A 72,089-nucleotide genomic window follows, 5' to 3' on the forward strand; every position below is an offset into this window, starting at 1 on the left:
AACGGTGTCCGAAGGGCTCAACGTGCACACAGGAATGAAAAAGTCCTCACAGCCCCCCCCCCCCCCCCCACCACCCCCTGCAGCGTCCCGTCAACCTTTACTACGGTGAGTAGCTTTGGGACGTTAAACCGGCATAGACTATAAATGGGCTTAATTCTTGAAGCGAAAAAAAAGGAGCCCTTTGATGTGCCACAAACACATCAGCCAAGCACACGAGCGCGTGAGTGGTAACTGGATTTGATGGCGCTAGCTCCTTTCCCAGGCCATGCACCCTAGAAGGCCGAGCACCAGGCCGGGGATGGCTTGTACCCATTAAAGCATAAACGGTGGGTAACCGGCGGCAGTGGGAGTCGAACCCACCACCTCCCGAAGCCGAGGCGAGTGCTCTACCACCAAGCCACAACAGACGTACCCACCACAAAGCCACAGAATTTGTCTTTTGTATCTACTATTAAAAAAAAGAGAGAAGAAATCGACAGGGACACAGAGAACAGAACAGCAATATTTAGTTGCGTCTTAGCGTAGTTCCTTTTCAACTGCAAACAAAAACCAGGTCTACTTCATTTTCATTTTACACGCACATTTTGATGCTGTCACGACAGATGGCGCTCACTAGTGGCCCATATAATGTGGACAACTAGTGGCAAAATAATGTGGATAAAGGGCTTCACCCTACAGTGGAAAGCAGCGGGGCTGATTTATCCAAGGCATTGGGGTTTAAGGACAGTGAAGGGAAAATATATTTTAAGCGGGTAGAAATAACCAAGCAAAAGTTATATGATTGGCGGATAAAATCAAGAGAAGAGTAAAATTTCATAAGTCATGGCTAGGTGGCTTGAGCCACCGCCCGATTTAAGGGGTTCAGCCGTATCTATCCATCCATCCATCCTATAGGGTGCCTTGATGTGCGCGGCTCGGGCATCGAGGCTGAGCAAATCCAGAATATACAAAGCGAAAGATGTTGGCGTTCACTGTGTTCATGAACTTGAGATGGCTTTGGGGAAAGGAAGGGCGCATAACTGGCTCCCTGGATATGCGGACGCCTCATTCGTGCATTGATACATGTGGTGGTGGTGAGAGAGAGATGTGGCCTTAATGCATTAGCGCTGACAGCGTTGTGGCTGACATGCAGTACTGCAGCAATAGCTAGGCCGCAGCGTTCATTTCGTGATCAATCTCTCGCGATCAACCATTAACTGCATGGTTGCAGTTAATGGTTGCAGGTGGGATTAACTGCAGCCGGTTGTGCGCTTTTCAAGGAAAGGCCTTTGCAAAGTTGTCAACGCCAATGAGCTCTGTGAATGCCGTCGGCTCACTTGTTTTGGAGCACGGACTGTTGGGCGAGTTGGTGCATTGCAAACACGTACAAGCGCACAAAAAAAAACAAACGCACGAAGAAAGAAACAGAAACCACGAGCGCTTTGGTGTCTGGTAAGCGCTCGTGGTATCAGTCTCTTTCTTCGTGTGTTTGTGTTTTTTGTGCGCTTGTGCGTGTTTGCACTTTTTTTGTTTTTGAGGAAAGGAAATGGCACAGTAACCATCTCACATACCTCGGTGGACACCCGAACCGCGCCATAAAGGAAAAAAATAAAGGAGGGAGGTAAAGAAGAGAGAACTGAAAATTGAAAGTTGGATTTTGAGGAAAGGCGCGGCGCTGCGCAGTGGCGGAACACCTGTGGCTCAGTGCTTCTAAGGGCTAGGGAGTGGCTAGTGATTAGGGAGTGAGAGAGAGCGAGAAATATCCTGGGCGAGGTGCGCGTTGTGACTTCATGTGCCTGCTCGGAGCACCGCCACGGCGAAATTGCAAGTTCGCGGCCAGTAAAGCTTTCGCTTTAAAATTTTGAGGACGCTTAAGGGCGGTTCATATGCAAGCGAATTGGCGAACAGAGCAAACGGCGGCGCGGCGCTGCGAAGCGGTTCGCGAGCTTTCGTTTCACATGCATCGCCGCTGCGCGTTTCCCACTGCTGCGAAAACCAATGTTGCTGGCAAAAGACATGCGCCTGCGACCGGTTTTGCTGGCCTGCAAACACAAAAAAAGCGTAATATAAAAGCGTTATTTTGTCATTTCTTTTCACAGTTTATTTAAATAAATATAATTATTGCGTTTTAAGCCTTAAACAGCACTTATACAATTTCTTTCCTAAATAAGTTTTTACGTGCGGCGTACAAACTCGCGTGGCAACGCCGGGCCGTCATTGGTTGAGATGCGGTGCTGCCGCGTCGCCGCCGCGAAAATTTCCAACTTGCCCGAACCTCCCCGCTCCAGCCACTGGGGCTTCCTCCGCCGCTTCGCGAGCGGTTCGCTTGCATGTGAAACGGGCTTTAAGCTTTGCCTTTAAGAACAGGACGCGACTGCGTGTAGCAGCATTGACAAGGAATCCACGGAACGCCATCGTTCTTCAGTGCGAGCCCTTGCCCGGTCAATTTAAGGAAACATATCTTGGTGGACACCGAACCGCACTGTAAGGCAAGGAAAATGAAAACATTTTTTAAGGAAAGGAAAAGACGCCTCTCTTGCATATCTCGGTGGACACCTGAACCGGGCCGTAAGGGAGGGAGATTGAAATGAATAATAATTGTTTTTGGGGGGAATGGAAATGACGAAAATTTGGTTTTAAGCAAAGGAAATGATGCCTGTCTCAGAATTCTCGCTGGACTCCCGTACCACCCGAACCGCGGCAGCTGCGTTTTTATGGAGGAAAAACGCTAAGGCGCCCGTGTGCTGTGCGATGTCAGTGCACGTTAAAGATCCCCAGGTGGTCGAAATTATTCCGGAGCCCTCCACTACGGCACCTCCTTCTTCCCTTCTTCTTTCACTCCCTCCCTTGTCCCTTCCCTTACGGCGCAGTTCAGGTGGTCCAACGATATATGAGACATATACTGCGCCATTTCCTTTCCCTAAGAACCAATTATTATTATAATTCCCGTACCGCGCCGTTAGAGAAGGAAAATCCCTTCCCTTACGGTGCGGTTCAGGTGTCCAGCGAGATGCGCCATTTGCGCTCACGGCCAAAGATGCCGACAACACCGGTTTTTCTGCGAAACGAGCTCCTTAACGCTGTCGAGCTAAAATAATAGCATAGCACAGAAAAACGTTATTGAGCTCAGATCAAGTGTCAGGAGCTAGGGCGGGTCGTTACGGGGAAAGGAATAAAGCAGTGTTATTTTTACGCCGACGCGACCGGTGGCGTTGAGCGCACCGTTAGCGCTTCCGTCTACTCCACCAGATGGCTCTCACGTTCGAGGGCTGAACCGAAGGATGCGGTGTGAAATTCCGGCAGCGGCGACTGCATTGAGGTAAAGGCGATACTAAAAAAATGGCAGCCAATTTCCATGGTTATTGAAATGCGAGCGCGCGACTGCTTGAGGGATCGCGAGCCCCCCAGCGTCCCCTCACGGTTCACTACGGCGTCCCTCATAGCCTGAGTCGCTTTCGGACGTTAAACCGCCATAAACGTTTGACAAGAAAAGCAAAAAAAGGAGCCCCTTGATGTGCCACCCAAAAACACATCAGCCAAGCACGCGATGGGGTGGGATTGGTTGTGAGCGAACACTAATCCTCGAGCTCCACGACAGAAGAACAGCGGACGGGGGATTTAGTATGCCCATGCAAGGCTCACTCGGGATTTGAAGGCGGGGGATCCTTTCTCAAGAACAGCGGACGCGCATTTAGTGTGCCCATGCAAGGCTCACACAGTGTCGGGATTTAAGGCGCGGGCTCCTTTCCCAGGCCATGCACCCTAGTAAGCCGAGCACCAGGCCGGGGAATGCCTTGTACCAATTAAAGCATGGCCTCTGGGTAACCGGCGGCAGTGGGAGTCGAGCCCACCACCTCCCGAGGCCGAGGGGGGGGGGGGCTCTACCAAGAGGCCACGGCTGCGATGGGATCTAGAGTCACAGGGTTCGTATTTGTATCTGCCGTTAACAACAAAGCAGGAAAGAAGAAATCGGCAGGGCACGCAGAACAGAACAGCGCTACGTAGTTGCGTCTCAGCGTAGTTCCTTTTTAACTGCAAACTAAAGAACCCAGCTCGACGTCAGTTTGATTTTGCACCCACATTTCGATGCTGGCACGAAATGTGGCGTATCCACTAGTGGATATCCACTAGTGGCGTATCCTAGTGTTCCTGTATATGCTCCCGCAGGGAGCAGAGGAACGCGAAGGTCCGCCATCATGTTCCAATATCTGCGGGAAAGCCCACGCTACTGCGTACAGGGTCTGCTACATAGGCTCGCTGTGTAGAGCCCTTGGGCTTGTTTTTTTATTTGCCTACAAATTGCACTCGATCGCAATTTTTTAAACTTAACGCCAAAAACTAATCTGTGATTTGCCGAGGGTGTGCATACAGCATTAAAAAACAATCGCCAAAGACTAACAGCAAATTGTAGTCATGACAAATTGACGAAAAATAATAGAAAAGGCCAGCGAGTTTTTTTTCTTCTTGAAAAAATAATTTCAGATGCACAGGCAGTTCTGTTCCGGATGGTACAGCGTCTGTCCCGTCGTGTCTTCCTCTGTGCGCTTCACAACTAGCACCGCCGCGTGTTCTGTGCGAGTTATGCACGGAAAATATGAAAACGCATCTCCCTAGAACATTAAAATGATTCTGCAGCTTGTTACAGGCAAGTAGACTAAAACAACACCAATGCGTTGAACAGGTGAGTCTGACCTAACGAAAAAAATTAAAACTCAATTGCTTGCCTTAAACATTTTACACAATGTACCACGTTGCTAAATGCAGTGAAATGACGAATCTTTAAAAACCATTGAAAGTGCTCTCTCTCGTTGATATTATTAGCTTACTTAATTTTTATTAAGCATTATCTTTTCACCTGTGTTATTAAGTTATATTTCGTCGCGCTTAACGCGGCCCATTCTCAAAAGCTACATTAATCGCCGACGCACTTCAGCCGCCGAACTTCCAAATGTCAGTTCGTAAAACGCTTTGCCGTTTCCAGTGCGTTTGTGACAGTTTGTCGCACTGCACGCAGTCATAGCTGACGACGGCGTGGCTCACTGCCACAGCAGAACCCCAAACCTGACGCCACAGGTGAGCACTGGAAATGGCGTCGAGCTGACGAGGGGTCGCTCGGCACTGCGCCTGTGAAGTCAGCTTCCCCGCTGAAAGTTCAACACCTGACGTCACGAAAATCATGTGACCGCCTCTTGGCGAATGGCGTTCGGAGCGGCGAGGGAAAACAGACACGCAACTCTGCTCCCTGCGGGAGCATATACAATTCAATTCAATTTCAATTTATTCAACATCTTGAGGATTTTGGGTGCGTCGACAAAAAGCCAGAGAGAAGGCTTGACAGGGGTCGACGCAGCCTACAATGACTTGACAGCAGCATCAGAATACATTAATAACAGGATCACTACGTGAATATGGAAATAAAATAAAATAAAACGGCAAGTAAGCACGCCGGAAAGAAAATACAAAATAATAAGTACAAATCACACTTGCACGAAGCGCTGACGGGTACCTAAGTGTACATTAATTTAGATGCCTTATTTAATGAGCACGGAAGAGTGTATGAAAGCATATGACGACTATAATTCGTTCAAGTTTTCGGCACGAACCATGTAAAACCAGTACGAGGGGCATACTTCAGTTCGTTACATTTTAAGCTCGACAGGTGCACCATAAATATATTATTTTTTCTAATACTTGTTTTATACCGCCTCAGTAGTATAGATTCAAAGATTTGGGGAAGGGGGTGATGCGAAGTGATGCAAAAATCGGTTCCGTATGTTCAAAACGTGAAGCATTAACAATATTTCGGACAATTTTCTTTTGAAATAAATGCAACCATTTGATATTCATAAATGATGTTGTTCCCCAGACCAAAATACAATAGTTAGCAACAGAGGAAAATGGTGCGTTGTACAGCATCAGCTTAATATGCTTTGGAAAGAGGTACCACAGTCGGGGCTCAATACCAGCAACCTTGGACTGCTTGTCTCTAATTTTTTCAACGCGTTCATCCCATGATAAATTTTCATTAAAAAGCACTCCTAGGCTTTTGACCGTAGGAACTATTTGAATGCATGAGGAACCCATTTTTAGATGAATTTGTGAGACAGCAGGATCCTTATAACGAGGCCTAAAAAGTACATCTTTGCTTTTTCAGGTGTTTATGATCAGTGAATTGGACTCAGACCATTCGTGAAGTTTCTGCAAACAATCTGCAGCTTGCTCTTCAAGATCTCGCACATGTGCTGCTCGGAAAAATGGAGTGGTGTCGTCTGCATAATGACAAAAGTTGGAGGATTACTTATACAGACTATGTCGTTTACATAAAGAAAGAAAAGCAGCGGTCCCAATATACTGCCTTGCGGCACACCAGAAGACAGATGTATAAAATTTTGTCTCGTTGTCTACTGCTACTTGTTAGACATGACAACCAAAGTATGACGTAATAATTTGATGAAATGTTCCGCGATAACCATAGTGTTCGAGCTTCGCCAACATTGTGTTGTGGTTGATATGATTGAAAGCTTTCGAAAAGTCAATAAAAATGCGGAGAGTGAAAAGTTTTTGTTCAAAGGACTCTAGAATTAATTGTTTTTGGGTTGGAAGCGCAATTTCTGTAAAAAAGTTTTTCCTGAAGCCATGACTAGGCGTTAATATGTTACATTTCTCGCAGAAACTGGACATTCGCTTGTATAATATTTTTTCAAAACACATCGAGAAAATGGGGAGGATAGGAATTGGGCGATAATTGGATAGGTCATTTTTGTCACCACCCTTATGAACAACGGTTACTTTGGCAATCTGCAATCGTTGGGGAAACACCGCATGTTCGAGGCAGCAATTCAAAATGTGCTCTAAAACTGGGCTGATTACATCGGCTACACCGACCACGCCCTATGAAGACGCTGCACCCGCGACGCCGCATGAAGAACCGACACTCGCTGCATCGACGCCGCACACAATGAGAACGCCGACCACGACGCAGGCTGCCTTGAAAACGACGCCGCCCCCCAGAAGAGCTTCGACCACACGCCCCACCCGCGACTCGCATACGCGACGAAGCCGTGACCCGACGCCGAGAGCGACATGCAATGCAAGAGCTAGGACCTCCGTCTTAGAAGTGACTATCGACGGCCGGAAAGTTACCGCTCTAGTCGACACAGGAGCCGATTACTCGGTGATGAATGGAACATTCGCTGCGCAGCTGAGAAAAGTCACAACGGCTTGAGACGGCCCACAAATTCGCACCGCAGGGGGCCACCTCATTACGTCATCAGGACGATGCACAGCGCGAGTGACTCAAAGGACATACCTATCCTGCGACCTCTGTTGTGCTACCGCAATGCTCCCGCGAAGTGATCTTGGGTATGGATTTCCTTAATGAGCATCAGGCGATCATCGACCTGATATCCAAGCTGATCACGCTTTCGACGGCCGAAGCCATCGCTTCGATGAAAACTCGGGAAAATCACATTGCACTGAGTGTCCTGGAGGAAGAAGTGAGCGTCCCACCCCGTTCAAGCGTTATCGGGACTGTAGGCGCCACGAAAGCCATTAACGCTGAAGCCATCATCGAGGGGAACATGCAGGTGCTTCTAGATCGAGGAATCAGCATCGCAAGAGGCATCGCACATTTCCGCAATGACCAGGCCGAAGTACTGCTGACTAACTTCCGCGAAGAATACCGGCACATTAAATGAGGAACGACGATTGCTTTCTTAGACGAAATATCCGACGTACGAGGCTCCTTCGCCATCTCTGACCCCCTCCGCAGAAGATTCGCCTGACCAAGAAAACTCGCCCACTTTGACATCAACCCAGTCCTGCCCCGGAACAGAGAAGACCAGATCCGCAATCTGCTTCGAAGCTAGAGTGAGTGTTTTTCGACATCGCCGAAGGTCCGACAAACGCCAATTGCCGAGCATCGCATTATAACGGACCAACACGTCCGACCTCTCCGTCAAAGCCCCTACCGTGTGTCACCACGACCAAGTCGAATAAATGCTTCGCGACGACGTCATCCAGCCTTCAAACAGCCCATGGGCGGCACCGGTTGTTCTAGTGAGAAAGAAAGACGGCGCACTTTGATTCTGCGTGGATTACCGCCGCTTGAACAACATAACAAAGAAGGACGTCTATCCCCTCCCCCGCATCGACGACATACTGGACCGCCTCTGCAACGCTAAATATTTCTCATCGATGGACCTCAGGAGCGGCCACTGGCAAATTGAGGTCGACGAAAGAGATCGCGAGAAGACAGCATTCATCACTCCGGATGGGCTGTTTGAGTTCATTTGGTCTCTGTTCCGCACCAGCGACGTTTCAGCGAGTAATGGATACAGTGCTGGCAGGCCTGAAGTGGCAAATTTGTCTGGTATATTTAGATGACGTCGTTGTCCTCGCCTCGAACTTTGAAGAGCACCTCAAAAGACTTCGAACAGTACTAGACGCCATCAAGTCGTCTGGCCTAACCTTGAAAGCAGAGAAGTGCCACTTTGCCTACGAAGAGCTGTTTCTAGGCCACATTTTTTTTATTCGAGAAGTGTGCCATGAGGCATAAGTTGAAAAAGAAAGGAGGGGGGGGGAATGCACGGGATTGAAAGTTAAAAGAAGGAGTGAAGAACCGTTGCGCTGAGGTAGTCGCACAGGTTGCCAATGAAACGGTTGTCCATAGTCCACTTCACGTAGTCACTTTCACGGTTCCACCGCAGGCCCACATCCCTGAGGAGCCGTTTTCTGATAGCAGCCGTCGCTGGGCACGTCCACAAGTGCCGCACATCACAAATGTCCGGTGCAGCGCTACAGTGAGGGCACCTGTCAGGGGCTGGCAGATCTTTGGCACGCCACCGATGACGGACAGATAGTGTCAGAGCCGCCCTTGCCCGAATCCGGCGCACGGATACCTCCTCCTGCCTAGTAAAACTACGGGGGAGAGGGTGCGAACACGGAGGAATTAGAGCGCGTGTTCGCTGGTGCAGAACTTCGGAATCGGAAACATGGGACAGGAACGGATCTGGGGGAAGAGGCGAAGGTGGCGGATCGTCTAATGTATGAAGATGAGTCATAGCATCCGCTTGAATGTTATGTGGATCCTGGGCATGGCCGCGAATCCAGTGTATGCGCACAGGACATGGATACTTTGCGCAGAGCACATGAATTGATTGTGAAATCTGGAACGTTCGTCGAACAGACTTAAGCTGTTTAAGGGCGGCGCGGGAGTCGGTGTAAATATGAACTGTATTGAATGTTGGAACGAGCGGAAGGGAAGCAATGGCATTATAAATTGCTTGAAGTTCCAATGCCAGGGGAGTGCACGTATCCGCAGTATACGTCGCGCGAGAGTTGAGATGCGGATGAGATGGACTATACACAGCAGTAACTCCCCTCTCTGCAGGATGTGATGCATCCGTGTATAATATGCACCCTTCAGGCGGATACGCTGCTGATACCGACGGGGAAATAGTGGGGCGATTGTCAGTGAGCTGGCAATAGGACCACGGTGGAAGTGTCTTTAAACGATGAAGTTTGAGAGACTGTTTTCGAGCTCTATTTGCCACCCGTTGGTCTATGATTTCACTGAGTGTATTAAGTTGGGCGAACTCCTGTAGCACAGGTATGGGTGTTAAACGAGGCAGATATGTTATGACGCGCATAGCCTCACGATTGATAGCTTCAAGGGAGTCCCACTGTCTGCGGGTGAGACGTTGAAGTTGTGCCTGATATATTATCCGTGGCTGAAGGATATAGAGCGCACAAGCTGGCGGGCCGTATGAGCACGTGCGCCACCAGAGCGCGTAGCTATACGACGAATCAGACCTAGAGTAGCGTGAGCCAATTTACGGGTGGCTCTCAGCCACGGGGTGCCAGTCCCAGATGTATGGAGGAGAAGACCAAGAACACGAACAGTTTCTACCTGAGGAATCAGAGAATTATGTACCGTAAAGTTTAAAGGGGGAGCTTTCCGTAAGCCGGCTTTATTTCCAATTCGAATGAAACATGATTTAGTAGGAGAGAGTGTTAGACCCAGAGGTGGGAGGCGAGATGTTAATACATCCAGCGCGTGTTGAAGGACCGACTGATGAATAGACGCATCTGGATGACAGCACCACAAGGTTATATCATCGGCATACGCAAGCACGCGGATAGAAGGTATGGTTTCTAGGGCTCGAACAACAGGAATTAAAGCCACATTAAATAATGTGGGCGCGAGAACGGAGCCCTGAGGCACTCCTCTATTGAAAGTGAAGTTACCAAAGGGCTTTCCGTGGACACGCACGCTGAAGGTTCGATTTGCTAAGAAGGCGTGAATAGAGAGGAGGAACCGGTGAGGGAGACCAAGAGTTTGAAGGGAGGAAAGAATGACAGAGTGAAGGATGTTATCATATGCCTTTGTTATGTCTGTAGCGATTACGGTTCGTACAAGGTGACTCTGCGGAGAGTGGTCAAGCACGTCAGCAGCCAAAGTAGCAAGGCCGTCCTCCGTTCCAATCTGTGGGCGGAAACCAATTTGGGAATCTGGGCAACAATCATGGGATTCCAGCCACCATGATAAGCGTGCGGCTAGAATGGTTTCGTAAAGCTTGCAGATGGTAGGCGTAAGGGAAATTGGACGAAGGGCCGAGAGAGATAGTGGAGGCTGACCTGACTTTGGTATTGGAACCACAATAGAATGCTTCCAGTCTCCCGGCATGACGCCAGAAAGCCACACTTCGTTAAAAGTATCAAGTAGGGTTTGCAAAGCCCTCCCTTCCAAGTTACGGAATAAGGAGTTAGGTATGCCGTCGTGCTCGGGAGTAGTAGTAGTTTTTAAACGTTCAATGGAGGCCAGCAGCTCTGCCATGGTGAGGTCAGAAATAATCCCATCGGAGGGCTCTATAACCGATAAGTCAGGTGGAGACGTAGCGGTGCAGTCATGGTTTGGAAAAAATTGACGGGCCGCTTGTTGTGCAAATGTGTCCTCATCCACATTTAGCGCAAGGCGAATGCTCTCTGTGTAATCTGCAACCTGAGAAGGGCGCTCCATGGCGTGAAACACTCTCCAAAGATGTCGATTGCCCTGCGTAGAGGACAGGCGGGCACACCATGCAGCCCAGTGTTGCCTGCCTAGCCGCTTTGCATAGCGCCACGCCCGTGCGGTAGCGCGGTGAAGAGTAGGAAGAGCCGATGGGTCATCGGAGTGACGAGTAGCGTAAAGATCCGCCTGGCGACGAAGAGCCCACAGATTCAAGAGATGTATGTCCGGGTTTGGGTCGTCTTCATTTACAGTAGTGGTAATAGTGTGAGTGGCGAGAACAGCGGAGAGAGTAGACAGTGCTGAAGAGGGGTTGAATGTAGATAAATGATTGTCGGCGCGTGCAGAGTCCCATGACGTTGTTCGTACAGTGCGGCGTATTTTCCGTATACGAGTAGGCGTGAGGGAGATAAAAATAGGGCTGTGATCGCTACCCCAAGTATCAGAATCAACAGCCCAACGAGGGTTACTGGGGCCTAACCACCAAGTAAATCAGGTGAATACGGGCCACCTCGTGGGCGGGTAGAAGTATTCGGGTGGTTTAAAAGTTTAAATGAATGATCCGAAAAGCTCCCTTGGATGTGTGCACACCTTGAGGAATCCAATGGGTAACCCCACAAAGTGTGCGCGCTGTTGAAGTCACCACCAACTAGAACAGGGATACCCGAATTGGTAGAACGTAGAAAACGAACCCATCCCAGATTGGGAGATGCGGGGCCAGGACGACTATAAAATGAAACTAGGACAAGGGGTGTGCGTGCAAGTTTTACCAGAAGGGCGACAACCTCTTGACGTGTGTTGCACCACCGTGAAAGGTCGAGCGGTGTGTGCGGAACTGAACTGTGAATATAAATTGCAGATTTACCTGAGCTGAGGGGAGGAGGTGGTGCAACGGCGATCAGGGATAGAGGGTGAATGGTATGCGCAGAAACCTGAAAGGCGTCGGAGTGCATTATGCTCTTGCAGTAGAAACGCCCATGCCCTCAGCTTTCCGTCGCGAAGGCGGATGTTCACTTCAGAGGCCTTATTAGCGAATCCTCGACAGTTCCACTGCACCACCACCGATGATGATGCGCTATACACGACGAGGCTGAAGAGCTTCCACGATGAGGGATGTCACCTGCTTCATCCGCGCTAATATCTTATCCACTGTCGGGGTAGTCACGGCTAACAGGTGGTCGGCACCTGATTGTAGCCCAGTGCTTACCCTATTTGATTCCTCTGATGATTGCTCCCGAGTTATTAGAATTCTTCGAGAGGATTGAGAACGACGCTGTTCCCGGCGCTGGGTGAGTTCGTCTAGTCGGCGGCGAGCCTCCGCGATTGCATTGTCTAAAGCTGTGTCTTCATCTGTGGTATCCACATGTGTTGGATGCACTGGACGTTTTGGCGTACCATTTGATCCGGGAAGGTGAGCCGCTTTTGCATATGTACGCTGGTGAGAAGACGTATGGTGAGCAGCGGGCTCAGATAAAGGAAGTTCAGGGAAATCGTTGTCGTCACATGCGAGGGCTGCAAAGCGATTACTTGTAGGAACATCCATTTTTGCAGGCGACTTGTGAAACTTCTTCGCTTGCTTCTTCTTTGGACAAGCGGAGGAGCGAATGTCATGGTCCGGCGATTTGCACAGGGCACAAGGAACTGTTGGTTCATTCATGTCGGCCACAGCTGCTGGATTAGGGCATATGGGGGTATTAGGGTATTTTGCATATGTCCTTCTTTGTGGCAGTGATAACAAAAAAATACGACGAGGTCGGAAGGGCTGTGGTTTGATGATCGCACCGTAGTAGGTAAGGTACTTCGGGAGAGTCAACGGGCCCTGCAGGATGAGCAGATATGAGCCCCGGCGACCCATAGGCCGTGTTTGCAGTACAACGTGAGTTGAGCAGCGAATATTTTCGCGCACCTCCTCGGGAGGGCTCCTGCTGTCGATATGATAAACCATGCAGTGGAGTGTGTCAGGACCAGATTCAAAATATATTTGCACCGGGACATGCTTGCTGTCATCCAGGGGGATCCGCGTAACTGCGCAAAGTTTCTGGGCGTCCATCAAGGATGACAAGTTTACCGTGATGGTGTTCGATGGGCGATGGGACGACAAACCCGCAGTAGTTCGAAGAGCCAAGAGCGTGGTCAATTGTGACTTGAACATTCCGGGCAGGGATGGCAGTCATATCAAAGCGCAATGTAGGCTTGATGGTAACGCGGAAAGAGTTCGCAGCAGGCGGAAGAGAGCCCTGACTCACGGGGGGCATCTGTGGAGGAGGCTCAGACACTGATGACGGCCCTTGGTGGGAATACTGAACTGGCGCGACGGGCACATTTTCTGAGGGAGTGCCACGGGCGCGGAGGCGGTGGAGCAGTAGGCCACATCGTTCTAGGCCACATCGTTAGCAAGGAGGGAGTACGCCCAGACCCGCAGAAAACAACTGCTATTGAACAGTTTCCATCGCCGGCTGATAAGAAAGCAGTGCGCAGATTTCTCGGACTGTGCGCACATTATCGACGATTTGTGAAAAACTTTTCGCGCATCGCCGAGCCCCTAACCCAACTGACGAAGGCAGACGTGCCGTTTAAATGGGAAGTGCCGCAAGCAGAAGCCTTCAAGAAACTTCAGCCTCGTTTACAGTCCCCACCGATCCTCGCGCATTTTGATGAAAACGCCGATACTAAGTTCATACCGACGGAAACTGCGTGGGCCTATGCGCCGTCCTCGTTCAAAAAAGCGACGGGCTGGAGAAAGTCATCGCATACGCTAGCCGTTCCCTTTCCAAGACCGAGGCTAACTATTCGACAACTGAGGAGTGCCTTGCCATCATCTGGGCTACGTCGAAATTCCGCCCCTACCTGTACGGACGACCGTTCAAGGTGGTCAGCGATCATCACGCGCTGTGCTGGCTTGCCAATTTGAAGGACCCCTCGGGCCGACTCGCTCGATGGAGTCTGCGTCTCCAGGAGTTTGACGTCGCCGTCGTTTACAAGTCCGGACGCAAGCACTCTGACGCCGATTGCCTCTCACGAGCCCCTGTAGATACGCCGCCGCTGGACGACGATGAGGACGCCTTCCTGGGACCCATCAGCCCCAGCTCTTTTGCTCAGCAGCAACGCTCGGACCCCGACCTAAGACGCCTCATCGAGTACCTGGAAGGCAAAGTTTCTTCATCCCCCCAGCCCACCCCGCTTCATTCAAGCGAGGACTGTCTTCCTTCTGTGTGCAGAATGGGGTCCTTGTGAAGAAGGACTTTGCAGCGAGCAAAACAGCCTACCTCCTTGTTGTACCTGCTTGTCTCCGCGAAGAAGTTCTACACACTTCACACGACGAGCCGACAGGTGGACATATCGGGTTTCCTCGCACCCTCCGCCGCATTCAAGACAAGTATTACTGGCCCCGACTGTCTCCCGATGTCACACATTATGTGAAAACCTGCCGAGATTGTCAGCGACGAAAGACCCCTCCCGCACGACCAGCAGGATTTCTGAACCCCATTGAACCTCCCTCAGGGCCCTTTCAGCAGATCGGCATGGACTTGCTTGGCCCTTTTCAACGTCAACGTCTGGAAATAAGTGGATCATTATAGCGACCGACTACCTGACCCGCTACGCTGAGGCGAAAGTCCTACCGAACGGAACAGCAGCAGAAGTCGCCAAATTTTTCGTGGAGTGCATTCTTCTTCGACACGGCGCCCCCGATGTGCTCATCACGGACAGAGGAACAGCATTCACGGCGGAGCTAACGCAAGCCATCCTGCGTTACAGCCAAGCCAGCCACTGGAGGACAACTGCATACCATCCGCAGACCAACGGACTGACCGAGCGCCTGAACAAAACCATCGCCGATATGCTCGCCATATATGTCGATGCCGAACACAAAACTTGGGATATCATTCTGCCTTGCAGGAGACCACCCAGATGACAACTTCTAGGCTCGTCCATGGCAGGGAGGCCACGACCACGCTAGACGCCATGCTGCCCAACGTTACAGAAGAGAACGTCGACGTGGCCGCCTACCTTCAACGCGCCGAAGAAGCACGAAGGCTTGCCCGATTACGGATCAAAGATCAGCAGCGGTCCGACACCAGACGCTACAACCTACGAAGACGCAACGCGGAATACAAGCCAGGAGACCAAGTCTGGGCTTGGACGCCCATTCGCCGCCGTGGATTCAGTGAAAGCTTTTCCGCCGCTATTTCGGCCCGTATAAGGTTGTTCGTCGGCTAGGTGAACTGGGTTATGAAGTATCCCTGACGCAATGACTGCATCTCAGCGACGCCGCGTAAGACCAGAAGTTGTCCATGTCGTCGGTCTGAAGCCGTATTATGCGCGCTAAAGGACGCTGCATGTCCATAGTACTCTATTTTCGCAAGATCCGCTTTATCTCTTACTAGTCGCATTATTTGTTTTAATGCATCGGGTCGTTGCTTCTTTGAGAGGGGAGTAATGCTACGAATATTTGCAGTTTTTGTTCGTTCTTCAAAACTGCCGCCACACCACTTTATCGCTTTGTTTGCGACGCAAGACGCGACTAGATTTATCTCGATTGATCGCAGCCGGGCAGAGCTGATTCTACGTTGTTCCAGATTGTTCTAGTAACTTTTCACTCTTTATCTCGAAAGTTCGCTATCAGCTTTAAATTGAGCACGGCCGACAGCGGCGGGCATTCTGTTCGACGACCGCCGAGCACGCTTGTCGCTTCGCCGCAGCCGAGTGATTCAGACCATTGTGGGCGCAAGTCAGCCCAATAAACAGTTTTCTGTTAGAAGACCTTCTGTTCGTCTTCATCGCTCCTTCGACTGCCGTCACCGCTACGTGACAATATGAAAGCACTGTCGGCCACAAAAGTTTACCGGGATGTGGGTGTGCGAGAAAAAAAAATCCAAGCAGCTACGCGCGCCAATCGCCCAAATGTCTGCAGGTGTGCGGGAACGAGCTTGCTCCGTCAGTTCGCTACATTACCAGGCAGCTGGATCGCGAGGCTGCGCAACATTGTTATTTTTAAGAGCGTGAGCTCTTACTCTTCACGTTTCGAGATTTCGTAGGGTCTGCTACCACCCTTGATCACAGCGCCATCTGTGGCAGCAACTACTCATCGCGTTTCGAAATTTCATGAGGTCTCCTACCACCCTGAGATCAAAGCGCCATCTTTGGCTGCAACTAGAAAACAGCGCACCTCGCATTGAGACTTGTAGCGACATCTACAACATTGTAGAAACAACCACCTGCCGCGTGCCAATATGACTTCACGGTCCAATATGGTGGATAGAGGTCGAACTATGGGAGTATGACGTCAGGGGACGAAATGGCGGCATAGTTTCGGCATATAGTTTCTTACTATTAACTACAGGGAAAGCTGGCGGCACTGCACCTGAACCTCCATGGGCGCGCAAAGCATCATGGGGCGATGAGGTACTTGGTGCGGGACCGTAGTTTTTATTTTCAGGAACACGGAGGGGCGTTACGGAGATGTCCCATTCCGTATTCACAGCGCACTCCGCGCGCAGACTTCGGCGTAAAAGTAGTGCGCGAAAGCCATAGTAGCGAAAACGCAACAGCACACGATGCCAATAAAAGGTTTTTCTTTTCCGAAATGCTGTGGAAAAACCTTTTAAAATGTTGACGCGACATTTTTTTTCAAAAATATATCTATTTTTACATGTGCGCCTGTTAAGCACGAAATATTGGCTTTTGTGGTCTGCAGTGCTTCGCCAATAGGAGAGCAAGTCATCGCTTATTTTGAGCAAACTTTGCATTTACATGCTTTTCTGCTCGTTTGTTGCGATTTATAGACAGGATATTGAATGATAGGACAATCTTGATTATCGAACAATGTGTGTTTTTTCATTATTTTTGGCCAAAAGTTGTAGTTCTGCAGTCGGTAGCTCTCCACCTTATGATGCTTAGAGCGCCCCTGGTTGTACAGGTGGTATCGAGGAAGCTCCTTGCAAACTCGCATAGGCGGGGCGCCAGCTTTCCCTCTAGTTAATAGTAAGAAACTCTACTTGTTTCGGTTTCTCTAATCCAAGATGGCGGCCATTAAAATTGGTTGTGCCCTCTTATTGTGAACTTTTTCTTATGTGAACTTTTTCTTCTTGCGTGGCCATGTTTTTCTGACGAGAGTGAGAAACTCTTGGCCAACGAGAGGAAAATGGACGTTCCGTTTGACGACGCCTCTCGCATCGTGTACCTTGAGGGCTCCCGAATTAAGCGGCGGTCGAAAGAATTCTTGGAAGTTTTTAGAGGACACTGACCTTATGGAAAATTGATAGAGGCACAATCATTCAAATCTGTGATTCAGACGGAGCAACTGCTGACAGGCCACTGTAAGGCTAATCCCACTCGTAAATTAACACCACCGCCTCCTGCATAACATCGAGCTTAGATTTTGTTAAGTTTTCTGGCATTTTCGCCTGCATCCATAAGCATAAAAACAGAAGCCGGGTTTCGCGTTTCTTTGTTTTGTTATGGTTCGCGATGAATCCGAGCGATTAAAAAAGAAAATAAAAAAGGGGGTGACTGCTCTCGTGGTAACATCAATGATCAGCGCTGGCTGTTAGCGTTCGGTGGTTTTGCATTTGCTTTTGCGTTGCGCTGTAGCTTGTTTTGTGAATGCGTAATGTGCTACTAAGGCGGTTCTGCAACCACCCTCGGCTCGCTGCCGTTCCCTCGCCCTTGTCTCTCGCTTACGCGCCGCGCCAGAAGGATTAGCTTCCACACGCCGTTGTGGCGCTTCATCCATAGCACTGTTGTGAAGAAGGAAGCGCAAAAAAAAAAAACGGACGAGGTACGGAGTAGGGGACACAAAAACACGTTCATGAGCGCTCGTGAACGTGTTTTTTGTGTCCCCTGCTCCGGCCCTCGTCCGTTTTTTTTTTGCGCTTCCTTCTTCACAACATGCATCACCAACTAGACCGGCAGCTTGCTCTCCATAGCATTGGTGTTAGCGCGACGCACCTATGACGTCGACAGCCCGGGACTGTCTGCTACGCCAGCACGCAGGTATTTTTTTCTGTTTAACGGCGCCCTGTGCGTGTGGCGGTGCTCTATATTTGAGCTACTGCGCATGCGTCGCTCGACGCTCCGGCGCCTACCCTGTAGCATAAGTATTCCTTTCCCCCTCCTCCTCCTTTACCTCCTCTTGTGATTTTCTTTCTTTTAGTACGAAAACATTATTAGCCTCCTACCCGGCCAAATCGGTCTGTTTGCGTGAAGCCTCGGAGAGAGTCACGAATGGAAACGAAAAGCACATAACTGCCCCCCCCCCCCCCGGGTTAGTGGGCACCTCATTCGCGCTTTGAGCTACATGGCGGGGGTGACAGCCCCAAAATGGATTGGTATAATGGATGAACTTGCAAACTTGAAACATATTTAATGAACGCTCTACCCAATGGGGGAGGACGCATTTTAATTTTTCACCTAGAGTAATCTTGTTTTTTGCCAAGCCGGCAGTAAAGAAAAAAAAAAGTGGTGGTGGTGACAGAGAAATGTGCCCTGCATGTGCCGGCGTTAACAACGTTGTGGCAGAAACGCGGCACTAGAGCAATAGGCCGCCGGCGTTCATTGGGTTCATTAGCTTTGGCGTTGACATCTTTGTAGACTCAGTAGATTTTGAGGAAAGAAAAGGCCCATAACTGGCTCCCTGGGTCAGTGGACCCCTCGCTTTCAGGTGTACGTGGCGGTGGTGTCCACCTGCAAAAACCCATGCTTTGCACAATATTTCGGGCTCAGAAATGCTAAACCTCCAGCACGGAGCAAGACTATATAGGAGGTCAAACTCCCGTCAGCGCGAGCGAGCGCAGGCGACCAGATAAAAGTCACAATTGTATGCGCCGACGGGGTCGCACGCAGTGGCGGCGGCATGCGGCGCCTCGCAGAAGCCGCAGCGAAAAAAAAAATGCAGAGCCCGGGCAGGCGGCTCCGGCGGCGCGCGCTCAAAGCAGACGACAAGCAGACGACACGGGTGTTTGCTTCAGCGGGCACGCCGTGACGTTGTGTTTCAGTAGTTTCTTTCCAGGCCGCCAGCATGTTAGTGGCGCCGCGGGCTTGTGACCTTTTCTGGTCGCCGCAGACAGCGGAGTTTCCACTCCTATATAGTCTTCCTCCGTGACCGCCAGTCAATTTTTTTTTACTTTAGGTCGAGCCCATGCTGCCTCGACTGAAATACGTTTCATGTTTTTGTTCTTCCACCAACACCTGTTCCTCCGTCCGGTGCACGAGGACACGTGAAGGTGACGATGCGTTCAGCGTTCGATGTGAATTCGGGCGAACCTATCTATAACAGGCAGCGCTGTGTCAAAAGATAGGCATCGTTACGCGCCGGTTTGAGTACACGAAGCGGATAGATAGACTGAATGGAGATTGGCATGTCGTGCAGATCACTACCAGCGGTCTCGTTCGCAGCCATATCGACAACAGCACAAGGGAGCCTGTATGCCGTAGGAGCCCGGCGACGACGCAGTAAATCGTTGTTTGTTGGGCACCCGGACCGCTCGCAAAAATTCCGCTCGTCCATCATACAGGCAACAAGCGCCGTACGCTGGGCCGCGCGCTGCTGCCGTGGACCACTTGCCACAGTCCGTGACCGGCGAACGGTCCTTGCGAAGGCCAGCTCTCTTTCTCTCCCTCTTTTTGGGATGCCTTAAAATTTTCAGTTCTCTTTCTTCTTTCCCTCCCTCCTTTATCCCTTCCTTTACGGCGCGGTTCGGGTGTCCACCGAGATATCTGAGACGGTTACTCTGCCATTTCCTTTCCTCAAAAACCAAACAAAACAAATGAGCCGACGGCGTTCACAGAGTTCATTGGGGTTGACAACTTTGCAAAGGCCGTTCATTTTCACGAAAGGAAAGGTGCACAACCGGCTCCGTGAGTCAGTGGAGACCTCAATCTCGCTTTCATGTACGTGGCGTTGGTGTCCAACTGCAAAAGCCTCCTTTGATTGCGTTCCGCACACTGAATAGGCAGTGCGCCCTCCCTTCAACCCTGGGAGGTAGCATGCAGTTAATGGTTGATCGCGAGAGATTGATCACCAAATGAACGCGGCGGCCTAGCTATTGCTTCAGAGCCGCATCTCAGCCACAACGCTGTCAGCGCTAATGCATTCAGGCCACATCTCTCTCTATCTCTAACCACCGCCACATGTACCAAAGCACGAATGAGGCGTCCGCATGTCCAGGAAGCCAGTTATGCGCCCTCCCTTTGCTCAAGGCCACCGTCGTCTAGAGCATTGTCAATGCCAACGCCAATGAACACAGTGAACGCCAACATTTTTCGCTTTGTATATCCTGGATTAGCGGAGCTAATCCAGATAATTTTTTCAGGAACGGAACGGTGTGTGTGCCCCGCCGCGGTGGCTCAGTGGTTAGGGCGCTCGACTACTGATCCGAAGTTCCCGGGTTCGAACCCGACCGCGGCTGCTTCGTTTTTATGGAGGAAAAACGCTAAGGCGCCCGTGTGCTGTGCGATGTCAGTGCACGTTAAAGATCCCCAGGTGGTCGAAATTATTCCGGAGCCCTCCACTACGGCACCTCTCTCTTCCTTTCTTCTTTCACTCCCTCCTTTACCCTTTCTTTACGGCGCGGTTCAGGTATCCAACGATATATGAGACAGATACTACGCCATTTCCTTTCCCCCCAAAACCAATTATTATTATTTCCCCCCCAAAACCAATTATTATTATTATTTCAGTAGGTGCGATGTCAGTGCACGTTAAAGATCTCCAGGTGGTCGAAATTATTCCGGAGCACTCCACTACGGCACATCCTTCTTCCTTTCTTCTTTCACTCCCTCCTTTACCCTTTTCCTTACGGCGCGGTTCAGGTGTCTAACGATATACGAGACAGATACTGCGCCATTTCCTTTCCCCCAAAAAACCAATCATTATTTCAGTAGCTGCAGCCTAGCGCGTGGCACGCGTTCCTGACCGCTCACCGCCCTCGCCTCGCAGCTTTGGCTGTGCTTCGGTGCGGACAGCGCACGCATTTTCCAACGTTGTATGCAGATCTCCCAAAAGCTAGTTTTAAAATCCCATGCTCCAAGGTGGATAGCCGTGACACTATGCGTAACTAGCAAAATTATTGGGAAGATATAGCGAACAGTACGAACTAGCCTTTACCATACCTGGTGCATCGATGCACGTCGCGGGCCATAGCATGTTAGTGTAACAGCCAGTGATACAACTGAATTTCTTATAACATTCTGCTGATCATTTACATAGCCCGTTTCTGAATTTGGTGGCAATGTGACGTAACTCCAATAATGAAGGAATAAAAAAAGAACCGTCTAGCACACTCTCAGGCTGCGGACAGCCGCACGAAATGCTTTGGATGAAATGGCGAGGACCGCCGCTCACTGCATATCCTGATGGAAGCTAATGGCCGGCCGCATTTGTTTACACTGAAAGCGTTTACTGATTTGTGGACACTTTGTTGTCTACTCTATGGTATAGCCCAGTTCCCGTTTTATTTACGTTTTCACCTATTTCGATAAAGCGCCTGACTCTTATCAGTTGCTTTCATTCTGCTCTATGAGTGGTGGCGCAAAAAAGTTGGTAAGATTCAGGCTGAAGCCCCGTTCTCCGCAGAGCAGTAGGAAGCGAGCCGGAAAGTAAATGGACGCCGGCTGCTTGGCTATCGTAAGGAAAAAGTTGCCGGCGAAAATATTCGCTCCGCTGTTGAGTGCGTCGATGTGGGCAGGGCTTGGCGAGGCGTTACGCGTTTTATCAGCCCCGTGTCGTTCACTAATGAATCACGGGTGCAATGCTGCTGCGCGACACTTCCGCGGTGGAGGCGGCGATCTGAAGGGGACAGTATATACCGTGCTGGGTACCTCGGCCGCTTTCGCGACAATAACGACGTCGACTCTCCCCAGGCTTCCGGCAGTGCACGCGTGGCCATCGTCGAATTCAAAGAGAAAACTTTTCTTACATCCTCCGCCGAAAACCGGCGCCTGGATGTGCGCCCTCTACCGGTCGTGCACTGTAACTTTGTGTGCGCCGCTCGGCAAAAGCTCCGTCGTCGAGCTGGGAGCAATGGAACAGCAGCAGCAATACAGCAACGACCAATGTTCTTCTGTTTCTTGGTGCAGATGCTATCTTGGAGCGGACTTAGTCATGACTCGAGCGACCGGCAGCACGTTCCCTACCTGACATCAACTGAGCGCCCCGTATCGCCTCTTCGGCTGCCTGTACTGCTCAAGCCCGACTCGCTACGAATGAGCGAATGTTGCCCGACGCCACCGGAAGAAGCCATCGCCTTCAAGTGGTCTGCACCTTTGGCCGCGCAAGCCCCATCGTCACAGTCATCAAGTGTATCGCGCCAAGTTTTAATATAACCTCCTTGATCGCGCCCATTTAAGCACTGGCAATCACCGAGCGCCTTCAGTGGGCATGGAACAGCAGCAGCAATGCAGCAACGACCAATGTTCTTCTGTTTCTTGGTGCAGGTCAGTTCATGTCCTTCTTTGCACTGTAAACGCACAAGTAATGTCAACCTGCTGCTTGTGCCATGCCCAAGCGTATTCATGTGCATTGTCTGCGAATGTGTATATGTGCTGAAATTATTGCTCCTAGGTGGCGACATTGAACAGAACCCAGGGCCCCCTAAAAAAGATTCTAGCCAGTCCAATGATGACGCAGTCACTCTGTTAAAAACTTTAAACGAAAAAATTAACAAGAACCATAGCGAAATACTCTCCCAGCTCAATGAAGTTCGGCAAACACAAACAAAGCTTGAGCGTCAGATGGCCAGAATGAACGATAGGCTTGTTGCCGTCGAAGAAAAAGTAGCTGCCTCGCAAGCCTCCAGCGCCTTTGACATTACCCAGGAAGTGTCTGAGGCTGTACAGAATGAAGCAGAGGCGTTTCATAAACGACTCGACGACCTCGAAGGCAGGTCACGATGCCATAATCTATTTTTTCACGGCCTCCCTGACACGCAAAACGAAACATGGGATGAATCTGAAAAGCTCGTGCGTGAAAAGCTTCTTTCTGAAATGGACCTTGAGCTACCCAGCGAGGCCATAGCACGCGCGCATCGGCTGGGTAAATTTTCGAATGACAAATGCCGTCCTGTCATAGTCAAGTTTACGAATTTGAAGATCCGAGAAGCCGTGTTTACTGACCGAAGCAAAATGAAAAATGCTGGGATAAAGGTTACGGAAGATTTCTGCTTATCAACTCGCAACGCACGTAAACTTTTTGACTTTGGACAAGCAAGTGTAGAGAATTGCGCTATTCGTCAGAACAAATTGTTCATAAAGAATAAGTGTTACATCTACATTTCGGCATCAGATAGCATCTGTGAATATCATCAATAACCAAGCATCCCCACGCAGCCCTGATAGTAGTGCCTTGCCTGCCGATCTTTCTACCGCGTAGCTACCTGCTCGTGGTCATGAGCTTCCAAATGACATATGTGTTTTGTTCTCTAATATTCGTAGTGTTGTTAACAAGCGTGATGATCTGTGTACTATCATCGACACGTGCGATGCAGACATTCTGGTCCTCACCGAAACCTGGCTGAATTCAAAGATTTCTAATGAAATACTAAACTGCGAAAAGGATTTCATTACTTATCGATGTGACCGTGGAGACAGAATAGGAGGCGGTGTTCTGATAGCGGTCGCTGATCATCTGCATTCTTCACACGTGTCACTTGTTTCTTCACTAGAAATTGTATGCGCCTCTATACGCATTAATCATCGAGACGTAATCTTCTGCGCATGCTATCGCCCTCCAAATGCTCCATCGTCTTTCTGTAGTGAACTTCATGATGTGCTCAATCGCATTTTAGTTAGGTTTCCTTCTTCGCCAATCTTTTTACTTGGCGATTTCAACATGCCAAAAATAATTTGGTCTGGCGCGTTCCCTTCCACTCTGGATTCGTCACCTGACTCGATTGGCTTCATAAATCTGTGCACTGACTTCAATTTTTCTCAGCTCATTACCCAGCCAACCCGTATCACCACTACTAGCGCTAACATTCTTGATCTTGTTCTAACTACGCTTCGTGAGCTAGTTCATTCATTGGCATTTCTACCAGGCCTCAGTGACCACTCCTTCATCCAGTTTGACCTTAAAGATACTAGCACACGTGTGCGACCGAATCCCAAATATATCAGAGTTTATACAATGGCAAATTTTCCGTCGATTAACGCTAAACTCGAAATCTTCTTAGGAGAGTGCATGCCAAACTTTTATAACCGTACTGTGGAAATGAACTGGCGCCTTTTTAAAGAAAAAGTTCATTTTCTCGTCCAAAAACACATACCTTTACGCGTCATATCAGGCAAGCAACGTTCCCCGTGGTTCACTGCCGCATTAAAACGCCTTTTAAGTAAAAAAAAACGAGTTTATCGTAGAGCGAAAACCACCGGTTGCCCTGATCACTGGGATGTGTATCGTGCCATAACATCTGAGTATCGAAAAGCCTTAAGAAGCGCCAAGCAGGCTTTCTTCCAGAGTACGCTTCCGTTTTTGTTGATTGATAATGCCAAAAAATTTTGGAACATCATTTCTGGTCCCAAGCATAAAGCAATAGCTCTGAACGATAGAAGCGGCGCAGCCATTCCTTCATCAGAATGCCCTCAAGTGCTAAACGACGCCTTCTCAAATACTTTTTTACAGCAATCATCTGTTTCTCTGCCCTCTTTTCAGCCTGTGCAGAATCCATTAATGGACCCGATTGTGTTTGACAGTCTTGGTATAGAAAGTCTAATTAATAATCTCAAAATTTCTTCGTCTTCGGGAATCGACGACATAAATTCTAAATTTTTAAAGAATACAAGTGTTTATTCTTCCATTTACTTGTGTGCACTGTTTTCGCAATCTTTGATTTCAGGAAAGCTACCCGGGGACTGTAAGGTGGTACCAATATTCAAGTCTGGTGATGCTCATTGTGCTCTTAATTACAGACCCATATCATTAACGAGTGTCTCGTGTAAACTGTTTGAACATGTCATTTATTCTAATCTGGTTAAATCGGATCATCTGCATTTTGCCTTCTGACGAAATAAATGTTTTGCAATCCAATCCTAGGCTGGATATATATTCATTTTATGAATATAGCAATCTGTTATGTGGTGGTGGTCAGGTGCAAAAGTGCATATGGCATGTGAATGTAGTGCACATTATGGCAGCTAGATACATTAAAGGCAATCTATGGCGCTTCCATTATTTAAAATGTATGCGACTTAAGCATTCAATGAATTAAGAAAAATTTAGGATGACAACCACAAATGAAAAAGAAATGATCTAAGCTTCATATCTTCTTCATTTTTGGTGTAAAATCTGTCTTTTGCTATAATTATCACATAGTTTTGTGATAATTGCCTTGGTAACCATTTGTAACCACTGCTGAAAACTTAACAAATTTTCCTGTTCTCGAGTTGCTAAAGCAGTCATTCAGTCTTTTTTACTTTATTCTTCAGCTGCCTTTCAGCATGTCAGGGAAAACATCGAGGACCTCAATGGACGTGTGGGTGTTCGGGACACTGACCTCATTTTTCTCAAAGGTCTCATGGAATCGCCTGTCATGAGCTGCTTAGTGCAGGTATGGCACTTTCATAAATTTTTGTCACATCTTGTCGTTTATCATCATAAGGGCATTCAACATTTTATTACTACTTTCGAGTTTTTGTTTAACTTGGAATAGTGATCAGCGAAATTCGAGGAAGTTGAAAAAAGCTAGGTTCTGCAACTTCATAGGCTGGCATTTTGCATGTTAATAGCAACGTCCCTTGCAGCTGGGCATCTATGCATGTTGTACAAGGCATTGGAGTCACTGCCCTCTCTCTGTCAGAAAGCTAAAAGAGTGTAATTGGCATGGCATTTATTATCATGGTCATATTGTCTACATCATCGCTGTGGTTGTTATTAGTGAGCAATTTAGGTACATTGTGCTAATTCATTTATTTTTACTGATCTTTGCTAAGTCCAGTTAGTTGCATAGAATGGAGGCATTCTGAATGCATTTCAGCATTGTAATAAGGTTTTTGATGAGGCACAAATTACATTGTTTTCATCCTGTGCTTGCTAGCTCAACGTGCTGTCATCATTGTACTCAAGCAGGAAAGTTGCTTGGACCAGTTTTTTAAGATCCATAATATCAAGTGTTTGCAGCACAAAAGTATGAAGGCAAAAGACGTGTGTGTTCCTCTTGCTTTTTTCTTTCATTTTATGCTGTGAAGACTTTATATTGCGCACTTGAGTATTTTTTTATGTAGTGCTGTGCTAATCATGTGTTACTGTTCTGGAGTTGTGCAGAAGAATAAGACATCAGTGAACAGCAGGTAGAAAAATATTTTGCATTCATTTTCTTTTCTGCTATTTTTTACCCTTTTGCTGATATGTTGCCTTCTGTGTTTGAGATGAGGTTGAAGTTACTTGTTGAAATCATTTACATGATGTTACATTCATAGATATGGAGAGTCTTTCACCAGACAGTAGTCATGAGAAAATTAATTTTAGAGTGGGGCCAGTGCCTCAGAAATAGCATCAATGTAATTTCTGAGGCACTGTTAAGAGTTTCTGATTCGGAAAAGGTCTAGAAATGTCAGAAACACATTGGCGTACTGGTATTCGCAGTTTGGCGTAAGAGCCAGTACCATGGTATATTTATTTTTGCATAGTTTTTCAGTGTAATGAGAACTGGTCGACTTTTAATATTAAAAAGTTTATGGAGGAGGTCGATGTCAACAAAATGTGCACTGATCAATGTGATACCTTGTATGCTGACTGAGGATATGTGTAGCATTTGAAGTGCTAATGGTATTCAGGTGAGTGGTTAGCCAAAATGAGTTGAGGAGGTAACCCCAGCGTGTTATTTAAAATGAAAGTTCCAGCTGTAACCTTACATGAAGAAGTTCCTGGTGTATCACGGTACAAAAACAAAGCACAATTACTTGGCATCGTTTTGATCTTTAGCATCAATATTTGGTTATTAGGTGTTACGGTGACATCCATTATGAGCCGTAAATAAAGTTGGTCGGTTCTGTTGCTGTGAAATACATGTAAAGTTGATAAATTCAGTTAAATTTTCTTTCTTTGTCTACCAGGTCCAAGATCATCTTGAAGAGAAAACTACCACTTTCAAGCCTGTCTCCACAAACAATGTAGAACTTTTGAGGGATGTCTGCCAGGCTTGCCGTAGAGTCAGTGGTCGTGACGCCCAAGAGCTCGCCAACATTCTTAGTGGTCCTCACTTCTCAGTATGGCTCTTTCTTGAAATTATTCTTTAGTGTCTGGCCTTATTGACAACAGTGAAAAATATATATTGCATGTCTTACCCCTGGTGTAGTTTCACACTCTTTTGTCAAGCCTAGTGGGCTGTGTGTTTGAGGTTGGTGTTGCCTCTGTGGCCTGGCATTGCATTTGGATAGCTGTTGTGAAACTGCACATGGGCGTTTCTTAACTTTTGTTGCAATAGTGTAAATAGACCAACTGAATTGATTCATGGCAGTTGTTCATGGCCAAGGTAAGCAAGAAGTGAATCTTTGTTTCTTTTGATAAGCAGGTTTTCTAATGAAGCTTAAAAAGATTTTTGAAAGGGTCTTGTTTTTTTTTTCTTCTATAAAAATTAAGTGTAAAACTGGCTTTAAAGGCTGGTGCTAGCACAAAGTCACAGACTACAACGGCAGTCAATAGACTTTTCACCTGCACCCGCAAGCTTAACCAGAAACGTGAGCCACCAGTAATGTGGCCGAGCGCAGTGTTCTAAATGAGGCCAGTGTTGGGGAAAAACTTGCGAAAGTTCCGCCATTTCTTCCACGCTTGTATGCTACATGTAGTGTTGTGCCTGCTTTTGAGTGTGAGCTCTGCCACTTTTGCAGCGATGCTGAATATGTGTGAGAAGTCTTCCTTGCGGAAATTTTTTATATTTGCTTTTTTTTTATTTGAAAAATGGAGAACCTTAGAGAATATTGGAACAATGCAGTCTCCATGACTGCTTAGCCCTTCATATTTGATAAACTGCACTTTGTTACCTTTGGAGTGCACAGGAACTAATTTGGGGCTCTTACTTGTCTGTCCAATATGAAAAATGTTTGGTATGTTCAGTTATTGCTAGGGGCTATAATTGAATCTGCTGTATCACCATGAATAGTTATAACCTGTTGGTTGGGCACCCTTGTATTTATTATGAATTTTAATTCATTAGACGGTCACTTCGGGTGCATCTTGGGGTGTTTGGCATTGTTTTTTGAGTATGCCCATGAGTGATAAAAATGTATTGCCTCCTCAGCTTCAAACTTCAGTAGTGACCCAGTTGGTGTTATCTGTTGACGTTCTTTGTTTATTACTCATTTTTGTCATTCAGTAATGCCCTAAGTGATTAATATAACAGATTTGTCACTTCAGGGATAAAATTTTGTTCAAAGCAGAGAAGGGGGTTTTTACCTTTGCTTATAGGTTCACATAATAAATCTACCTGCAAGGTTTCTTTTGTTTCACATCTTTTAAATAACAGAGTGTTGACAATTCTCTGCAATAAGTGTTGCATTAGCCGTAGAATTTGTAAAAAAAGCTACTGGAAAATCGTGCCATATGTGTCTTCAAGGTTTATTGAGATCAAAATTGTAAAACACTTTACCTTGCTTATAAATTTACCATTCTTAATATATGCACCAAGAAAAACAGTGAAAGCTAGAGGGATAAAAATTACTACCAAATGAGCATTTGGAGTTAGACTGCAGTGAGTTCTTGTATTTTGTTTTTGATGGTTCTCCTTTTGTTCATGGTAGGCCTTGCTCAACGCCCATGATGCTGTAGCTACAAAGAGCTATGAACCTGCTAAACCACTAGCACTTGAGAAGGAGGCACCAGCAATGGCACCTGAGACCCTGAATGACACTATCAGGATGGTGGGAATCAGAAAGAATGATGATGAACCCTTGGTGAGTGGCTGTTTCATTTCCAGCTTGCTGCTTTTGTGATTCTGCACACATGTGGTATAGAGGTGCTTTTGCTTAATGTTTTCAGGGGATAACGGTACGAGTTGAGGATGACAATTTGATGATAGCTCGCATCCTTGCTGGTGGAATCATTGATAGGCAAGGTGAGTTTGAGTGCAAGCTTTCTTTTTCACTAGATGCTAGGATTTGAAGTAGATTTCTTGACTGACTGATTGTGATGCTTATGGCAGTATCAGACTTCCCGACCTTCCTTGTGCAATATGGTTTCATGTGATTTGAGGATTCTTTTCTACTTGTTACTAGCTCTAATCTTTTCCTTTTGTGGAACAATAATGAATACCAGAATGGTAGTATTTGCTGTCTGTTAGTCCCTAAAGAACTAAAGTAATATCATAGCTACTTTTCTGATTTGGATATGTGTTTTATGCCTTTTAGTGGTATTCATGATAATGTATTTTGCCTTTTTAAGTTCTTGTGACTTTTTTTTTTTCAAGGGGTTACTTATGTTGAAATAATAAATAAATTGGTTTTTGAGGAAAGGAAAGGTATAGGAATGGTCTCATGTCTTACTGGACATCTGAACCCTGCTGTGAGGAAAGAGATGAACAAGCTTACCAAAAAAATTTGCCGTCACTGCATTTTCTGTTTTCAATTTCAATATAGGTTGAGGTGTGAAGGTCAAAGCATGCTTAACTGTAAAGTGTGGTAAAGGCATGCTAAGTATAAACCTCATGTCATGACATACACTGAATGTTCAACAGAGGAAGGCATGTCTGTACTAGTTATTTCATTTAGAACATTCAGTTTGTGTTTCCTCATGGTTACTTTTAAAAGGAACTTTCAGAACATGCACATTTTGTTGTGTTAAAGGGAATGCAACTTAGTATTGTGGACACCTTGCTTATATTTCAGGGTTGTTACATGTTGGTGATACAATCTTGGAGGTCAATGGAGTGCCAGTTCACACGCCTGAGCAGCTGCAGCTGCAACTGAAAAAGGCCCAAGGCAGTGTTGCATTCAAAATCCTCCCCTCATATCACGACAACCTGCCAACATTTCAGGTATGTGTCTGTGACATCAACTGACATATTACAAATGTGAGGCTTTTTTTTTTGTGTGTGTGCTTGAATGGTACTTTATTTTGCAGTGTTTTGTGAAAGCACTGTACACATATGAGCCATCTAAAGATACCCTTCTACCATGTAAAGAAATTGGGTTGCCATTCAAGCAGGGTGACATCCTGCAAGTGCTCAATCAGGAGGATCCAAACTGGTGGCAGGTAGGTACAAAATTATAGTCTGAAGTATTCATGCACCTCTCTTTCAGCACATCTACTGGTCACAAGTGAGCCAGCAATCAATTTTTTTGCTTGGTTTAATCTTCCTTTTTTTTTATTGCATAATCAATGATGAATCAGGCAAAATAAAAAACGCTGCTTCCTGGCAAACAGTTTTTTTACCCTTTGCTATACATGCAGGGCTGTAATCTGCCCACAAGAGTGCTGAAACTGCTGCTGCTTTGATTGCCTCCAGAGTTTTTTGAGCATTTATGCTTCACAATGCAACGACTCTGCTAGACACCAGCATGCCAGTGATGCATGTCTCATCAGATGTCAGGCATCAGGTGGTGATACGTACGAGCTCATTTAAATCTGCAGTTTCTTTTATTCTTGCTAGATTGTTGTAGTTTGCTAAAATTCCACATAATATTTCAGAAAAGCAGCAGCACTACAGAAGTGAGTGCTTTATAGGGAACGTGCTGAAGTGAGCATTTTGGTTTATTCACAACACTCACAACTCATATGTGCACAACAGTTTTTTTTTGGCCACAATGACTCTAGAATAGGTGACATGTCTGAACTACTGAGGCTAAGCTTTCACTTTTTTTTTTGTCTCTGCAGTGCATCATGAATCAGTTCATTAGCTGGGCTCTAAAGTCTTAATAAACAAAGTGCACATGTCAAAGATCAGGCAGACTGGCATGAGGTTTCGTGGTGCCAGCTTAAGCGGATCTTAATTGCATTTGAATTGATAAGTGTCATCAGGTTGAATCTACTACTTTATTAAAGTATCTCTGTTAAAACAATTATGCTATCAGCTTGTTGGCTTAGATTTGAATTGTATTTTCATTATTTTTGTAGTTGTTTTTATTGTGACTAATTTTAATATATTTGTTTGATTACAAAGCCTGAAGGTTTTCATGTGTCATTCTTTGCTTACACAGGCAAGAAGAGTATCTGCTTCAGGTCCGGCAGGCCTTATCCCATCTCAGGAACTTGAGGAACGAAGACGAGCTTTTGTGCGGCCAGAGTATGACTATGCAACAAAGACAAGTATGCATTAATTGCTGCTTTTCATGAGACAGATATGTCACAGGTGTTGAGGACTGCAATGAAAGTATTTTTGCATTTTAATTTCACATGTGCATAGTACCTGTTTTAAGTAGTATTGTCAAATTGTTGCTCGCACGAGCCTGTTCGCAGTCAAGATTTTGCATTTAGATTTAAATTCATTTTGCTGGACTGCATACTGTTGTCATGCAGTACTTTATTTTGACATGAGCAGGCTTTAACCATTATAGGCAGGTACTAGTGTGTTTTGCATAACTGCAATGTTTCCCAGTTTCCCTCCTGTAATGTAAGGATTTTTGTGATTTTAAATAGGTGTAGAATTAACACTCAAGTTCCCCAAACTAGAGGGGAATCCATTATTGTTGTGTAGCTAAAGCTGCATGACAATGAAAGCTTCATTGCTAGGTTTCAGCCAGCTGCCAGTGTTTTACAATGGTGTGTCACCACTGCACTTCAGTGGTTTGGAGCTCTGCCGTTTCTGGTTGACAGCTATTGGATCTCAAGTGTGCAGACCACCTTACAACTAGTTCGAGCTTGGCTGACAGGTGCTCTGAGCAAGCATGATGGCAAAGTTTGTTTCACGCTTTTTCTTTATAAAAGGAGTGTGCAGTGTTAAACTTGCCTGAACTGTGGCCACATTGGTTTGGTTTTTATATCATTTTATGTTTGCATTTACCTTTCTGTTGGGTCAAGCATCGCAAACAAATGGTGAAATGAAAATATTTGTCTAAATGTGCTTGAAGCAATACATGGCGAAACTTTGTAGTATTTTATTGTTTTGGAAAGCTAAGGATACTGCATTGCACAGTTTATTTGTGGTACAAATGTTTTGTTCACTACAATCTAAGCACCTGAAGGTTGTAAATTCAATGGGGATGTATGCACAGATTTGAAGGATGTTTTAAAATGTTAAATTTAATTGCTATAACATGGGCAGTGCTTTAGTCAGAGGCAAAACTCGGCATTGCGCGTCCCTCATAGCCTGAGTCGCTTTGGGACGTTAAATCCCCATAAACCAAACCAAAGCTCGGCATTGCAGTATTATGTAGTTAAAAACATGTGCTTGCAGCATGAGCAGTCATTGACGCCATTCCTCTTTAGATTGATTCATGTTGTTGCTTGAGCTGCTGCTCTCAGTGACCGCTGTTTCATCACAGTGGTTTGTGATTCATTGTCCTAAATGCCATCGTGGAAGGGGTGCTCATACTTGAGCACTAGCAACTTTATGGTTGCTATGGAAAACGTTGAGAAAATTTGGACAGACTCTATAGTGAGAGTTAGAGAACAAAAGTTTTTTCTTGGGGGGGGGTACCAGATGCCATATGATGTTTGTACTGAATTTAAACAGCAGTGTTTATGTGTGGTACTGAGGGCCCGTCCATTTATGCAATGAACAAGACTTGTGTCGGCATCTGCATATATCATTGGTGAGGTTTTGGGCAGTTTTATAATATTTGTTTTGTATTTTTGCTTTTTTGTTCTCACTTGTGACTTGTGCGGGGATGAGGTAGAGAAATGTAGTAAACATAAAAAGTTAAAAAAGATACTAATAAATTCAAGATACATTTGCAGGGAATATTTTGACAGTGATGAGTTATACCATTTGTAAAAACATGAATGTTGTATGAAATAGGTTGCAGTTAACTTTCCTTGCTCCTAGTTATGCTTTTCTTTTGCAAGTTTCCTACTTTCATTTCAGCATGAAATTGCTAATTTCCTGTAGACAGAACTTATTCTGGTAGATAATTTCTGGTGGAGTACATTCTCATCATATACTTACAGCTGTTAATATTGAAATTATAGAATTCTAGTGTATCGTACCACTATTAAATGTTTGCATTATTTACTTTGGTTTCAGTGTGTTGGCTTGCTGTGTATGATGTTTGTGTGGGATATGAGGAAAAGGAGGTGCTGCTCCTTGGCGATCTAAATATGAAATTTGGAACATCCTAAGGAGCTGCTGCAGATATTTTTGTCATTTTTTTATTTTTACAGTGTACAAATGTTATGAACATCAAAGCAGTGAAAAACTAAAAATGTATGAGTTTTGTGCAGCAAACAGCTCAATTTTGATGTTGGTCATTACAAATCAAACTTTTGGGGCATGATACTGTAAGCGTATGCCTTGCGGTTTCTTGTTAATGTACACTGTGTCTTTGAAAGCACTCTACCACAGGCTTTGATTAGTTTTGTTTTCAGTGCATTTTATACACACTCATGTCACCAGTAGACTTGCAGTATTATTTAAGCTTATTTCTTGTCTCTATGTGATAGTGCAACATATTTTGGGCCATTTCCTACAGAAGTGTTGGTTTATAACATGTTAGTTGTGTGACCAGTAGTAGTCTGTGAAGTAAAGCTTGCTTAATTTTATCGTTGTTCTAATGCAAAAATAGTTTCTGTAGCCAGGTAGTAAATGTGTGCTTGACATAATATTATCTGTATCCATCTCTTTCCAGAAATGTGTGGTACAAAGGTTACTAAAAAGAAGAGAAAAACAATGTATGAGAGCAAGGCATCAGCAGGTATGCTTGCATTTCTGCTTGTGTTTGTTTTTAATTTATACTCACAGGCACGAGAGTTGAGTTAGATGTGCACAGCAGAACCTTAATATGATTCAGTCACACCGCCCCTCGAAAAGGCCACCAAAATGGCGATTTAGAGTCAAGATTTTTGTTTTTTGGCAATGCAGGTATTTTTTTGTGGTTGAAAGCAACACCTTTTGGCTTACAGGATGTAAATGGCCCTATGTGTATAAATGCATGGGAGAATAATTTGGGTGTGTTCTTTTTGCTTTTTTTTTGCCGGTACAAATATAATGATAATCGGTTATAACGATCAGATTTTCTAGTTTTGTCAGTATTGTTTACTCACGTACTCATCATAACAGTCGGCTCAGCTGGCTGATGTGCTGGAACCATTATAGTGAAAGTGCCACATTCCTATTGCTCATATATATATGCTTTGAGATACTGCGCAACAAGAATGCACTGTGAATTTCTGGAGCACTTGCAAGTGCCTGTGAACACATAGCTGTTGTCTGGTGGTACACTCATTGTAGCCTGACTATTACCATCTGCCATTTCCATCTGCAAGCAATGCTAACATATCTCATTCACTGCGCTGTTGTCTGACTATGCTCACTCTTAAGCCAAGAAACTGTGAGTTATGGGTTCAGTCAGAATTCGCTGTCATCGTCGACTCGGAGAAGCTCATTACTGACCCCACTGAGTAGTTTCTAAGCATCCCAACAAGCTCAGAAAGCATGCATCTAGAATATGCCTGTATGTGCCTGTATGTGTATGTAAAGTATTTGCTTGCCTGACCATGCAGCAGTTGTCAGCCGCTTCCTTGTTCTGACTTTTACCTGTGATCGTAAATGCATAGACAGTGAAACATATCTGGCATTGATTTTTTTGTTTTCCTCCATGGCTGTTGGTGCAGAACTGCTTTGCATAGTAAGGGAAAAAACAGTCATGGCCAAAGCAAACAGAAAAAAAATTCTCACCTTATGTATATTGTCATATCGAGGTTAGTTTTCTGCATAAAAAAAATTGAGAATTGAAAGTTAAAAATTGGTTTCTTGGGGAAAGGAAATGGCGCAGTATCTGTCTCACACATCACATCGGAGGACACCTGAATGGGCCCCATAAGGGAAGAGATAAAGGAGGGACTGAGAAAAGAAAGGAAGAAAGAGGTGCTGTAGTGGAGGGCTCCAGAATAATGTGCCGTAGTGGAGGGCTCCAGAATAATTTCGACCACCTGGGGATCTTTGCACACGGGTTCCCCTCCATCGAAATGCAGCCTCTGCTGTCGAGTTCGAACCCCGGATACTCTGGATCAACAGCTGAGCGCCCTAACTACTGAGCCACCATGTGGGGTCTGTATAAAAGCGGCTGATTTAGGTTTATGCACAGTGTGCACATGTGGGGTAAACCAAGTGGTCTCCCTTTTCTCTATCTGCTACTCTCTTCACACCAAGTTGCAGAAAAAATTAAGGTGCAGTTGTGATGTCCTGGCGTTGTTAGTTGTTTTGAAGGCTCACGGAATGTCTGTACTCGTTTCATGCATTTCCTCTACACTAATGCCCACGAGGGCTCTGTAGGAACCTGTATAAATAAATAAATAGTTTTTTTTAGTGAGCATGTCATTTGTACTGAAAAAGAGCTTCGCTAATACAAGCACAGCACGTAGCAGTCGTGCAGGATGGCAAAATCAGAGGAAAATGTGTTATATTTGAAAAATGAGAACATGAGTTGTATTGATTATCAACTGAAGGGTCATTTACCATTTACAGATTTTTATTTTAAATTAAAACTGTAAGAGATATGTCAGTGCAGTCTATGCAGGCAAATTGTACAACTAGGTGAACATTATGTACCTGATGTGGATTGATAATTACAAGACTAATTTACTAAAATTAGTTATTAAACTTTTATTTTTTATAATCAGGGGCAAGGTTATATTGCGAAATTGAAGGCTGTCAACATCAGAGGTGAGCCCTGTTTTCAAATTTTCTTAATCGGCAGTGTGGTCCGAAACTTGAACATCAAAAATACACATTTGAAAGCTTGTTGAGTTGGCTTTCCCAAATTGCATAGTTACAAAATGGCATCACTTCGTGTGGTATCGTCGCTGAAATCAAGTTAACTTCTACAGTATCAAATACACAAACGCATCAAATGCGATCGAAGTAAACATGCATTGATGGAAGGACAACTCAACGATATTGCATGTGCATATTTTTGACATTCGACATTTCGAACCACATTGCCAATTAAGAAAATTTAAAAACAAGACTCACCTTAGATGCTGGTGGTCTCCAGCTTTGTAGTATAACCTTGCCTCCTGAAATCAAATAAAAACAACTAATTATAGTTAATTAGTCATCTAATTATTGATCTATATCAAGTATACCAGGTGTCCCAGCTAATTTGAGTCAAGGGTTAAGAAATAAATTATTAGAGACAGGCGAGTGAGACCATCTGCATATTGGTGACAGCCATCTTGAACACCACAGGCAATTTTTGTTTTGCTTATAATTAATAGTTGGTTTAATTATTTAATTTAAGAAATATTGACTTTAGACAACAAATTGCATTTGAAGAGTTGTAGAGCACGTTCAGAAACCCTCATTTTATCATTTACGCTAAGAAAACCCTCAATGGTGTCTTTTTTTTCCCAGCTCCGAAGAAAGCCCGCGAAATACAAAAATAAACCACGTGACTAACACATTCGCACGCCATGATCGTGCTGCTCTCAAGCGTCATTTGAGCAATTGAAATCACCTGCAACACTGACCCGGCGGCCCTGCAGCAGCGGCAGGCCGATATGTTAGCGGCGGCAACTCGCACCGTGATGTGTGCCAACTGGCTAACGCAGACGAGAAACCACCGCGAACATATCGGCCTGTCGCTGCTGAGGGGCCGCCGGGTCAGAGTTGCAGGTGATTTCGTTTGCTCAAACCACACTTGAGAGCAGCATGATCGTGAACGCACGAATGCGTTAGTGATGTGGTTTATTTTTGTATTACGTGGGCTTTCTTTGGAGCTGGGAAGAAAAGACATGCGTGTGGGGGTTTCCTTATCGTAAGTGATGGAGTGAGGGTTTCTGAACGTGCTCTACAACTCTTCAAATGCAGTTCGTTATCTAAAGTCAATATTTTAAAATTAGATAATTAAACTTAGTTAAACTATTAATTAATTGTGGGAAAATTTGCCTGTGGTGCGCAAGATGGCTGTTACCAATATGCAACTGGTTTCGCTCGCCTGGCTCTATTAATTTATTTTTTAACCCTTGGCTGAAGTTAGCTGGGACACCCGGTATAATGTCCTCCTTGCTGTACAATCCACTTGCACAAACAGCACTGACGTATCTCACACAGTCTTAAAAATAAAAATCTGCAAATGTTAAAAGAAATCAGTGAGCCAGAGTACCCGTGGTCGAACCCAGCTGCAGTGGCTGTGTTTTGATGGAGGCGAAACACAAAAGGCACCTGTGTGCTCTGCGATGTTTAAAGATCCCCAGGTGGTCGAAATTATTCGGGAGCCCTCCACTACAGCACTTCTTTCTCTCTTCCTTCTTTCACTCCCACCTTCCTTCCTTCCCTTACAGTGCGGTTCAGGTGTCCACAGAGATGTGAGACAATTGCTACGCCATTTTCCTTTCCTCAGAAATCAATTTTTCAAAATATCACCCTCTATATATTCACAAGGGGCAGGGGTGGAAAGCGTAAGCATGTTAGAACATGTGCAGACTGGAAGAAAGCAAAGTTCCAGCAGCGTACAAGGCATGAAGGTCAACAACGTTGATGGTGGTGTAGGCAAGGTACTTTTAGTGCGCAAGCACTAAGTACTAAGCACTCACCGATTTCGCTGATCTTTGTTTGAAACCTTCTTGACCTGAAATAAAATGAACTAAAATAAAACAGTTTATGGCCACGAGTGGCTTTCGAATCTGCAGCAATGCAAACAGATCAGCAACTCTGGCCACTGCATTAGAGCACTACGCCATAGCCGCAGCTGAACATCCCGCACGTTTAAACTGCTAGTCTCTCACGCCATGCTTTGGATGTCATCTTCTTCATCAACTTCCATCCGTGCCCAATGGATCCAGAACACACTGCTATCGCATTACCCTCTTTAGGTGCATTAAGCGGCCCCATAATTTTTTAGCCACTCACTGATTTCGCCAAATCTTTGTCTGAAGCCTGCTTGACGTTGAAAAATATGCCTCGAACCAAAACTGACACTGAAGTGAAAACCAAGCGCTAGTGCACCTAATTTGCATTTGGCCCAACCGTGCTAAATCATCTATTATTTTTTTCATCTGCGAGCCACCACCAAATTCTGACTGAACATTGCTTTCTGTTCTTTGGCTGTGGGGTAAGCCTCAAGGATCAATTGCGCGCATTGGTTTTGGTGATTGTGCAAGAATCTCAGCTTCATGAAACATGGGATGGCATGAGTAGCTGCAGTAAAACTTTGCGAAGTGTGCATATTTTTGTCATCTTTAGTGGCGCTGAATGCTAATAATTCGACCTTAACATACAGTCGCGAGTAAAAAAGATCAGCACAATGACATCACCAGAGCGGTGAAAATCAGTGTGTGGACGGCGCGGCACTGTGCTTTGCTGACACACCTGGCACTTTTGTTATCGGCATGTTCGTAACTGCAGTGCCGAGTGTTGCTATCCACTGCTTTGGGGGCACGTCACTAGTTGTAATATTTCGTGACTATACCTTCCTGGCTGACCCTCTGCAAGATGAGAGCCACATTTTGAGAACTGGTGAAAAATTTTCCTGTGATATTACTTGTATTGCATCTTTTGCAGTCATCATCTTTGCACAGTCAGCTTGCATAGCAATTGTAGGACATGTGCTTGCTAGCTTCCGAGACTTTTAAAAGACATCAATACCATATCAGGTTCCTACTTTCATCACTCTGAAAAATATGGTGCGTGTTGGGATGAAATCACCAGGGATACTTATTTTTAACTCCTGAGAGCAATTGTGAGAGGGCTGAAATGTACTGCATGTGGGACCTATTTGTGTGGCAAGTATTAGACCCCTTTTGCATGATCCTTTGGGTAATTCAAATTCTGGTGAACAAAATTCTCTGGCTGCAGCGAGTTTCAGCAGATCTACATATTTCTGGGTTTACAATGCTGTGTCGTCAGTATTGTGCACAGCATACTACACTGCAGACAGCATCCCTTCAATTACAACTTGTCAATGCTTCTTAACGTACCACTTCACCTTTACAAGGTGCTGTGTTTGCTGCAATGACATGTTGCATCATGGCATTAGGCTGTCTTCGAAGTCTCAAGTCTCACAGGTATTAGAGGAATATGTTAAAAAATTACTTAGTTCACACTTAAGATATTGATTTCTACTTCTAACTACAGCTATAGTCTCTAACTCTTGTGTGATGTCCTTGTGTATTTCTTTCTGCTCTTTTGCCCATTTAGAGTTTGAAAAAGCTGAGCTGCTGTTGTTTGAAGAGGTTGCCCGGATGCCGCCTTTTGAGCGGAAGACAGTAGTTCTCGTTGGAGCACGGGGTGTTGGCAGACGTTCACTGAAGAACAAGCTTATTAGCTACGATCCAGCACGCTTTGGGACACCACTTCCTCGTAAGTTGCTTTCTGTTTATGTGCTCTGCTATGTCAGGGCACAGGAACACTTGAGGACAGCTGCATCAAAATTTTGTTTTCAGTGAAATTCTATTCTGTGGCTATTTCTGGCTATAAAGGTGCATTTATTACTGAGAAAATTAGGTTGAAAATATTCCCGCCACTCAATTTAAACTCACGACGCCCTACACGGAAAAGGACTCCCGGATCACTATATTGAATTACACGATAGAGTAGCCTATACCTCATCTCACAAGCTGTTTGCATCACTGTGAAAGGTAGAGCGCTCTCATCCAGTCAGGGCCAAGGAAGACAACAAATAGTTCCTCGGATATTTGAGTAGTGTTGGGACTATTTCTCAAACGGTTATTTCAGTAATTGAAAAGACAGTTCAGAATGGTGTTTTGAAAGTGCAGCAAGTGTTTCATTCCCTGCATAAATTAGCAGAGAAAGTCCACACGAACACAGCATTGCGGAGGCCTGCTGCGAAGTGGTCTGCCACCATTCGTGAACGTGGCATCCGCTGTGTCGGTGCTCTGGTGCTCTTTCCTTCCTAGGGATGGAGCCACCAGTTGCGGGGTTAGGGGCACGGAGGAACACGTCTTGCAGCACACGCTGTTCTGATTGGCTCAGATCACCACAGCCTTCACGGTGCTGCAAACGGCTTGTGAGATGGAGTATAGCGTCTGGAATTTGGGGAAAAAAAGGCTGTTTGCCTGGGAAAGAAGCCGGTGGTGGTGACACCTCTATTTCGTTTCTTGGTCTTTTCTAATTTATAAAAGATATGTTTTCTGGAGGAGTGGTCTCTGTGACTAGCATTTAATAATGCATCAGTACTGGCTGACTTCTATTTCTACTCATCTACTCAGCGTCCCTTTAAAGAAAGAACCCTAAGTGGTCTAAATTAATCAAGAGTGCTCCACTACAGTGTCCCTCACAGCCCATGTGTCACTTCGGGATGTTAAACACCACAGTTTATAATTTACAATTTGTTTACGAGTACAGCCACTTTTATGTTCTCCTGTTGGAGATTTTGAAACAAATGGATTCAAAGATTTTTACAGGTAAGAAGGCTGCGTGTTATCCATGTTCCACTAGTGCCTGGCAGAATGTTGTATGTGAAACTGCATGAACTTTTTGTGTGTGTGTGTGTACAGTATACAGCTGTAAAGGAGCTTAACAGGCTGTAGAAGCTGTGGCTAGAACGTGTCTTTCATCAAGTAGTTGTAATGCATTCAGGCTTGTGTTCATAGGAAACATACCACCCTTACATGGGCAATAGCATTATTTTTCAGTAAGTTGTTATTGTTGTTATGTTACAATGTGTCGTATTAAATCATTGCGTCTTTATTTAAATAAAATGAAAGGAGCTTGTTAAGCACATTGTAAATTGGGAGGGGGAGCAAGAGTCTAAGGGTAAAAAGAATTGTTATTCCACGTAATGCCTCTGATGGGTTGGTATGTGGAACTATCGACTAGCTGAATAAATTACAAGGATACATATGAAGCAAGCAGAACTAAATAAGGATATGAGAAGGCACACGTAAGATAGGATGCAGTGAACCAACTAGCCAAACCAAAGTTTTGACCTAAATTAAAAAGAAGTAACGAAGGGATCTACACACATTATATGTCTATCTTCATAACAGCAGGCAGTTTTTAAGGCTCTTTATGGCCATGAGAAACATGTTAAATTCAGTTTTGAAGTGAAACAGTAGTAACAATAGCTAGTAATTTTGTTAAGAGCTTTTATTAAGCATTTTTGTTTTTTACATGGTCACTAGCAGTGCCTGAAATGGTTGTGCTAATGTTAACTACCCTCCACTGTCAAGTATAATTCAGTATCGAGTGTGATTGTGATGATACATGATTTTTATGTTTCACATACAAGGTACTCTATGTAAACTTGGCTACCCACTCACTTTCATGGCAGTTTGACTTTTTTTACCAGGTTTTAACAAAACTGTTTTATTATGTGGCGATGCAGATACATCTCGCCCAATCCGGGAGACAGAAACTGATGGCAAAGTGTACTACTTTGTGTCACGTGAGGTAATGGAGGCAGACATAGCTGACAACAAGCACCTTGAGTGGGGTGAGCATAGTGGTCATCTGTATGGCACCAAACTGGACACCCTGCGCGCAGTCATCCGCTCCGGAAAGATGTGCGTGGTGGACTGCAGCCCCCAGGTATGCCCCTTATGCTGCACTTGAGAGTAACTTAAGGTTGTATTTACTGTTGTGCTGGCATACATAGTTTCTATGTCTCCAAGGCCTTTGACACTTTTGCTGGACTACCTTCTGAATTGGAGCATAATATGCCGATTATGACTAAGCTGAAGTAATCTGGCTATTCATGAAGCATTAGAACAATTTTTTAGCCCGCAGCTTACAGTATCCAAGGAAGGGGCATATGGAAAGTACCTTTAGTTCAAATATATGGCTTGTATTTCTTCGACCTGCTTTGCAGATGTTTTAATGCTTTCTTTGTTCTCTGCAGTATGTAAAGATTACTATGAGACTTCTTGTGGTACCTTCTGATAGACGAAGATGTTTTGCTACTGCTGAGGCCACTATATTCATTCCAAATGGGCTCATGATGCTCTTGTAATTTGCAGAAATTGAATATTGGCCACTTACCTTGTATCACACTTGCACATAGCTAGCAACAATGGCTTTGAAGTGCATTTAATGAAACTGTGGTATGTGCACTACAGTGATTTTACCTTTTGAATTGATTGCTCACTATGGCCCCTCATTTGTCAGGGCCTTCATGTGTATACAGCAGCCTATACTTGTGTAGCGACATTAACTAAATCAATGCGTACAGCACTTCACTGCGTATTGTGGAGTGCATTGTGGATGCAAATGCTGGCGAGCATTTCCACAGATCGCGTGAAGGTACACATGAACAGAATACAGTGAAAGCTCGTTAATTCACAACTCGTCGCTGTTGAAAACCATCGTTGGAAGCTTTCACGGCAGAACGATAGATGGCACAACCATCGGGGCGCCGCTAGGGTGCTAGAACAAGTACTAACCAGTCTTTCCTGCCGCGACTGCTTCAAGGAACGACGTTTTAGTGTTTTAGCCCTCGTTTTGCACGCCGCTTGCTGTGAGCTTGTGTCCGCGAGATGTGTTCGCGTGGGAAATACTGCGCCAAGACGGTGAAGGAGAAAGTGGCAATTTTACGTGAGGTGGACGAACGGAAGGCCAGCAAAGTGGAAATCGCGAAGAAGCACAGGATTCCACAAAGCACGTTGTCGACCTACGTCCGAAATAGGAAGGCCATCGAGGATGCCTACAAAGCCGAAGATTTCGCCAGCAACAGAAAAAGGCTCCGATTAGCCAAGTATCCGAAAATTGAGACCGCTGTCATCACGTGGGTGAAGGAAATGAGAAGCGCAGACATTCCACTGAGTGACTACGGTAGCCGTCAGAAAGAAGAAGCAAAAGATGATAACAGATTGTTTTGCTAAATAAATGTTTTTCGTGCCCTCCGGTCATCAAACACGTCCATTTTTGCTCACTTTCATTAGTTCGAATTTTGGTTAGATCGAACTGGCCTGGCGGCCCCGTGGAATTCGAATTAACGAGCTTTTACTGTACAGTCAAGCCCACTTATAATAGCATCCACAGATATAACGAACGCTTGCTTATTACGAAGGAGTACAGTGCTACCGTCAAAATATGCATTAGGGCTATGGCAATTCGTCTCAGATACAACGAACAACTGTGGTGACACCACTGAGCTACAGCAAACGAGGAGACACCATAAACTTGCCCCGAAGTTGAAAAACTGGCTCTTCCAGCGAGTGGGGAACACCGGAGGCACCTCTAAGCTCCCATGACACGCTACAAAAAGAACATGTCGATCCAAAAAAGGCCCAAAAAAAAATGACTGAAGAGGCAGCATTGAAACTCATGCACAGGTCGATCACTGCCTGCACGTGCGCCAACGGGGCAAAACATCTTAAGTGGAAGCAAAAGGGTGATGGGTGCAAGACGGTGGCAGTGTCAAAACTGAAGCTACTGTGCATTGTCGTGGATCAGCTAACTGCAGTGATCTGAGAAATTTTAATGCCTTGCTGGCCATGCTGGTGACGTGGTATGCATTGCCTGCCAAGTCAGCTCCACCTTTTGTTCTGCTACTACATGCACACAGTGCCAGACAACAGACAGTGCAGCTGATTCTGTAGGCATGTGCTCTGTGTTCTACTTTTGCAGGTGCAAGGGTCCAGAAACGATAGCTGACACTGTAGAAAACTCTTTTGATCAGATGCACGTAGACTTGTGGCAATGCGTCATTGATGCAAAGCTGGTTGGATGTTGCCTCCGATGACAACGTTCACTTGAACGACATTGCAGAGCCATACTATGAGGAAGCCCTTGTGCACAAAGTGTGAGAGCACTCTCCTACCGCTAGAAATCTGATAAAGGTGGTCGACCTGCAACCAGCTGCCTAGCACACTTCAGCCACGATCAGTTGTACCTAGGGCCTTTGGTTTTCAGGTTTTATTTTTTCCGTAATTTGGGGGGTAAACATCAGGCAATATTTTTCGAGCTCAAATATGGGGGAAAATCGGGTTATTCAGGAGAAATTTTCGTAGTTCGGGGTTTTTGGCGTCTTTTTTTCGTCGTAGGAAAGTTTAATACAACGGTTTGTTTTTCTGCTAGGCATAAAATGCCCTATATTTTGCTTATTTCATAAACAAGGAATTCACAGGTTCCACTAAAAAATTGTTCACGAATTAAAATTTTTTCTTAATCTATTACAAATATTTCATTGCATACGTTATCAATATCCTACGAAGCACTGCCGCATCTGAGCAAGACCACTCTGCCTTTATGCGTACAGTGTGAGAACAGTATCACAACGATAATTTTAAACACACAAGGTCTAGGGATTAGGGTGCCGATATCTTTGGTAAAGCTTCATACAGTGACTCCGATAAGTTGCCTTTTCGGCAGCCATGCTTTTGGCCTCTCACTTCTAAATCGCCCTTTTTGGAACTTATCCTATAATTCATCCACCTCATAAAAATGAGCGTTAAAAGAAGTTTATAAGATTCCTAGTTGACCGTAGGCACCCCTCAGGAGTAAACACTAGATATCCACACATTTTATTGCGTTCTCTTGAGCTCTGTGAACTGGAAAACCAACATCATCTTGAAGGCTCATTTTTGGGGAGAAATTTGGTTTACCCCAATTTTTAAGAAATAATTTCGGGATGCAAGAATTGGGTAAAATTGGGTTTTACCCAAAGACTAAGGGCCCTAGTTAGGGTCTGTTATCTTGAAATAGATGCACTTGATATAGTTTTAAAGTAATAAATGCTATTTTTGATGAACTTAGTATCTTTAGCTGTAATATGCAGAGTCCTCTTACTGCGAACACCGGATACAATGAACATAGTCCATATTTCTGTCGGGTTCGTTATAAGTGGGATCGACTCTAGTAGGTGAAAAACATTGAACAAGGTGATGAACAAAATCGAGTACATTGTTGTACGAATTGGATCTTTTGGAAAGAAGGTATAGAGGTGACTGAATGGGGCGGTGCCTCCAGTCTGAACTAGGCTTTGGAATGAAATAGTTGCAATCCAAATCAGTCCAGGAGCTGGGTCCTGTACAAATCAGTCGGGAAATTTTGAACTGGTGGTCGCTTCGGAATGAGATGTGTGGTGGTGGCAAGAATCATTTTTGACATCGCCACAGCACACATGCCTGCACAAGATGGGTACTTTGTGAATTAGGCACAGATAGATCTTTCAACGAAGGAAAAAAATCAAGCAAGTTGAGGTTTGTCCTGCAGGGAAAGGTGAATCTAAGTCGGAACTCTTTTTCTTACTCCCCATTCATGCCATGCTGGCTGCACACCTGCACCCGTTGCATGGAGGCTGCACATCACGATTCCTGATTAGCGTAGCACGGTGCTAAAGCGTGATTAACAAAGCAGCAGAGCTAGACATCTCAGTAATGTATAAGCAGTGGTTTTCATAAGTTGGTTTACGTACGTTATATACACTATTGCAGAGAAGGACTTCAGCCGGTGCACAATAATGCTGTGATGCTAAAAGAAACAAGTGACCAAGGCAAACAACAATGCAGCAGTACCTTGGAATGGGTTGCCTTACTACTCTGTTTACTCGCATAATTTGTGCACCCCCAACTTTTTATCTGGATTTCTGAAAAAAAAAAAAAAACTTTTACTCCCTAATTTTGTGCTGTCTGCTGTACCAGACCACCAGCATGTACATAAGTGCGCGTGGAACTCTGAAATACAGTGCTCCTCTTAGATTAGGTGCAAGTGCAGGACATAAAAATTTCATGAATAAAAAAAATAAGAAATGGTGCCATCAACAGACATGTGCAAGTATGTCATTTTATGGTTGTCCATGAACTAGACTAAGGAGTAGCTGCAATGTGCCCCCAGGAGCTGGTAAAAACTGCCATACAAGTAGGCCAAGTGCATTTCTGTTCAGCAGGAATATGTTGGGAAGGTTGATGCTGCAACCATGCTCTAAGTGAGGAGTGTCAGCAGCAGGAATAGAGTGCTAGTCATTTAGTAGTGCGCCTTATGTGTGCTATGACCCATCTCTTGTCATTTAAAAAAAAAGTAGCTGAGCTGCACCACGAGTCATTAGGAACTCATAGTTGGCAATGTCTTCTTGCAGTATCTGAAAATCCTGAACACACCAGAGTTCATGCCTTACGTGGTCTTCATTGCTGCACCTCAGCTGGAGCACTTCCGACAGATGCATGAATATGGGCGTCATCATGGATATGGAAGCAGCCGCAATCTCACGGTAGGATGTGTATCGCATAATGATAGTGCTAATGTGGGAAACTATTTAAAACTGAAGAGTAAATTGCATACACCCTAACACCTACTCGAGAGGTTTGCCTGTCCTGTTAAATGAGCCACATTCAGGGCTGCTGGTTTGCCTGGCCTGTTAAATGAGCCACATACAGGGCTGCTTGTCTACACCAGCAGCCCTGAATGTGGCTCATTTAACAGGCCAGGCAAACCTCTCGAGTAGGTGTTTGAGTGTATGCAATTTACTCCCAAGTAGACCAGCAGCCCTGAATCCAAGTTTGGTTACGAATTCATTCAAGTTTATATATGTTTAAAGTTAAATATTTGTGCTTATATATACAAAGGGTGTGTACATTTAGATGAATTTCTCTTACTGTAAGCTACAGTGCTGCTGTTATCTTGGGCCAACACCTTTTTGTTTTTGCAAGCAGCTAAGTTTGGCCCAAGTGATGCAGAAGACCATGGATTAGTTATCTTTTAATTTATGCCCTTTATTCCTTGGTATGATTTCTTTCTTTGCTGCAATATTAAAAAGCTTTCTTGTTATTTATTCTCCATGGTTAAACTTCTCATTTAATTACTGTCATGTAGTTAATATTAGTCAGCTGGGACCAAGCAGTGCAGCTCAAGAGTGATTAAATTTAACCATATAGTAAGGCAGTTTTTATGCTTCATCTTTCTTGCTCCTTCACAGTTTAATTCTTTGCTCTTGACTATTGCTGCTCTTTGCTTGGAGTGAAACTTGGATTATTTTTTTTTCTTCATAAATTTAGTTTGATAGAGCCATGAGTCGACATGGTTCACGACGGGCAAGGACTCTTGAAAGCTTGGCATCTCTTCAGGAGGTAATGTACTGTTTTATATATATAATTTCCCTTAGTCTAAGTAGATTTATGCTTCAACATTGCCATAAGCTATACCACTTAGAATTGTGGTTATCAATGAAGCTTGCTGTTATGAGGCAACAGTTAGGCTGTGAGAGCCGTTGTAGTGCAGAGTTAGAGCTAACTTTGAAGGGTATAGAACCAAAATACAGTATGGAAAATTAGGGATTGGCTCTTGCTTTGACTGTTTTTGCTACAATTTATCAATGATGTTTGTGATGGCGAGCACAATGCAAATCTATTTTTATATACCAAGTGTTTCTGCAAAGCCTGCCACTAATTTTTTAAAATAGTCTGAAAGACAGCTTTTGCATCATAGTAATGCCTGTGGTGGCAGATGTCAAGGGGGCTGGTCATTCATGTGAATTGTAAGCTGGTTAACTAAATTCTAATAGATAAATTTTTAACTATGTATTACACTTAGGCACCTGGTTGCAATGAGAGATTTGTAGTTGGCCGTAGTAATGGTCATATCAGTTTTTAGAATTTAAAAAATGTGATTCAAAAGCAGCATGGCTGTGGAGCGTACACAGGGAGTCCTACCAGTACATATCATCAGTGACATCGTGGAAAAAACAACGCGGAAAGACAATGGACGTAGAAAGAACAGACACCACAAGCGCTGACTCTGAACTGATTGTATACTCACAGAACAACAAAAGAGAAGATATGGATGAGGTGCATTTAGATACCATATTTACTTGCATAATCTGCGTACTCTATTCCTAGAATTAAGGCTTCAAAAAAAAGTTGACTCGAAACATAACTCGACGCATAACCCCCCGCGCTCGCCCCGTTCCACGTTATGTAGTTCCTTGCAGGATGGCACGACGGCACGTGTGCAGCTCAAAGCAAGAAACCCGGAACGATACAATTGCAAAGTCAGCAGTCCGAGGCAAATGGAGACAAAAGGCGATAAAACGACGCCCTCATATGCGGCCCAGCTGAGTAGTGGCAAACAGAATAGCCAATGGTTTGGTAGTTATGGATTATGATGCAACTCACGCTTTGTAGGTTACCAGAAGTTTACACTCGCAGGCTATCGTACAGGATATTGACCACTGGTGTGAACGAGCCAGGTAAACGGTGCACAGTTTACTTTTTCTTACTGGAAGCAATTTACAAACAGATTACTGACTGTTTTAACACCACGCACTCGCTTTTCGCAACTGCGCGTGTGACGCAGCCGCACCTATGTTCCCAAGCCTGCTGGTGTGCTTGCGTAGCAGGGAGTGAAAATAGATGGGTAAAAGTATTTGTTTTTTTTCTTCAAAAATCCGGGTAATAAGTTGGGGGTGTGCAAATTATGCGAGTAAGTACGGTACAACTCCATTTCATGCAGGACAACTGATGGGTCACGAACACATGTGTGCTTGTTCTTTACAGATATGGTAGGCCTCTAACACCTTACTTGTTAGTTGATTATGATGCCGAAAAAAAATTGTCGTTTGGTAAAAAAAAGGCTCACACCCACGACATTCACTACAATGCTTCACTACTTTGAAGAAGGCAGTTTCTTCAGAGATAGGTTATGCTCCTGCAGTCATACATTTAAGCAGCGGCCAATTTGTCCAATGTACGTACTACCACAGGGGAGCGGAATTTTATAGACCACCGCTTTTTCACAAGTGGCGTGCTGGTTTACAAGGTTTACTGCACATCCCCTAGCCCTGCCATGCCCTTCACTACCAGAGTGTGTTCCGACCATAGCGCAGATTCTGCCACGTTTTTTGGGGGCCAAAAATAGCACATTGATACTGTACTTATTACCGTCATTTTTTTATTTGAGTGAAATGTTAAACACATGGAAGAACCATTACTTTTTTCTTTTTCTTTCCCACTTCAGCAATCGTGGGTGATAACCTCTTGGTATCTTTAACTTTCATAAGCACCTTATTGAGGCGAGGGACAAGACATCCTCAGGAAACCCAGCCAGCCTTAATCTGCCAACTTGTTCACAGAAATTGTCATTCATTGAGTTAGTACCTGACTTGTGCAAAGATGATCCCAGGCAAGCCGCAGCAGTGCCACATTTCACAATTTTATAATTTCCTGACTGAAAATTTAAAAGCGGCTTCACTGACCTTGGGGAATACTTCCAGCACACATGATCCTGCTGAAAACGGAGTTTAATGTCTAGGAATAGCAAATGGTCATCAGTGGGCCTGTCGAAGGTGAACGCACGTCCAAATCCACTTTCTTTAAATATTTTGACTACATCCACAACGTGCTTCATAAAATTAGGTCTGTCTACGAATGCCAGATAGTCTTCAACGTACCTGAAAATCTTTTTTGAAAGGCTGCTCAAGTCTCAGCAATGCACTTATCAACCCTAGAAAGGAAATTATCGCTAAGTATCGGAGCTACTTTTGAACAAATGCATACGCCAGTTTTTTTAAGAAACAGACAGCCGTCCAATTCAACAAAGGTAGAAATGAGATAAAAAGTTAACAACTCTAAAAAAGAAGCAACTGAAATATCACAGGCGTTAACATTAGCGTTCTTCATCGTTATTTGTGATGCAGTCACTAACATTTCAACACAGTATCTTGCTGGAGGCGACTAGAAAAGGTCCTTGACATCTATACTGAACGCACAGATTGCACCATGGTTCTGGTGTCTAAGGTAATCCACAACAGCCAAAGAATTTCATGTCTGAAATGGGTCTTCCAAAGCAAGATCAGTTGCGAATCAGCTCTTTTGGTGTCTGTTCTTTCTATGTCCATCGTCTTTTTGCGCTGTTTTTTCCAAGATGCTGTACCAACTAGCTCAGATGTCAGTATTACTTCATCAGTGGCATGCGTGTCATGGGACTTTCGCTGTCCTGCCACGGCCACCGCTCGAGAGCACCAGCCAGGGCAGTACATAAAAGGTCATGTAACACATGCTTCACCGAATGACGTGTACTGCTTGAGATCCCTGTGTGCACTCCACAGCCATACCGCTGCTGAATCGCAGGCTGTAAGACAAAATTCATTGCGGAAGAGTGCCGGGTGTAATCGTATTTTTATATTGTAAAAACTGATATAGCCATTACTAATAGCCACCTACAGATCTCTAATTACAACCATGTGCCAAGCGTAATAGTTAAAAAATTAATCATGTGAATTTTTTATTCAGCTTACTAGTTGACATGATTACCCTGTTTCCCGACATCTGCCACAACTAATACTCGTATGCTTCAAATGCTATCTTTATAATGCAAAAAGCCAGTTAATAAAAATTACTGGTGGGCTTTGCTGAAACACCTGGCATTTAATGCTCAGAGAGCTAGTTAACAGCTCTGTGGCTTCTATTGTGTCAGATTCCTTCTATTCCGGGTAATCAAATGTACTCTTTTCTATGCGGTATAGTCAGATTCATTTGGACTTCACAGTACTGACCAAACTCACTGTAACTAACCCCGGACTAGGGGCATTGGCAATAAAGGTGTTTCACCACCACCTTTGTAATTATTCAATGCTCAGGTGATACTAAATATTATGAGCAGTTCTGTCATGTCTTTCTTGTGCCTTCCTCAGAAGTTAACATGCTACATACAATCTTTTGAAAATGCCATTTGCTACATATTTTGTACTGTCTGTAATGTTGGGAAATTTGGTTGTCCTACCAATATAAGAGTAACGGAGCTTACACAACTTTCCATCTGTAGCTGTTTTGCTCAAAAAGGAGCTTTAGCTCAGGCTCAACTTTAGTTTTCATATTCAGGCGCATGGAGAACGTAGAAATGCTCACATCAGAAAGTCGCTGCACTATTTGTACATAATTGGTTTTATGCTGAAAGAAGAGATTAGAATCAAATTATTTGAAGTGGGATTTCCTAAGTTCTCATGTTTCTAAAAATTGCCAAAAACGGACTGAATTGAAATTTTCAAAAATATATTTTTTTGGCCTAGTCTGTGATCTTGTAATGAGAAAAAAAAAACATGTCACATTGCTGTAAATTGCACCTGTTAGAATGTTTAGAGTAAACGAGATTGGCGTCTTCAATTACATTGTGGTAAACTACGACGTTGGGTGTTATTTGCAAACATGGAGGAAGAAAACCTCAAGAGAGGCCCACGCTATCTGAGCTGCATGTCAAAAGGTGTGCTGGAAGTCATGCACTTTCACAAGGACTACTGGGAGTCATTGGCCATCGGCACAGCAGTAGTAACATTGGGCCCAGCTGCATTGTCTGCTGTGCATGCATGAGCACGCTGAGATGGCAGCCAAGAAGGGGGGGGGGGGGGGGGGGCAGAGCAGGAGGGAGCCTTCACGTGCTGCTTCAAAAACTTAGGCATAACCGCCTCTCCTGAGTTCTTTCCGTCCTCCATGTTTGAAATTTATTTTTTATAGGTGACTGCACAGCATAGAATAAATTTTAACATGCCAGTTTTGATTATGCTTATGTGCTCTAACAGGTGTAGTTTACAGCATTGTGAGGTCTGTTTTTAAGTTGCAAAGCTATAGAGCCGTAAATGTGAAATTTTAAAAAGTTTTCTTCAAGTTTTGTAACCTTTGGCAACGTATTAGTAAAAATTTAGGCTTAGATTGAAATTATGCTTCCGTTAGTGGCTAGGTACTGAAATAGATATTACAAGTAGTCTTTCTCATTCAATGCGCCGTATTTCATTCAAATTAATTCAGCAGCTGCCTGTGGGAGCAGTTTGGTGGCCCTGATGTCTATGCATAAGAGAACTACCGTATTTACTTGCATAATTTGTGCACTTTTTTTTTGTCTTTGAATAAGGCTTCAAACAGGGAGTGTGCACATTATGCAAAAATTTTGTGAACACGTCCTAAAAAACTAGAAAGGTCATAGCACACAATATATACTGTATTTTGCCGCCTATACGTCCACACTATAACTCCCCCCTCACTGGCCAAAAAAAAAGTTGAATTCAAATATAAGGCACAGAGCTGCACCTGCTCCACCTACCTTATGTAGTTCCCTGCGGGATGGCATGACAGTGCGTGTGCAGCTCAGTGCAATAAATTCACAACAATACTATCAAAGCCAGCAGTCAAAGGCAAGTGGAGATAACAGGCGATAAAACAGCGCCCTCTCATGCAGCCCGGCTGAGTAGTGGCAAACTGAAAAGCAAACGGTTCGGTAGTTTCGGATTCTGGCGCATGCGCACCTGTTCATCCGGGAAAGTGACCGCCAGCGTTGCCGAGCCGGGTAAACGGTGTGCAGTTTGTCCCCTCGCCACTTGCACCTTTCGCAGCTGCACATGGCAAAGCGGCCACACCATTCTTCCCAAGCCTGCCTTGTGCGCACCTGCGTCATCTCGTGCATGCTGGGGGTCTGTCACAGCGGAAAACATGAGGAGCGTAAAATGTGCGGGTAAAAGTTTTAGCGCGAAAGCGCTACTTCACTAGCAAAGCTGAAAAACCCGAGATGTGTGTGAAGCATCAACCTTTGACGGAGCACCAGTGGTGGAGGTCTTGCTTGCGCAGCTGCACTGTCAACGCATGGAACCATCACCCCCTCCCCACGCGCGGCTGCCAATAATGGCTGACGATAAGACCTTGCATGTGGTTGCCTTTGAGGCGATGTTGTCTCAAGTGCTTTCGCATGTCCTACTCGGCTTTAACTGCGTTAAAACCCTACAATTTTTTTTTTTATAAATCCAGGCAATAAATTAGGGCGTGCAAAATGCTTGCGGGCGCAAATTATGCAAGATAATACGGTACTGTTGGGCTCAAATTCAGGCTTGTTACTAAATGCCTGCTCAAGACCAGTCACTATGATCGCTGGTCAGGTTTATGAAGTTTTCATGGCTGTTACGCTATAGCTAATTCAGTGCCCTGAAATTGTGCATCGCTGATTGTAATTGCTTTGGATAGTCTGTAGGATGGTCATTTCAGTTTATAATTTCAAGCATAGCACTTGACCATAGTGCTGCTATTACTCTATTAATCTTTCGAGTATATTCTGCTTGCAGCTTATAGATTATGATGTGTTTATTTCACAGTACTAAGCAGAGGAAATTTTTTGGGGCTTCAAGTAGTGCTTCCCTGTCATGGTTGTGTATATTGCAGAAGAGAAGAAATCAAGAATTTTTCTCATAGCGAGCAATATGGTTATTATGCCTCTTCACGTAGTGTGCAAGGTTTACAAATTAAATGCAGCGGTGCTACGCAGAGATGTGTGTTTTTTTGGTCACCATACCGTTATCTCGAAAACAAGTTTTGTTTGCCTTTGGTCCCACTGATAATTTAAAGGATCACGTATGTCCTGCAGCTTCTAGTGCACTCCAGCCAGGTTGTGTCCAGCTAGGTTGGGTACAGCCAGGTTGTGCGATCTGATTCAGAGAATTTGCGATCTGATTCAGTGCAAAAAGTGTGTATTTGAGCCTATAAAAAGAAGCTTTTGCTGGTACTTTGAAGTGCAATAAAATTAATCTTACTGAATTAGCAAGCTCTTTTTCTGTGCAAGTTCTGTTTATATTTTTTTTATGCCTTCTGCTTTTTGTTTTGAAAGTTGACTGTTTATGGTTGCATGTTACAATTTTTTCTATTTGCAGAGAAAGGGAAAAGTATGTATTCACTGTAGTGTAGAAAGTAGTAGTAGTTTCAGTTTTTTTATTGCATTTATTTCTGTTTTCATTCTTATGTTTTGATGCATGCATTTTTTTTCTCGACAGCAAAAGGGCCGAGTATGTATCATAGCTGTAGACATGCGTAGATATCCTAGTGGGTGCTTTATGTTGGAAAAATTTCCTTTTATTTATAACGTCATTCATGTATTGCAGTGTAGCTGACAGTGCAGTTATTTGGTCTGATTCTTGTGTTGTATTTCTTAACTTCTGTGGAGCCATACCATTCGTGTGGCTGGACATTTGTGCACGTTGTAATGCTTAGAAGCATTTGTCTGCCGAAATTAGTTCACTGTGGAGACATTTGCTTCCTTACAGCCGAAGCTATTGAACCAGAACATGAAAAATCCTTGAGAATTCTTGAAAGAACGTTCTTGTTACAATTGACTTATTAGGGAGAGGGAGAATTGGGAGATGTTGATCTGTGAGGATTGACTGCAGGTGACAAATTATTTTAATTCTGAATTTAAATAACTTAATAATACTCCAAGTTGCTAGGCTAAGAATTGATAACAATCCTTGTCGTTTAGTTTAACGTTGCTGTTTAATAAAGACTGCTTTTAATGTCACTGCAAAGTGTAAAAAAGAAGTTTTCTAAATTTTTGCAGTCACATGTGCGTCTTTAATAGAAGCTGCTATTGCCAGAGGGCGTGATAATCACTGAGCTGCGATTATAAGCCATGAATACCATTGTAGCCAGAGTTAAGCCTGCCTTTTTGTACAGGATGAAGATCTCAAGAGGACCATTGAGGAAAGTGCCCAGCTTCAGAGAGCTTATGAACGCTATTTCGACACAATCCTTGTAAACAACAACTTTGAAAAGACCTTTGAACAGCTCAAGGATGTGATTGATTCACTATCAACAGAACCTCAGTGGGTGCCCATTTCATGGGTGTACTGAAGTATTTTTTGCAAGCGTGCTGGCAAGCGACGCCCTCTGAAAACATGGCTGAAAGCCAAGGGTGTCTTTTAGTTGGCCTGTGCCAACAAATTTTGTCAAAAGCAAAGACAAGGTCTGGAAGTAGTAGGTTTTAAGAACATTCTTTTAGATAACAGGCTGATCCTAATCAGGTACATGCTTAAATACTGCAATTTTCCTGCAGTTTGTGTTCAGAAAAAAAATTGAGATTGTGTGTTGCTTTTACTGCTTAGTTGTGGTTGTGTACTTTGCAGATGCCATAACTCAATATGAATGAGTCTCATTTTGTAACTACGCCCCCCCCCCCCCCCCCTTTTTTTTCCTCCTTTTTTTTTTTCATGCTACTTGTGTTGGCACCCAAAGAGTGCCTTCCACAGCCATTCTAATTCCGTCCTCTTACTTGATATCTTGCCTTTGAAAGGCTGTACTGGCTGTGACAAGTATGAAAGGAGGTTTTAAGTACTGCATTCAGGCATTTAAGTTGATGACCTTTTGTTGGCCAAATGAAGAATCTCAAAGATAGCTGTCTGAGCAGCATTGTTTTACATCAGATGCTGTTTCGTGTGTTGTGCATTCCATTTTGAAGCTGTTTGTTGATTTTGCCTTTTGATTACACACAGATGTGTGCACTCCTCACATGAAGGGTAGTGTGTAGACTTGTGTTATGTGTGGAGTGAACACAGGTTTCTTGCCACTGTGTATAACCGGTGATGCCACCTGCAATACATAAACATACATATCACTCATAGTACATCATATCAGTTGCATCCGGTTCCATGCAGAGCACGATGATGTTTGACTGTTGCACTTTTATCTGTATAATGTCCCAGTGAGATGACCTAGATACAGCACGTTGAACCATTGTCTATGTTGTGTTTGCTAGTGAAAGCACATCTGATTTTTTTGCCTGTGCTCTTCTTGCTCTGTTGTTAAAATAAGCAATGGTTTTAAATCTGCGAACATCATTAGTGCTTACTAATGACTGTTCAAATGGCGTGTTATTTGTTAAAATATGTGGGACTTTGTTAGAAGAGGTAATAAATGATCTGATATTATCCTTCATTTTTATGCAAGATATAGGACTTGTGGTGATAACGAGCGAAGATTATAAGAGTAACTCAACTAGATTTGATGTGAAGCAACAAGTTTGGAATACGCATGCCTTTGTCATGGCACACATGTCACAGTAATTGTCTTTTCACTGATGCTGGGGCCACAATTACTGAAGCCAGTGCATAAGGTATGGATTTTTGACTGAGGCAGGCCCAGTGCAGCACTGTACAACTTGTATGGTCTAATTTACGTAAATATGGATGGATTTTAAAGGGCAACTCAAAACGTTTCTTGAACGTCTTGAGTTGGTAGGCGCATCACATTCCTTAAGGTCCCCTCTCTCCGTCACAACAAACCATGTTTAAAAACATGAAGTGGAACAGTTTTAAAACAGCTAAAATGACAAATTGAAACCCAAACTCAATCCATGGCCAGGGATGATGCTCCACGTGAAGCAGTGATGATGCCATAAACATTACTAGAAAAACACTTGTACGCATGTTGTATGGCTGAAATAGTGGCTGGTGACTGAATCCTTTCATAACATGCCTGAGACGACCTAATATGAGCTTTGCAAAACTTCGTTAGTGAAGCAGGGAGCGGGTATTGACATGTGGCACGTTTGTGACGTTGAAAATTCAGTGTTGCTCATAGAAATCGTCTGAACTGAGGCCACGGAAATGCAAACTTTAAAATCAATTTGTGCCAGAATGAAATGTCACATGGCTACCAAACTTGGTGGGAAATCAAAAAATTAGGACAAGAAAGAAATTTTGCAGTATAAGGTTCATTAAATAATGGTAGTCTCAAAAAACCTCGCACACGCATGCACACACGCACACACACATATCACCACGCACCTTTTGTGAAGAGGCAAGAGGGCTCTTGTCGCATTAGATCAAATTTTGGTGAGTTACTCTTATGATGTATATGTTTCAGTGCCACAAGTCCACTAGAGTACATTTGACAGAAAAATGAAATTGGGGAGATCATTTGCAGTAGTATTGTACTATAGCCCAGAGGCTTGACCTGCATATTCTTCTGGTAACATTGTGCTGCAGACACAGGTTTAACGGTACAGACACACTGGCGGCAAAACATGGGCGGCACGCCAGTGGCGGAAAGCCGCTTGCCGCGAAACCTGCCGCGGCAGCGGATTGATCTGCCGCGCAAAGTATAGGTCGAGGAGCCATTTTCGGCGGCTTGCCGCGTGCCACAGACCGGGGAGACCAATGATGAACGCCCGAATTAGTCACGTGGGGAGCGTCAGTGCCGCCACCTCTTAGCTCCTAGCAAAGTTGCCTTCCACAGGCTACAGCGAAGCCACGCGTGTTCCTCCACTAGCAGGGACCTCGACCGGTCTGGCAAGAAAGGCGCTTTGTGCGGCCGCGCTTTCCTGCGCACTCCTCGCCACCTGTGCCGCCAGCGGCTTGCCGCACGTTTTTCTGCCAATGTGTTCGTACCTTAAGACAGCAGATGTGATGGTTTTGGGAAACAGTTGAACCTGTAGCTAGCTTATGTTACTTGTTGACTCAAGCTTCATTTGCAGAAGTGAAATGATGCTTTTAAGCATGTGGGTAAATAATGTACATGCTTGCTTTATATATGAATGCACGAATAATGAATTGGGTTTGCTCGGTCGCTTGTATGAATGGTGTGCTGCTGAGCTAAGAAGTCCTTTTTGTGCAACTTTGAGCAGTGAGTTAAAGCTCGGCTGAGCGAAATGCGTGGCTTTGGCGCAGGATTATGTTACAGAGGAGAAATTGGTAGAAAGGTTATATGCTTAATATCATGGAGTACCTGTGGTTTGGCTTGTCTTAACAATGTGAGTGGTTTTGCTTTTCTGGCAAGAATGATTCAGATGAGACAATGAACGTGATTGGGAGGTCTCGCTTAATTATAATCTGTACTTGTGTGGTTTTACGAGAGGTACCTTGCAGAATTTTGCATGGGATGTTGCCTGTGAGCAAAGATCAAATACATTCCAGGTTTTGGTGACATGCAACTGTAAGTCTATTTTTATATTCATAGATAAATGCATTTTAACTCTGTAGTGATAACATGTGCAACAGCAACACTTTTGTGTCATTTGACAAGTGCTCAGGTATTCAAATGATTCATGATAGAGGTGCTAGTAATAACCAAGAGTGATATGCTTTGGCATATTCATATTTTTATGAGTAATAAGTTTACTTTATGCAGAGGTCTGTGAATTTTGACACATATTTTGGATATTCATATACTGCTGATTTGTATGCAGCCTTGAACAGTCAAGTTTATAAAACCAGAAGCATCTGCCTTGCTTTAGGAAATGTTGCTCATTTGTGTAATTTGTACTTTGTACTTCATGACATCACAGATATGTTTGACTTTACTTTTCTTGTAATAGCATAGTGCATTTTGCATCATCAACTGCTACCAATTGTGTGCCATGCAGAATTTTGATGTAAATTGTGATTACAGGCAGTGCACAGCTCTTAGGAATTTCACCACGATCTTCAAGGTGCTTTCATTTCAAGAAGGAAACGTGCTTTTCCATGCAGTAGGAAATGTGTGCTTTCATTTTTGTCATTAGCATTGAGGGAAAAATATATAATCAATGTGATGCTTATTTAGTGTTTAGGCTTGCAAGTTTGTCATACTAATAGTCTTTACATGTTTTTACTTTGTAGTGGATTGGAAACGGTTGATGTTCATGTCAGGCGACATGCTGTGCATATGAAAGGTTCACATCTGTTCAAAAATTGGATTCAGTAATAATTGGTAATGTGTTGAATAAATATTGTGCTGCCGGATTTGTTCAACCAAAAAACTTCAATTTTAGGCAACACTACTGAAGGGAACATTGCTATGCAAGTTATTTTTGCTCTTATGACATTATTGTACGCTGACATATTTTGAGGTATGCACTGTAAAAGTGCAGGTGTAGCTACACTGCATTTTTTAAATTTAAGTGCCAGTTATGAACAGATGGGGTGGGGTGGGTGGGAAGTCGGGATTTTTTGATGCCTCGGACGATAAATAGCATTCACACTTCCCTTAATGGTTGCAGCACACAGTTTTGTCCCCTTTAGCTCTTAGTGCTGTGGCTCTTAATGCTGGCTGTCTGTGTTAAATTTGAGGAGCTTCACAGCCATTTTTTTTTTTTTTCTGTGAATAGGGGGCAAAAAAAAATAGCCAAATGACTGTTTGATGTCCAGTATGGCTATTGTGAATCATTTATTGCTTTTCATTCAACCTGGGCCTAAATCCCAGTCTGCTGTGGAAGTGTGCACAGCTACACACAATGATAACTGTTTATTAAAAGCGAACTTCCAAGCTTAAACTGTCTATACTAATGAAGACTACGTGCTGTGATGCGCGAATTGTGTGCATTGTTGATCATAGTGTGACCGTAGTGAGATTTTGCTTCTGGTTACAAAGCTGTATTTCTGCCTTTTTACTAAGTGGTGAAACCTGTTCCCAAGAGTAGTGCACTTTTCAGTGGCCTGTGTAATTTTTGTCATTTAGAAATATGGAAGCAACACTTGTGTGTCTTGGACCTCAATTTGGAGCCATTGCATTAGAAACAGATCTCACACTGTTTGAAGACACTGTTGCATTACAGATGAAACAGACTGGCATCATGTTTTCATGGCACTATACAGCCATTTTCTTTTACACCTGTGCTTGAATTTTCATTTGTTAGTTTGTGTGTGCTTCTGTATCTGGCATCTTTACAACTGAAATTTTTATAGATCTGTTACCTGGTTGCCATTCTGGCATCATCCGTCCAGAGGTGTGCCTTTGACAGCTGCAGAATAAAGTTGGTGTTCTGTTCATTACAGGACACTTCCTAATTTTGTGCATTCCACTGTCTCTGTATCTTGCATGGTGGGCACTGAGTACTACTTGCTGCATGCCACAGTGGCTCTGCAGTATTCAGTTATCACATGCATATACGCCATATTTGCATTGCAAAATGTGTAGTGGTTTTAAGGCATTTTATTTTCAGGACTGGTGCAGATTGGGGGATACCTTTTTGTGCTTTTTGTCTGGTAACACACTTGCAAAAAGCCACACATGTTCTCAGAATTGAATTTCAGTTCAGTGCACTTGATAAGTCATACAGGTCTGGAAGCTTATCATTAGGCACTGTTCTCTTATTTTACACGTCATTTTCTCTGACCACATGTGCCATAAAGCTGACCCTACTTTGAGAGCTTCCCTGGCCATTCATCCTGGAATTTTTCTTTTTTTTTTGTAGAATAAGCTGTCAACACTGAAAAAATTTACTCATGTCAGGCCATTGTATGCTTTTGCATGTTTAGTTATATTTAGTCGTGCTGTGAATGGTGCAATAAGCCATGCCATCACACAGAATGTGCGTTTATTGTGAGACTTATATAGTTTCAGGTTTGATGCACCTCTAAGCATGTGCTGTGTCGCCACACTAAAGATAATCGACTGGCTGCATTAGGCTGAATGCTGCTTCAAGGTGAGGAATAGTGGTGTTGGTAAATTGTATTCGGTGATTAGCCCCGTTATAGATTCTTCTGGGTCAGTGAAAAAGGGTAGCACAGTAGAATAAAGATGGGATTCACACCAGCACTACCACTAAGTAAGCGTTCACAATTCCACCCCACAGTCCTTGTTTTGTCATGCTACCCTTCACGGTTCTAAAGCACCAACTCATTTTTCAGTTGGACACTTTTATGTTAAACTGATCTTTCTTTTACCTTAAGGGTAAACAAAATGTCTGCACTTTGTAAGAGTTATTGGTCAAAATAATTAGTTTCCTTCATTTCCAATAGCATATACAAAGTGTCCCATGAATTGGAGGCTGCCAAGGGTTTAAAAAAAAAATCTACAGATTGTGGAAATTAAACACAAGCAGTATTTTTGGGGGTTGTTGGGGGCTAACAGCAGCATTTTTCAACGCTGCCTAATGTCGAGCGCCAAAAGAAACCAGGTATGTTGTGGCATTTGCAAGGAAATGTTCTTTGCGCTCTGGTCGAAGTGCCCAATGTGTGGGCTGTGCAACTGGCAGCACTGCCCTGGTGGCTGCCGACATGGCGCGCTTAAGTTTGCCCAGCCACACTGGCTACTGCGGGGCTCCCACACCTTTCTTTCATTTTGGGGTTTCACGCATTTCCTTCAAAAACAAAATAGATCCGGAATAATCCTGTATTTGTAGAAATATAGAGTACGTGGCACCATTTTGCAGTGTCTTGTACTGGTCTGCAACTTACTAATCAGCAGTTTGCACATTTCTCCAGTGGTTTGAAAAATAATCCTTACTAATTAGTTGGTGTGAAATGAAAAAATGCTTCTGCTTGCTTTAGATCGCTGCCCGCTGTATTATCCCAGCTGTATTTCCTTAGTGTGTGCTGGCTTTATTATTTATTTTTATCCTGTAGTTTACGTTGCCTAACTAACTAGGTTCCGTGCATAAAACTGACTTATTTGCCGAATGGATGGTGTGGGAGCTTGGTTATGGTTGTATAGGGAGTTGGATTACAGGCCACCTGCTGAGGTTGCATTCCATAATTTGATTACGATTTTACGCTGCATAAGGATCATGGCCAGGCGCCGCTATACGGGAAAGCGCAGGCATTCAGAAAAATTAGAGCTCAAGAAAAATAAAATCCAGTATTGAAAACTGTGCGCACACGCGTTGTATCGACTTTGCCGAATTTCGGGCGATCAATTCAGCAGGCCCAATCGGTATAATTTCTTGGATAGTTCAGGGAGCTGGGCATGTGAGAGCTTTGTCCTCCAGTACTGGGCTGCTGCCGCCTGCCTACACGCGAGTCCATTAGTTTTGGAATTACTTATTCAATAGAGCGGAGGACTCTTGCACGCGAGCAACCCTGCCATGGCACCTCGCACTTTAGTGAGACCTCGCTGCCTGCTACCTATCCCCCTTCATTTGCTATTCCTATTCTTTTCTCCTTCGCACTCTTTGTTGACCACGCACTGACTGTAAGAGATTTTGGACATGGCAGGCCGTTTTTTTTCCCTTGTTCACTGAAATTCTTCAGTAGACTTTCTTGATTCACGACCTAGTTCTTTCACATTACCTTTCGTGGTTTCTGCGCAGTTTCTTGAAGGTCGACTCGCATCGACTCACGCGCTGTGCGTGTCGTTTTCGCTCGATTCTCTTCGATGCCCCATCGCGCCGTAACGCCGCTCCCCGCTCTATTTCCAGGGGCTCCAGTGATTCCAAAGGTTTTTTTTTTTTTTTCAAAACGTACGCTGTGGTAAAGGTAGGGATTAGCGATTGTTAAGGTGGTGGTACAGTACCGCGGACCATTGGCGCAGCACAAGTGTTCTTCCTTAAGCCTCGTGTCGCTGCAGGTTTAGGTTGTTCGGTATAAACAGGCTGCACTTACTATGCACAAGCATCTGCGGCGTTGTATTGCCAAAAGACCGTTTACAATATTCCAGCGTGACGCGGCATATACGTGCGGTACCTTGTTTTGGTAAAGTGCGTTTTCTGATGTCAGCGTGTTATACTAAATATATAGCATTCAACACAACCGGAGTGTTCAGTGCCGAGAGCAGATTTCGCGCTTGAAGTGGCAATACGTCGAAACGTTTCCGCAGGTGTGTCCGAGCGGCATCGGAAAACTGGGTATTTTCATTAATTTATTTTAATTTTTATATTTCGTTTGTTTTTAATTTATTTCAATTATTTATTTTATATTTTAACTGTGTATTTTTATTTTAGTTTGGTAATATACAAAAAATTGCTTGTTTACTAAATGGACGCTTTCTTCGCCATAGTATGTCCCGACGGATGACATCAGAAAACAGTTGGGGCATGTTAAGTTGCAAAATGTGGTAGCTAACATCTTAAATATTAGGCGTCCTGCTGTTAATCAGAATTTTGCAGCTTGCTGTTAGTAATAGCCATAAGCCGCGGCGGCGCAAGGAATTTTTGGCCTCCCGACGCGTAAAACCGAAACCGGTGATTCGAAGCGCGCATTGCCAACACGGCGGCGTATGTCACTTGCTCTGCGACACAGAGCACGTGACACGCACGCGATCAGATGACCTGTGCGTGTGGGGTGCGGCAGCGGCAGACGGAAGCTTTCGTTGTTACGAAGGCGGCAGATATCCGTTTTTGAGTTTTCTTTTGAAGACGGGGCAAGGTGTCATTTCTGCCCATTCGGGGGTCATGCTTTTATACCCGAAAGGCGACATGCTTTTATACCCGAACCGTTCATTCAGCGGAGATGGTACGAAAATAGCAGGTCGCGGGTTTTGATCGCGGCCGTGCACCGCGAACGAATTTTGAGGAGAGCGAAACGCGAAAACGTTCATGTGCTAATATTTCTGTGCACTTTAGGGTCATTCCACGCCAAACTATCTCCCGATTTATTCCAGAAAATTTACGGCTTTTGATCGCTCTGTCGAAAGTAATTTCCCTCTATAATTTTGCGGAAATTTTTCCTGTCATGCGGCAGCCCTTTGAACTTTCCAGACGAATGCAAGACTAGAACTCATTAAAAAAATGTACAAGAAATTTTTATTTCGCGGTTCAAGTTTTTGCGAACAATGCAGAAGCATTGTACTTTAGTATCAGTCAGCAATAAACAGCCAGCAGAAAACCTTGATGTGTTTTCAGTTCATTAATATAGCCCCAAAAGCATCATTTTTATCATTTTTTTTCCTCAAGAACGTAGGTGACATTCATGAACAATATAAACCGCTTTATCAGATTTCTTGGACATAAACGTGCATTACTCTGTTAAAATGTTTGTACTCGAATAGAACAGAATAAATCTCACGAAAAAAAATTGGAAGTTGCAAATGATGCGATTTGTCGCGTTTTCACCTTAAATTCCACACTGAGTGGTCCAGGTAAAAATACAGACTGTGGTTCCTTTGATAGCTGATGTTATCGTAATTTCGCTCAGCGTTATTTATCGAAGTGTTGTTTTTGTTTTAGGCGAGAAACGAATATTTGAAGTTCAATGCCACCAGCAATTGTCCCATATTGCCACTACGCCACATGGCACACTCGTCAGTTCCTAAGAGGCACAGGCCGGCTGTTTTGTGCTCCAGAAAAAAAGTTCGTTCCTTACTGTGCATGTGAAGATTCGAGTTCAATGTCGGTACGGGTGAAATGCGTTTCCGAAGACAATGCAAAGAATTATGGAAAAATCGTCTGCTAGGTACTTACGATTTCAATTTTTTTTTCCACTGCTTGAGTTGGGAAGAGACTGTTTTTTTTCAAAATATTATCAACTCTTAGATTTTGCACCCTGATGATAGAGCATTTCATTAGCTTTCATAAAATATATTACACTTGTGTGTTCGCGATTTCAGAGATGCTTTTTAAATCCTTTTTGTGGTCTCGTCTAGCGGAAAAGTGGAAGTTTTTAGAGGGTTTATTCGCATTTTTCTCACTTCACTTTCTTTGCAATTTTTAGGTTTGGCGGCCTTCTAACGGAGCACGTTATTAGCGTTCAGCAAATATATTACACTTGGCTATTTGCGACTTCGGAAATGCTTTTGGATCTTTTTTCGTGATCGTGTCGAACGGAAAGGTGCGAGTTTTCAGATGTGCTTCATCCGCATTTTTCTCAAAATAGCATTTCTGGAAGTTCGTGTACTTTTTTCTCAGGAACTATTAGGCGTAAGCAAATAAAAATTTTCCCAGATTTTAACCAATGCCTTTTACAATACTAGTACCAGAATCGAAAGTACAAGTCCATTTTTATTTTAACGACAAAAAAAACATTAATGGGTCGCAATTTTATTGCACCTGTTGTGCCGCCAAGTATAGGTTTTCTTTGGCTTCAACATTCAGGTTGACTTTTTACCGCCTTTCTCGTGTGATAAAAGTTCTCTAGCTGTTTCATAACAATACTTATACAGGCTGTCCAGGCTAACTTTTGCCAAGGGTTAAAAAATAGGATATTTGAGGTAGGCCAGGGAAACCACTTACATACAACTACCAGCCGGCTTGCGCATCTAGACAATTTTTGTATTGCTATTAAGTAGTAATTAAGATAATTTTCCTAAATGCGTAAATATTGACTTTAGACAGCAGATGTGAATAGCAAAGTTAGCACCGTCAGAAAACCCCCATTCCATTTATTTGCGATAACGAAAGCCTCACGTGTACCTTTTTTCTGAGCTCAAAAGAAAGCCCGCGAAATACCAAAAAATCACGTGACAAGCACATCCGCGCGCCACGATTGTGGTGCTCTCAATCCTGGCTTGAGTGAATGAAATCAGCTGCTGGCATGGCGCGACGACACCATTGCTCCGGCAGACCGATATGTCGACGGTGGTTGCACCGTCACGACCCCATTGCTCCGGCAGGCCGATATGTCGACGGTGGTTGCACCGTCACGACGCCATTGCTCCGGCAGACCGGTGCAACCACCGTCGACATACCGGCCTGCCGGAGCAATGGGGTCGTGACGGTGCAACCACCGTCGACATACCGGTCTGCCGGAGTAATGGGTTCGTGACGGTGCAACCACCGTCGACATATCGGCCTGCCGGAGCAATGGGGTCGTGACGGTGCAGCCACCGTCGACATATCGGTCTGCCGGAGCAATGGTGTCGTCGCGCCATGCCAGCAGCTGATTTCATTCACTCAAGCCAGGATTGAGAGCACCACAATCGTGGCGCTCGGATGCGCTTGTCACGTGATTTTTTGGTATTTCGCGGGCTTTCTTTTGAGCTCAGAAAAAAGGTACACGTGAGGCTTTCGTTATCGCAAATAAATGGAATGGGGGTTTTCTGACGGTGCTAACTTTGCTATTCACATCTGCCGTCTAAAGTCAATATTTACGCATTTAGAAAAATGATCTTAATTGCTAATTAATTAATTGCAATACAAAAAATTGCCTATGATGCGCAAGCCGGTTGGTAGGTGTATGTAAGTGGTTTCCCTGACCTATCTAAAATATCTTCTTTTTTAACTCTTGGCTAAAGTTGGCCTGGACACCCTGTATACTTCAGTATCCAAACGTGTAACCTTCATGCACGTTTGTCAGCCTCAGAGATCCGTGCTGTGTTTCGGCTATTTTGCCATCGCGTTTGTACCTTGTGCTTGCGAGATTGGCCTGTGGAGGCGATACGGCGATAGCTGTATGTTAGTTCTTGCCCTTCCCTACCTTACGAGAGCTTTGTTTTCAGTAAGAGTGGTCTTTTTGTGTTCAGGAGCTGGCATTCTATTGACGCAAGCCAACTTCAATTTCTCCTTCGCTGCGGCGGTGAATAGGCTGTTTCCTCCGTTGCGTGAGTGGTTCGCCGGTACACTGGTACGTTGTTGTCAGGGTAGTGCTGCAAAAATATATCTTAGGAGCCCTGCTATACGTGGATGTCCGCATGATGTCACTGCTTGTCAGCAATGCAGAGAGTATGGGGACAGGAAGTTTGCACAATGTGCAGTGGAGCGCTTACAGCACCATACGACAGAGCAGTTGTCGTCAGCTACTATTTCTAAAGACGACTTGCGTGGACCTATGTAAATACGAGGCGCTGTTTGTAAACAGCCATCGCTGCACGCACGCAACCAAGGGAAGCGCGAGGTGTTTTATGCATGAATGTCCGTGTAATGGAAGGCCTTATTGCGGCGTGCGTGTATGAGGATTTGTTATTTCCGTAGAGAGAAAGGGGAAGGGGATGATATATTGATTCTTTTTGTAATTCTTTTTGTATTTCGTTATTGGCTCATGCATTCGCTGTGACTGGAAGCATGCACTCGGACGGGTAGATAGCAAGAACCTAATATAGTCGTACGAAAAGATTGTACCAGAGTGACCTTATCAATTACGTGCCTTGCATCCACTGCTTATGAACAAATAGAGAGCGCAAGGCGTGGTTGTTCCGAGATAAATAGTGCGCGGGGAAGGCGATCATATTGTTCTCGCTTTCCACAGTAGACGTGATTAAAAATATGTATTCATATCTAAAGTATCACGTTGTCATTGAAATTTATGAGCACGAAAAAACGCGAAGCAGAGGAAGTTTTAGCAGTTAAAACTTATGCGACAATGGGAATGTCTCTGCCTTATTTTCTGCGCAAGCCGCATGGCAGTAGCTCAGTACGTCTTGCTTACCAGAAGTGCTAGAGGCAAAAAATAAAAATAAAATACGCTTCTAGTTTTGTCATTCACCCATTGTACAAGTCTCCAATGACGATGTTAATTATTTTAAATTTCTTCCAAAGTGCGCGTCCAAGTCCATGGCTCCGCAATCACGCCTGCCGTTTTTACGTGCCAGGCGGCGATTTCTTCTTCATCTCTGTTGAGTCGTTTTGCACCGTCGTCGCGAGTAACGGAGGACTGGCTCACAGGAGGTCGCCAACATTAACAAAAAAGCGCGAGGTTGTGACGTTTGAAAACAAGCAAGATTCTACCTATAGGCTGCTCTCAGAAATAGTGGTAGCTCCGCCACATTGGATATAGAGGTGGCATGTTTGCGCGTTTATATAACAAACCTGGTTGCGTCTTTCTGCCTCTGTAACTTACGGCTAGAAGTTTACTTTTCTGGGCGCCACATCCCGTGGCAAGTGCACGCAGCAATTGCTGAACAGAGAGGAAAAGTTCGCGGGTTCTGTTTCGGGAATCAAACGTGCAAACGTGTGGGCCAGCGGAAAAAAATAAAAATCAGGCGTGACTCACGGCGCGTCGGTTTATCGCATCAACTGAGTAAACATGGCGCAGTAAAGAGGAGTAAGCGTATTGGAGCCAAAACTGCGCGGGCCAAGCGCGAGTTGTGCCCCTGAAGCGGCCCTCTGACAATGGCAGCAATGTGGCTGTCATACGCTGCGTACTTTGACCATCGAAGAAGATTGGTCCGTATGATTTGAGAGTGTCAGCATTAACCGGCCGTTTCGCTACTTTCGTGCACATCTTTAGCTGTCGACTCGTATGTTGTTTCAAAAAGTGGGCTTTGAATTTATTATTTCATGAAATGAAAGACTCGCAATAAATTTCCGGACGATCATCCAACGACCGCTTGTTCGGCGCATGATATTCTTCATATTTGCTGGGGCGACTTTATTACTTCACTACGACCGAACTAGTGGCATTGAGGAAGGTTTATTAGTTGCAACTTAGCTATAGTACAACATGCCTCAGCAGCAAACTGCCTTATTTCATATTTGGGATAAGAGCTGGACTGCGTCTGCTCTGCTATAGGCGAACAACTGCTGTTGCATTATGGGAGCCCGACGAAATATGTCGGCTCCGGACGATCGAGGAGGGAGAGAGCGAGCGAAAGCAGAGCGGAGCGGAGGCCAGACGCGCTGCGCCAGATGCCGAGTCACTTGATGCCAGGCGCGCATACCACTGCTCGTGTAAACAGCACGTGAGGAGCGCCGGTGCCTGCTGCGATCAGAGCGTGGGAACAGGAACGCCCGAACGACGACACGGCACACCGTGAGTGCGCGGCAGATTAGGATTTCGAGCAGTGCCATTGCCGTATTGTGCAGTGAGGTGGCGTTCAAATCAATTTTTTTTCCTTCCTAAAACAAGGACCACCGCAATAACAATCGCTGATCGAAACTGAAATGATATTACTATGAAATTAGGTGCAATTTGCGCCTCATTTCGCCTCAGTGGCACCTCAGCGCCACCTCAGTGGCACCTCAGCATAGATTTTCGGGCTGAGTATGCGGCAAAACGCGCTTTGTTGCAAATTCAGAATTTTTTCTGAAATTTCTTTTGGTCTATTCGAGTTGGAACATTATAAAAGAATATTGCATCAACCTTACAGCCGAAGAAGCGGTTTATGTTGCGCACAAATGTCGCCTACTTTTTGAAAAAAAAAATCTAAAAATGGTAATTTTTGTGCTAAAATAATGAACAAAACGTACCTAAAAAATTTTCTTCTGGCAGTTTATTGCTAGCTGATACTGAGGTACAATGTTTATACATCGTTCGGGAAAATTTTGAGCTGTGAAAGAAAAATAACTATTTTGTTAATTTTTTAATGTTACCTAGTTTTGCCTTTATCTGGAAAATTCAAAGGGCTGTCACGTGGCCGAAATTTTTTTCCGCAAAAATATTCACTTTCGACAGTGCAATAAAGAGCCATAAATTTTCTGGAAGAAATCGGTGAGGGTAGAGCACGAACTCTGGCGCGTCTGGCGTGGAATGACCCTTTAAAGAAATTTAAGGTGACGATATTATACCGGTGACCAACAGTGTTGTCTTGGCATGTAAAAACCAATCAGCCGTAATAAAGTGCGCGCCTGCTCTGGTTTCAACCATCGTATTGACTTCCACGCAGTTAAATGCGATGAAGCAGACCTGATGCGCTATAGCTGCCAGCGACTTCTTGAGTAAGAAATAAACCCTTGCTGACCCTTGCCAGCACCGCGTGCGTAACCTCGTCCTGTTGTCAAGAGCACATCACGTGATCACGCACTTGTGAATAAACTGTGCTTATGTATAGAGGGAGAAAAGGTAGCGGTGTTCTTGCTGCTGCAAACGAAAGCCAGTTGTCCGAATTTTTGAGTGTTGCAGGCAAATTTCTTCATTGCAAGACTCAATGTGCGAAAGCATATGAAGATTTTTTTTTTTTTCCAAATGAGCCAGATCCACCTATACGAAAACCGAGAAAGGGACGAGATTTGGTTATCTGCACAAACAGTAGCGCTATCCAAGATGTTATATGGTATGGTTTACATGTTACAGAAGCTCTACACAACGATGTATTGAAATATATGCAAATAATATAGTCAATATGAGCATGTAAACTTTGGATTTGACTCTTTGCAATGTGGAACTCTGCGCTTGACACAGTTTTGTCCAGAAGACGTTTTATACGGCCGTTTACAAGCGCTGTTTATGAAAACAGTGCCTAAAAATTATTATGATGCGAATACAGCAGAGAAACAGTTAAAACATTCATTGTGTGCAATCAGGGGCAGTGCTTTGCTTCAACAGAAGCAAGCAAATACGAACAGCAGGCTTCTGTCGCAAGCGCTTACGCGACAACCTTCTTTTCCAATGTCCACACTTCGGCAGCGGCAAAGTAAGCTACCTAGAATATATGGGATCTATATATTTTACTTCACTGCAGCATTCTAATTCAATGAGTAGCAGCGAAATGGTAGGCGCGTTCAGGAGGCAAAACGTCAGGACAGTGGCTAGTATTGTCGTTTTCTGTCTGTATCTACTATTACGCTTGTAATAATGAATTGAGAAAGCCACTTGAATTGAGAAAGAAGTCGCCCAACTGAGTGCTTTAACGTGCACTATTGCAGAGGCGCATCCTTGCTTCATCGGCGACAGCCCTTGCAAAAATATATTGAGTTTAAGTTGACGCTTAATTCAATTTTCTCATTAGAACCCTTTGATAATAAATTGACTAGGTTTTGAATTTTTCTATTGACTTACGATAGCAAATTGGCTACTGCGTTAAAACTGAAACAAAATGCAGAGTGGCAATTAGACTCAACTGAGCTCATTCGTTCTTTCGAACGAAAATTTAATGTCTATCCAGTGCCTTAACTCACTGACCTTGAATGGTAGCAGCCTACAGCTTGGTGCTGAAACGTTACCGGAATGCTATAAAATTATTTATTTTGGTAAAAATTCATAATATATGCCGTCCGTCATATTCCTGATCTCGCTGAAACATAATTCACGCTCTACATGACGCGTTTTTAAGCTTTGAATAACATTTTATAACCGGGATCGCCAAAGTTTACAGCAAATACCCTCTGCCAGCATTGCGAAAGCAGCAAGTAACAGGCACTTGGAGACCGCACTACTACACAGCATAAACATGTTACAGCCATACAATCACCTGCCCTAAACCTACATGTTCCTGCTTGTATACTCGATATGAAGAGTGTTTCAGCTAGTATAAGTTGCGAGTTGTTAATAACCGCAGATTTCAAAAAGGATTTAAGCGCCATTGCCGCATTCTGTGGATGGAAATGTTTCATTTCCATTCATTTATTTTTTTCACTTAAAGACCCGAAGGCATTACATAAGGGGGGAGCAAAATCAAGGTCAAAAGAGAAAGAATAAATTGACAAAAGAGAACAATAACAAAACAAAAAAGGGTATGTAACAGTTAAATGATCTTGTCACGCGTATACAATGCAAAGTAAAATTCACGGGTTTGAAACACGAGAAATATATATATATATATATATATATATATATATATATATATATATATATATATGTGTGTGTGTATGTATATATATATATATATATATATATATATATATATATATATATATATATATATATTTATATATATATATATATATATATATATATATATATATATATATATATATATATATATATATATGTCAAATAACATCCTGTATATCTTTTGTCCCTCGACACCGGAAGAGGTGACGTAAAGCCGCAGAACTCTTAGATGTCTGCACACCAAGAAAAACACGCTTTATGCACGTGTTACAGAATTCTTTGAAAGTTGAAAGGAACAGCTCAGATATTCACGCAACATTGTTTCGCAAATGAACATCCGTTGATGTCACCTGGTGGGGCTGAATGAAGATCAAGTAGAATTATTCAAAGCTTGCCTTTGCGCGGACATTTCTAAATTTATTAGGCATCTGTACTTTCGCGCCTAAATTCAATGCACAGGCCAGGTGTTAAAAAAGTGCTATGCAATTTCTAATTTTCCAAGCTTTTGGATAAGTGCCTATCGCTAGAAGTCCTCACGGGCCGATCAAACACATCAAAAAGAACACGTCAACGACATTTGCGAATCTGCACCTCCGATTCCAATCCACGTGTCAATAATGGACCCTTTGCAAAACTCTGGATGTCAGTTTCCCTGCACAGCGAGAACCCCTTCAACATGGCAACCCGGCCTCTTTTTTTCGGACAGAAATTAGGTGCAGCTCTAGCAACTTCTGGTCACAAAATATTTCCGCGGGTCTCTCGGGCACACTTCTGCAGTGTGCTGTATTCGCAGTAAAGGGGTTATGCGCTCTTTTGGCGAGTCACTGCTTGGCAGGTGCAACCCACCTGCCGCGTGTTGCACTCGCGACGTGGGGAAGAGCAACTGTGTCAAGCTGCTGCTCGCCAGGTGCGTGCACGGCATAAGTCTTTCTGTTTGTCTCCAGCCCTGCACCCAACTTCTGCCCTTGCTTGGGACAAGCCGCGCCGCCATGGTAAAGGAGGTGTTCATGTTGAGGGAGGCTAACTTTCGCAGATTTTCAAATGAACTGCGAGGCTTTTCTGGACGTGATCGCATCACTTTACATCACGCGAGATTTCTATCGTCAGACAGCGCTCGGAAGCGAGCAAATACCGTTCCATAGCTACTCCACAATGATTTATTAGGCGGTGCACTCTGCTGCTCACTGTCGGAGCAGATGTTGTCAATACTTATCGGCAGAAATAAACTGAGCGGAGCAAAAAGCAAAAAAAAAGTTAGAAGGCCAGGACGTATACCCTGGCCCTAAAATTTCAAGCACATATTTGAAAAAGAAGTCTGGCTATAGAAGGGGAA

The 72,089-nt window shown here is 44.3% G+C and overlaps 1 protein-coding gene across 1 annotated transcript; it reads left to right on the plus strand.

Annotated features, from left to right (window-relative positions):
* Window positions 1-22,168: 22,168 nt before the first annotated feature.
* On the plus strand, window positions 22,169-55,627 carry LOC144115780 (protein PALS2-like). Its single transcript, XM_077650279.1, has 14 exons — window positions 22,169-22,420; window positions 25,406-25,527; window positions 27,032-27,184; window positions 28,715-28,867; window positions 28,953-29,028; window positions 29,798-29,946; window positions 30,033-30,164; window positions 31,109-31,217; window positions 33,695-33,760; window positions 39,205-39,366; window positions 41,354-41,556; window positions 46,043-46,174; window positions 46,959-47,030; window positions 54,378-55,627. Exons 2-14 carry the CDS (start codon window positions 25,495-25,497, stop codon window positions 54,552-54,554), a joined length of 1,617 nt encoding a protein of 538 aa, XP_077506405.1. The 5' UTR covers window positions 22,169-22,420; window positions 25,406-25,494; the 3' UTR covers window positions 54,555-55,627.
* Window positions 55,628-72,089: the final 16,462 nt, after the last annotated feature.

The sequence above is a fragment of the Amblyomma americanum genome, chromosome 1 (genome assembly GCF_052857255.1).
Source record: "Amblyomma americanum isolate KBUSLIRL-KWMA chromosome 1, ASM5285725v1, whole genome shotgun sequence".
Taxonomy (NCBI): domain Eukaryota; kingdom Metazoa; phylum Arthropoda; class Arachnida; order Ixodida; family Ixodidae; genus Amblyomma; species Amblyomma americanum.

What these genes read in the sequence shown, in the direction of transcription:
- LOC144115780 (XM_077650279.1), top strand. Translation starts at nt 25,495, where the DNA reads ATGGAATCGCCTGTCATGAGCTGCTTAGTGCAG. An exon ending in TCATGAGCTGCTTAGTGCAG is followed by an intron (nt 25,528 to 27,031) that starts GTATGGCACTTT and finishes TTTGTCTACCAG; the next exon opens with GTCCAAGATCATCTTGAAGA. An exon ending in TGGAATCATTGATAGGCAAG is followed by an intron (nt 29,029 to 29,797) that starts GTGAGTTTGAGT and finishes CTTATATTTCAG; the next exon opens with GGTTGTTACATGTTGGTGAT.